The sequence below is a fragment of the Melospiza georgiana genome, chromosome 12 (assembly GCF_028018845.1).
Source record: "Melospiza georgiana isolate bMelGeo1 chromosome 12, bMelGeo1.pri, whole genome shotgun sequence".
NCBI lineage: Eukaryota > Metazoa > Chordata > Aves > Passeriformes > Passerellidae > Melospiza > Melospiza georgiana.
Window position 1 is genome coordinate 3,329,001 of NC_080441.1, and position 72,089 is coordinate 3,401,089.

The window sequence follows — 72,089 nt, forward strand, 5'->3', positions numbered from 1 at the left end:
AATAAACAAAAATTTGTTTATTATACATAATTTTCAAGATACTTAAAGGTGAACAATTCAATCATGTACAATTTAAGGATAACTGAGTTTAAAAGGAGGTCAGGGTTCCTGCACCCCAACCCTTTGGTAGCTGCACAAGGGGACTCCTTGCATCATGTTTATTATTAGAAAGTTTCATATAATATGGCCAAAAACCATGAAAAGTTCTTTCTGTCCTTCACAAATTTTATCCAGTTATTTCTCTTTCAAGACATTTTTGTTAAGTTAAAATCCACATTTAAAAATGTGACTAAACTGCTACTGCAGCCTAATTAGCCTCTGCTATTTCTAAAATAATCCAATGACTCTTGCTATTGCTGCCATGTCTGACTTCCAAAGGCTCACACAGAGCAGGAAGTTTCAGCTCTCAAATAAGTACAAACATCTTGCCTTTAATCACTGGGCTCTATTTATAAAAACCCTTCCTCTGTGCCTGTTCTAAATATTTATTATTTTCATTAGAGTCTCATCAGCTGAGAAGTGCTTTCAGGAATGCAAGCTCCCTGAGAAATGCTGAGTGTTCCACATTCAGTCACAAGATCCTGTGAATTCTGGTGGCTCAGCAGAAGTCCACTTGATATCTCACTAAACACCCACATTTTTTCTGTAGTGGCAATTTGAATATCAAAACAACCCTTCAAAGTGGATTAAGAAACAATTCGACTTCATAGTATTAATAGGCATGAAATTGGATAATTTGGATTTAATTACATTGCTAAGTTTTCTTTCACAGTTTATAATTCAAAAAACACCTGTTTAGATGAAAATTCTGTCCTTTTTTTAGTTCAGACTGTTACTCAGATCTTTTTTTAGATTTTTTTTTTTTTTTTTTAAATTGCAAGGGCAAACCACAGATATAGTTGGTTGGGATGTTTGGGGAGAGTTTAAAGATATAGAAAATGGCTTGGACAAAACCAATTTATTGCAGCTGTGGAAATATAAGATCCGCTTTACCACAAATGCAATCTGTGGGAGGATATTGGCCAGCAGCAGATTGGCATGAAATTCCCAGCTGAAGCAGATAGGGAAAAGTAATTTTATGTATCTCCCTTATATTTATGTGTAATGTTTTGACCATTTTAGACTTAGTCCTACAAATGAGTTATTATAAAATAAAAAAGGAGCTGCGCTGGTATGTGCTCACACAGAAGAATGCAATCTGTGCCATGGAGATGGGGAAATGCAGCAGCTTCTTTTCTCGTGGAAAATATCTGCTAAAATCCAGTGGTTTCACTGCATTTCAGGGTAGGGACCTGCAGGAATGCCCTGAATACACTCCCTGATTTCCTGTCCCACTCCCAGGCACTGGGATTATTCCCATTTTAGCTCCAGCAGTACCTAAGGAGAGCTGAAGGGGAGCCAAGGTCCATTATGACCCCAAGAAAGAGCAGCCGGATTATTCTCGAGCAACTCCTGAATTATTCAAGCAGACGAGTAAAATTTAGAGGGGAAAGCAGCGACAAGATGAATTTTCAATAGAGCTGGGCAGGAATCAAGGAGGCAATTGCAGTTTAATGAAGTCTGAGCAGTGTCAGTGAAATAACCACGCTGGAACCTGGAGGGATGGGCTGGGAATTGAGGAATTGAGGAATGGGAATTTCAGGATCCCTGAGCTGTGCCCTGTTCAGCCTGGCCATGAGCAGGGCTGGGAACTGAGGAACTGAGGAACTGAGGAATTGAGGAATGGGAATTTCAGGACACTGAATTTCCCATTCTGTGCCCTGTTCAGCCTGGCCATGAGCAGGGCTGGGAACTGAGGAATTGAGGAACTGAGGAATTGGAATTTCAGGACACTGAATTTCCCATTCTGTGCCCTGTTCAGCCTGGCCATGAGCAGGGCTGGGAATTGAGGCTGTTGGGGAATTGAGGAATTGAGGAATTGAGAGGTGCAGGGGTGACAGGGAGAGGCTCCATCCCTCAGGAACCATGCTGGCACTGCCAGGCCAATCCTCTCTGGGCTCTGTGGCCTTTTCTCTTATGCAGGATGTTTAATTCACACTTGTTGTTTTTCCCCCCAGAACATATTCCATTCCTTTGCCCTGGCATCCAAAAGTATTACATTTGAGACAAAATTAAATATCTCTCTTTTTTTTGTTATTTTTAGTAAGGTTTTTTAATATTAATTTTACTTTATGTTGGTTTTTTATGAACTTGTATGTTTGGTTAAAATATTTGGAAATTGCAATTCTTGATAGAATTAAATTAAAGAAGGAAACATACAGAGAATAAGTTTGTCCTCCCTTTGGGATGTGATGCCATGTTCTGTGTCTGGGCTGTTTGTTCCTTGTCAGAAGGGATCCACATTATTTCCCTCATAACAAATTTTCCCACAAATTCTGATGCTTGACAGTACAAACCCTAAAAGTGAATATTTCAGTTCAGAGGGGAAAGCTCACTGCAGCTTCTGAGATAGCTACTTACAGCAATGCAGAGATGGCTAGCAAGGCATTTTATTTTTTGTATTTTATTTATTGTATTATATTTATTGTATTTTATTTTATTTTTAGGATATTGATCTGTTTCATTTAGATATATTGTGAAAGAAATGAAAAACCTTCTACCATCTAAATCCATTTGTAGAGCTAAACAATTCTAGATTTTAAAAAAGAACAAGGAAAAAATAGCAGAAAAAGAAGACTATCTAAAGTGCTTTAGACTATCTAAATTGCTCACTTTTATTTTTTCTACTAACATTTCTCCACACCCGCTCCAATAATTAAGTTAGTGAAGGGGGCTAGATGGCTTAGGGAAGTTTTAGAAGAAATCTCTTTTAATATTGACTTTATTCAAAGTAGCTCCATGCAGTTTTCTTTTAATTTCGCCAGGCCACCTATTTGCCATTGTAATATTATTTTAATGCTTCTTAATTTAAAATAACGATGTTAATTTCAATAATTATTAGGCTGCAGTTTCTGGGAGCTCCAGGCTCTCACAATCTCCATGACTGCACTTGTTTCACAGCAGTGCCAGAATATTCCCCTCACCTGAAGGTCCCCACCCAACCACAAACACCTGCTCCAATCCCATAAAAACCCAATGGAGTGTCCCAAACAGCTGCTCCAATCCCATAAACACCTCAATAGAGCGTCCCCAGCCCAACCACAAACACCCCCTCAAATCCCATAAAATCCCAATGGAGCAGGAGTGAGTTGGGAAATATTTCTGCTCTTCCAGCGCAGGCAGGTGAGTTTCCAGTGGTCCTTTTTCAGCTATATCTTTATTCTACAGCCAAATAACGAGCTCTTATTCCTGTTTAAAATTAATGGAAGTATTCCTTGCTGTAGAAATCCTGTTTTATAAGAGAATGGGCATTTCCTCTGCTTTTAGGACTCTGATTTCATCACACCTTATTTTTTACTAAGGATTTCTTAAGTCTGAGTGTTCTGTGCTAGGGCAGACTGACCAGGACCTGGCTGTGTTTATCTGATAATGGCTCAGCTCAGAAAAGACCAAGTTCTACAGGAAAATGGAAAGATAATTTTTGGATTTGTGTTTTTTTGTGTCTTTTAACATCCAGCTGAGTGAACTTGTAAGTTAAGATGTATGTTTTGTTTTGTGTGTTTTTCTGGATTGACAACTTTTAGGGGAAGTTCACTGACTGGGAGCATGAGGAATAAAGAAGTAGGTGAAGAAAGGTAAATCAGGAGGGAAATGGAATTGCATTCAAAATGGATTCAAATTCTTTATAGTCGTTGCTTTAGGAAAGCTGTTAAAAAATCTTATTTTGAAACTATGAGAGTTTTATATGTAGGATGCATACAGTAAATTTCAATTTTAGCTTTGTTAGTAGATTGAGTAAATATGTTGCTTAGCTGTGTGTTCTTAAAAACATACTGCATGAGTAGTCTGTGGCACTGATTTAGCTGTTTATATTTTACTATAGACTATGAAATTTTTGGTTTGTTAAGCACGTATATTTATATATATCAGCCCCTCTGGAGAGTCCCACTGCTCCTGTGAGACCCAGCAACCCTTCCCAGTCCCAACAGATTCATGAAGATTCCTCTTACTAAGTGAAATGTTTTGAAAACATTTAATTTTTAAATGAGGTTTAACATACAACGTGACTGTGTTCACTTGTACCAATTAACAAGCACTGCTTATTGTTTATGAAAGAGGATTAACAAATGAATTTGATTAATAAGAAAAGATTCCTTAAAAATGCTGTAATTTCTTTAAAAATGCATTTATATTAAATGTAAAGTGCAAGTCATCATGCATTATGCATGGAGATGGGAAAAAAATCAAGCCCACTTCTGCAACTGTCCTATAAAGCAAAATGTTTGATTTTTCAGGATTTCTCATTGCTGTAATGGGACAAAATAGTTCAAACCAAACTACAGAAAACAGATATTTGTACAAGGTGCTTCCTCTCCTGTTTAGCATGAGTTCAGATACTATTTATTAGCCAATTTCACATGCCATGTGGTTGTTTGAGAACCAGGAAACAAGTAGTAAATGCTGATTTAGCTGGAAAAAAGACAAAATTTCTGAGAGGATCTGAGAGGCTCTGGAGTGATAGGAGTTGATTTCAGTAGAGGAGGAATAAAAGGATCTGATCAGATTGAATTTTTGGCTTGTGGGATCAATGCTTTTGATCAAATTGCAGGGACAGTGGGAGGCAGAAACATTGAGGGTGTTTATGGACTTGGGTGGTTGGAAGGGTAAAAAAACCAATGTACAACGAAGAGCTGTGATTGACACAGGACATGGGGAAATTGAATTAATGCTGGGGAGAACAGAGGGTGTTGTAGGGAAAGAGAGAAGGAGAAAGGCAAAGCTTTATATCTGCCAGGATTGCTTGTGCATGGTTGGAGTTCCACTCTTGTGTGGAGTTCCTTAATGCCTGAAAATCATCACAGAGCAAATTTTTGGTGAATGAAGAATAGGAGAGGATAAATCTTGTTTCTTGCGGTTTTTTGTTATCTTATCTCTGATTTGATAGTCCACATTCCTATTGTAAATCTCAATGTATAATATGAAAGATTTTACAAGAGAGCGTGGAATTCATAGTTTCAGTTTGTCTGAGCAACATCTAAAAAATATGGTTTTAAAGAATGCAAGGATCCATTATCTAATCCTATATACCTCTGTTGGTCTTGGTATTCTGCTATTTCATTTGTAGCTAAGAAAAGTTTGCAAAGATTCTCCATTAAAAAAAAAATCTATACAGTTCTAGTCACTCATTTCGCTTCTTGAATAGTTCTATGAAAATTTGCCTCTTTATATTTCCACAATGTACTTGTTCTTCTGTCAGTCACATTTCTAGCAGCAGCTTGGGAAATTTATTCTTTTTATGTGTTGAATAGATCTTCAAAACAGGTAGTACTGTTTTCTTTGAAAATGCAAACATCTTTCAAATAGCAGGATATAAATGTGGGGAAAACTCTGAATATGAGCTATAAATATTTCAGGCTGTAGCTACAGAGAGCTTGAACTGAACCCAGTCTCAGGTATCTAAGTGTGTATTAAACCTGAGTTAGCTGCTTCTAGTGAATTGAAGTGAGTCTTTTGCATTTGAAAAAAGCCTGAGAGATTCTGTTTCTGCAAGAAACACAGAGTTGTGCATGCAAACCTTCTGCAGCAGCGCTGGGGAAATGTGTTAGTCAGGCTGTATAATCAGAAATGTTTGTGAGGAGATAATGAACGAAGCCTTGCTGTACACAAAAGATAAACCATCATTATGCACATATTTCCACTGTGGCTGTTGATATTCCATTATTCTTTGCCCGTGAAACAGAATTTTCTGTGACTCTTGGGGTGTTGTTCTGTGATTGGGAGCTGTGTGTGACCTGCTGGGGGGTTGCTTTATTTCTACAGGCAGGTGATAACACTTTATTGTAAATGTGAATTTACAACATATCATAAGTGTGAACCGCCTGGTGGGGTGTGTGATAATCACCCTGGGGCAGCAGAGAGGAGCTCCAGGTGAGAGAGGTGAAAACTGGAATTAGTGACTGGTCCAGCCCTGAGCCCTTCAGGGCAGTGAGCTCAAGAATTGTCCCTCCCAGAAATGTCAAAGCTCAGTTAAACATGAGAGACAAGCCCTGCCCTTGGGACCCACCAGGGACTCTCCCTCCTGCTCTCCACCAGCCAAATGGAGTCTGTGAAAAGCAAACCAGCCCTGGTGGTTTCTCATTCATCACGCCAGGCTGGGTGTGCTCACCTTTTCCTGCCTCCCAGCCTAGGAAGGTGTGGTATTTACATTTTTTGAAAAATTCCTTTGCTCAGGATTTTTCTCCTGGGAAGCTGCGAAGCTTCAGAGCAAAAGGAAAACAATAATTATTTGATTAGTTTCTCCTGTGTTTTGCTCTTTTAGAATGTGTTTAGAACTCGTTTACCAGCAGGCGGTTGTTTCATTGGGTTTCTGTGAGTTGTTTTGACTCAATAGCTAATCAGGGTTAAACTCTGGAAAGAGTCACAAATTTGCATTATATCTTTTTAACCTTCTATAAATATCCTTTCTGTGTTCTTTAGTGTAGTTTAGATTATTATTCTTTAATATAATATAGTGTCATAAAATAATAAATTACTCTTCTGAAAGCATGGAATCAAATTCATCATTTGAGACCCAGCAAATGCAATAGGAAGGGGCAGCCAGGAGAGCTCCTGCCTTCCTCTCTCAGCTTTTGGGCCGTGGAAAAGCAGCAGCTCTGTCCTGTCCTGAGGTGAAGCACGTTCTTCAAAATGCACTTTCAGTGGTGTTGACAGCAACCTTGGCATTGTCACCTTCCCCAGATGCCCCTCCCAGCCCTCAGAAGAAAATTGAATTTCTCAGCAGCTTTCCCAGAGATGATTTACAGTAATGAAAGCTGAGTGGTGCCTGGCAGACAGCTCAGCATTCACTGCAGTCATACAAATGCCATTTATTTAGCATTTGAAGTACCAAGCAACTTTGTTTTTACATCATTGTAATGTCATCCACCTTCAGGAAGATGCACCAGGTTTCACTTTAACACAATAAATCTGTAAGGAGTGAAAAGCAAATTAAAAACTAAAAATAATAAGCCTGCTTCATTTACATACAAAAAAAAACCCCAAAATCCAACAGATTACAACTGCAAAAATTGGTAAAGTGGTGAAATTATCACTTCCCTGTGGTAAAGAATATAGAGTGTAGGATTTTGTTAAGCCTTTCCTGGACTAAATTCATCCAATCAACTAAACCTGACAGAAAGCTGAAGGTCAATATTCTGTGGTATTTTTGTTCCATGATTATTTCTTTTTTCTGTCCTCAAAGAAAATTGCTTCCATTTGAGGAGTTGTCTGGACCAGTAGCAGCTCAGCATCCCCCAGTCCTTGTCTGTTAGACGTGGATGCTGACACCTTTGAATCATCTAATTTTAGAGCACTTTTTTTAATAACCATCACTCTTTCCCAAAGAGTACTTGTACGGCATTAGAAATATCTTAATCCTCCTTCAATAACAGGATGGAAGATAAAAATTGCCACAGCTATCATTATTGGAAGAAATAGCATTATATTGAAAGGATAAAATGGACTTATTCTGTCTAACCTGAACAACCACTTACAGGATGTATTTTCTGACAGTCTGTGAGTGTTTGAGGAACTTTCTCCAAGGCAGTGCTTAAATCAAGACCAGTTCCCTTATTGTCTCAGTTGTTTTATTTTTACTTCCTGTTTTTTTCAAATGATTGATGTTCATAAATGACTCTGAAAAGGGAGAGGAAAAACCACTGGAATTATCCAATTAATATTTTAGGAACATTGTGAGATTTATGATGAATGCAGTTTATTTTTAGAATTAAAGTGTGAGAAAAGGTTTTGTTTAAAACTCCTTGACAAATCATATTTGTTTCAGATGTCTAACACTGCTGTTGAATTATCTCACCTCATATAAATCACCTGAACTAGTCTGAGACTCTTGTCTAAGCTCCTTCTTAATATCTCAGGTAGAACTGATAAAAATCTAGAGAAGAACTCATCCCAGAAGGTCCAAAGTGAAAAATCTAATGCAGGGAGAAAACCGGGCTTCTAGAGAGGTTGGTTTTTCAGTAACTAAAAAAAAAAGATCTAAAAATACTTTAAAATGTCTTTCTAATAATTAGTTGATTAGGATTGGGTCAGCTGAATATCCCAAAGGACTCAAAAACCCAAACTGCACATCAAAGTGATAAAAAACTGTGCCCATCCAGATATTGGCTGCCTTTCACTGGAGTCAGGCAATTTTGATTAATTTTAATTAATTCAATTACAGACTGAGTCCTGCAGCTCATCAATAATTTTAGAACCTATAGCAGAGCAGGATTCCTGTTTTCAGTGCTCCCTGTTCCCATGCTATGTATTTAAACCCAAAGAGCATAAACACTTTTCCTTCTGGTGTGGGATTCTAATTCCTTTCAACTCTGCTTCTGGGCTGGCTGGGTTCTCACTTTATCTGAACTCTTTAAGGATAAAAATCTTCGCAGTACTTGTAGGTTGTGTTTTAAATGAGCACATTTTACATCTTCAAGGGTGTGAAGCTGCACTCGTGGAGGAGGAACTTCATGTATTATTCACCTTTTTCTGCATTCTATCAGTTTTAAATCAGATGCTAAATTTTGCATTAGTATTGATCATAACTTTATCATCCATTATAAATACTCTTTCTGTTTGTTCACACTCCTTGGAGAGAGTTATGGAGAGGGGTGAGAAATGGATATTAAATTAGGTTGACCAATTTTGTGTTGTCTGGAAGGGGTAGAGGATGTGCTCAGTTCCCTCAGTCTCTTTAGGTGCTGGAAAATGGAAAATCCTCATTCTCCAGACCTGATCCCAAGATGAAAAGATGATAGCCCATTCCAGAAAGAAGTTAATTTGCATTTGTAACAGGAAAAAACAAGCACTCCATTTAAAATTAGAAGTGTTTAATTATTAATGCTTATTTTTTTAATTTTTTTTTTTTAAGAACTGTGTGTCCTTCTGTCTTTGGTAACCTGTGCATGTTCAATCACATTAAGATCATGACTTTACCTGTGGTAGTTGAAATACTATGGCTGAAATATGACTAACAAAATTGTCCAAGCAGCCACTGCTATTTTGGGGGAAATGCATGGTTCCTGATTGTAAGTGAAAGACACTTATCAAATCTCCTCAGTGATTATAAATGAATGTAAATAGTTTTTCAGGATATATATAGCAAGCCCATCTTGCAGAAAACTGACGTTTTATCCCAGCCGAGTAATTTTTGAAGTAGTGAAGAGGAAAAAGAAGCAGTGAAACAATAAAACTAAGTAAAAAAATATTAAAATATTCTTTGTGTTTTGATGAACTTTGGAGGAAATTATAATCCTGAGTCTCATCCAGGTTTAGCCGTGAAGATATTTTGTATCAGACATTACAGAGTTAGATAACATTCTCTCTATTGAGTTTGAACATCAGATGAAACGAATCTGAGTGTTGTTTTTAAGATATTAAGCAACTCAAACAGCAACAGCTCTAAAGAAAAAGGTTATATTTTCAAGAATAAAGTATTAGGAGAATGTCAAATCAATTCCGAAATAACAAAAATAAAAGAACCAAACAAAAACTACATTAGAATAAGCACACCTGCAACAATATTTTCCTCCACAGGGATTTCAATTTCCTGTGTTCAGTTTGTGACCTTATAAAAATGATAACAAGATTCAGCTTCTGAAAAATATACATGCGTCTTATCTGTTGTTTTCTGAAGGCAAACACCAGAGCTGAGATGTCATAAAGAAGTCACAGAGTGTGGTTTTGTTCTGTTGGTAACTTGAGGCAAAAGGAAAATGTTCTATTCCTGCTGAGTTGTTTATGAGAAGTGATTTTATTTTCTTTGGTCTCTGAAAAGCACAAGAACTCAGTTTGCCCAGTGATTTCTTAGTCACTAGACTGGACTAGCTAACTTTTAATAAATTAATGGCTCCATATAAAATTTTCCGTCAATTTATGAAGGCAAGAGTTAACAGATTACAACAGTTAAGGGAATTCTCCATTTCACTCATTCCATGGGTTTCTAATTCCTTTCTGCAAACCAAATATCCCTGAAACATGTCCAGGACACCATGAATCTGTGCACCTGTGCTTGAATTCTTCCAATATTCCCAAATCCATGTGTGGCATTAGGCTGTGGTATAGCACGGCCTCTTCCTTTTCCGCTTCTCTTTTCAGCCTGACATAAGAACTCTCATCAGCTGAGGTATAAACACCTCTCTCACCTCTCCAGATGCTGTGCACATGGTTTGTGGCAGCAGTGTTTTGTTGTCTGGCTGCAGGAGGGGTTTGCGGCTCAATGGGAAGGTGCAAGAGCAGAAATAGCGAGCGCCTTTCGCGCTTTCCCCTTTGAGATCCTCATGTTCGGCTCCTCCCAGGCTGGGCTGGGGATGGAGATTCCGCTCAAACTCAGCTGGAGGAGAGTTTTTAGCAAAGTCAGACCCAAAATCTGTGGCAGGAATGCAGCCACTGCCCCCTCACTGAGTCGGGGCCAGCTGTGCCAAGGATTTGGTGCAAGCTGAGGAGCCAGGTGTGCTCCAGACTCAGATATTTTAGGTGTTTGCAGGGGCAAAACTCTAATGTCCTAGGAAAATAACTTCTGAACTTCAGATTTTGAGAGATCTGCTGAGCAAGGCTTTAAGGATTGCAATTAAAATACCTAAAAGCAGACTAAGTCACACTTTACATGCTCTAAGCTCTTTTATGGCATTTTCCCCTCATGAGGAGTTGGGATGAACAAGGATTTCAGCTTGTTGTTTTTTTTTTTTTTTTTGCAAACATTATCTACCTAGTCAAGCCCTTAAAACAGAGTAAGCTTAGTTTTGGTGGTTGGTTTTGGTTTTCTTCTTGAAGGGACAAACTGTTCTAAAATTCTCGCTATTTCTGTGAATATTGTACAACAGCAAGAAACCCTTTTAAAAATCTATGGGTCTGCTTCATTTCTGTGAAATCCCTGGCACATGCAGATAAAGGTTTCAATCGTGGTTCTGTTGCCTTTGTTGCTTGCTGTGGATTTTTCTGTACTACAGCTGTAATGTGTATTATTCAGGGATAGCAGAGTGCATTGTCCATGCTAAAGTGGGTGGGATTTAGGAGTTTGCTGGCACAAAGAATCGTTCCAGCTGCTTCACCTTCCATTCTCTTCCTTAACTCAAGAAAAAATTACAAAATTCACCCTTACATATCTTGCATCAGATGGAAAGAATCCTTTGGCCATTCACTTTTTTGCGTTTTTTCAGCACCTTACATTTAGTTTTTCCCCTTAATCTTTAGTTGCATTCAGCCATATCCAGCAGATCCTGAGTTCTGAATAATTTGGGAATCTTACTCAGGACGTCACTACCCAACAGAAATTGCCTCGTTTCAAACAACATTTTTTGTATGTGTTTTCCCTGGAATTTTTTGGCCAACGTGGAAAAGAAATCGAGGTACAATTATACTCCTAATTACCTGTACCTGACTCCAAATAAAGTAGGAAACTATTAAAAACTTTCCTGGGGATTAGTTGGTATTAAACAGAAGATAATTAGTGCAAAGGTGGGAAGAGTTGATTCCATTTCCCCATTTGTCAAACTTGGTGTAGAATGGTGCTGAGTGTGAGAGGTGTGACCCTCAAATACAATAAAATGCTGTACTGAACTTCAGCAACAACTAATTAACAAGTCATTTACAATTCTTATTACATTTTTATTAATGATGAAATACCAGCTGTCATACGGAGAGGTACCAAATATAACTGCACAGGAATATTCAGGCATAGAAATGCTGCTTTGATATGAGTGGCTTTTCTGACAAGACTGAGCAAGATAGAGCTTCTAAAATAATAGAAAAATAGGAGAAAAAACAGCAAGAGAAGAAAGCAACTGTCAGGGTAAGCAGATGCTTCTTTAGATTAAGTTTTGCTCTACTGAACCTTATCTGTCCACAGGCTTGTTCTGATTTTTGTTGTAGTTCTGGGGTTTAGTTTGGATTTGTTCTAACAGAAAATCTGGTGTGCTATAACTTGATTTTCAAGATGCTTTTAAAAATAATTTTGAAGTGATTGAGGGCACACCTGTGGGTTTGTATTTTAGGTGAATCCAGTTCCCAAAGAGAGAAGTCTGAGATAATGATGAGGTGTTGTGTACAAGAATTCAATCTGGTTTTAAAATCACGGCGTTAGCCTTTGAGAACTCTAAACCAGCACATCAATAATAATTGCAAAAAACAGTTTTTACCTCTGATTTTTGTACATTTTAGGCAGGCTAACTGCACTAATTAATATTTGGTCATGTTTTACATTGACTGACCAAAGCTATTTGAGGCCCTCCGTGGTGCTGATGGCAGCTCCAGGTTCTGATGCAGAACATTAAGCAGCTGATCAGCTGCAATGAGAGCCTGGGACCTTCTGTCAGGGAACGAAGGACAAAATTAATTGGGGACATTCTCATCCTTCCAGCTCACACAGAACTCAGCAGGAAAAAAATATTGGTTGTTTTTGTCAGTGTGGCTGAGTGAATTCCTACCTTCCCTATCCCTGTGCAGGAGGGACACAGCTCCAGCTTCTCCTGAGCATCCTGGAGTTCTGAATACTGCTGGAATTTTAAACACCAAATTTATGCTTCCTTTTAGACACAAATTCATACAAGAAATTTAACTTAAATGAAACACTACAGTCCCAGGTGTTGCTTTCATCTATTTAATCTAATTTTACCTGCATATTTGCATGTACTGCAATGTGCATATCCAACATACATAGTTTTTTATTAACTCATAGTGAGATTTAGGTGGTTTTCATTAAAAGAACAGTGTGGATTTGCTGACATTCCTTGTGCTCAGTCACTGCTTTCCTCAGTCACTCACTCTGTCAGAAACTCCCCAACACAATGAAAGAGAAGCTGTCAATAGGTCAGCCTTAAATTTATGCTGTTTTGCAAATATCTGTGTAGGCAATTTTTTGCTTTTGAAAAAGAAATTAAAAATCCATACAGCAATATAGATGAAGTTGATAACCTCTGACTTAAAACAAAGGTGCTGGCTGAGGGTGAGGGTAGATCAAAGAAGCTCAAGCCAATAATCTGCACATGGACTTCAATATAGAAGCACAATTTATTCTCCCAAAATATCCTCATAACCCAGTTTGAGTTTTTAAAGACATAAATAATATAGAGTTTTGTATAATATATTTCTGTAACAAATTACTGTATTTTTCTGTTATCTGCTTTAAAATTCTGATTCCCATTTCTGTTCTTCTAAATATCATTTATTCAACAAAAGAAGCTCACATAATCATCTTGGTTTCATCTTTGAAGCTGACATATCTTCTTACCATCTAATGAAACATAACATTTTCTTTATCACCTATTCTCTTTCTCCCAGCGTGGCTCTCTGTGGTTTTATCAGAAATCAGCCAGCAGTAGGATTGCAATGCCCTCAGGAGAGCTTCCAGTGATGGTAACAAAAAGCAGGAGATCAATGGGCAGCCCCAGAGATTCCCCTCCAAGGGGCAGTGGGTGTGCAAAGCCAGCCTGGAAAAGCTGAGCCCTCTCAAACTCGGGGTTTGAATGAAACAAAAGCAATCCCTGGGCTCAGCCCTGGTGGGCAGAGGGTCTGTGCTGGGCAGGCGCTGCCTCACCATGAGCTCCTCCGCTGGCAATGACAAACTGACCTGGCTGGCGCTTCCCAAGAGGTGTTCAAGGCAATCTCTTGGAATAAGAGCAGAAAAAGTCCCCAGGAAACAGAGTTCAGAGAGAGATTGTGATCAGAAATGGTTCTGATTAGGAATGAATGAAGCATCTGGGTTTAGGTTTTCCCCGGGACATCAACAGAGACGCCACATTTAACGTCTAAGTCAACTCTTTTGTGCTCTTTTAAAAGAGCATTGTGACAGGTTTTCAGGAATCTTTGCTAATTATAGATCACTAATCGTCTTTGGATGAGGCAAAAAATGAGCTTTGAGTACAGAACTCAAAGTGGGGATGGATGTGTCCTAGCAGTTGGTACAATATAGTTGCTTATCCTACAAATTCATGCAGAAGAGAGAATAATTTAGTGGGTAGTGAAAGCAGAAGAAAATGCTGAACTTTCTGAGAGTCTCATTGTCTATTTGATAGAACTCTTTTTATCTCAAGAGAGTAAGCTTTTCATTTTTGTTATCTAAGTGTCATCAAATTTTTATAATTTCATTAAATTGTAGTCTGTCTCACCACCATTATATGAACTCACTTTGATAGAGATGCACAAATAATGTTACAGCCTTCTTCAATCCAATGAATCTGTTGCTGTGTTTTAGGAGCTTCAAGGGAGGATGGGTAGGGGAGAAAAAGGAGGATTTGTGCACAGAAAATAATGTTCTGGTTTGGGGCAAAGGTGCCTCATTTCCCCCAGTGCTGTGGTTGGTGTCTCTGTGCCTCAGTGACCATCATTTGTGTAGTGATGAACAACTGGAAGAGAGCAGATGGTGCCTCTGTTCATTTGGGTTTTCTTCCAACCAAGATTTTGTACTCTTGTAGCAGATTGTTGTTCATTTTTCCATCTTGAATCACATTCAACAACTCTAAAACTTGCATTACGTTTAATTCAGGGAAACATCATCAGTATGAAAGTACAAAAATACCCAACAAAAATATTTCTGCAATCTGTTGCAATTTTCTTAGAGATTTACATTAGTATCTTAATATTTTATTCATCTACAGACTTCTCACTTACATCTCTAGGTGAATAGCATGCAACTTGCAGCATCATTCATTTCTTTACTTAGTTTTGCCTGCTGTTCCAGAACTTTATGTTCAACTGGATTGTAAATGTAGCTGAAATAGAAATGCTGAAAACATTTTAGTTCAAAAGAACAGCTCTGCAGTCTGATTATTTAAAAATCTCCCCGGTCTCCTAAGTTTCAAGAGCATATGGCAATTCACCCATGATTATTTTTTGCTAAAAATGATTTTAATTTAATGAGTCAATGAAATTAAAGATTCCTCTTTCTGGCAGCTGGCTCTCTCAAAATTCAAGGTCAATGCACAGTGTTGACATAATTGCACAGCCAGTCTGTCCATGTTCTACAGGTGTCAGTCACATTGAAAATAAACACTAATTACTTATTTTAATGTGCAACAGAAGTCATATTCAAAAGCAAAATCAGTGGAAACAATGAGGAGTTTATTCAAAGTCACTTTTGGGATATCAAGTCCTCGTACCTTGAGGAAAGCGCATTTTCCTTATCATTACTGTGTGCATCTACTGAAATGCTGTGCTCTATCTTTTTGTTCATTAATTGCTTGACATCATTAAGACTTAAGTGATTCCTAATGATTCATAACTGAGCTTTCAGCTGGAAAGCATCAACAACAAGATTCAGAACTCAAATCCCAAACCCTCCAAATAGCATTTAATTTGATAAATCCAGGGGTTATAGTGTGAAAGGAAAACTCTAATAGCTCTAATACAATCAAAAGAAGGGAAAGAAGCTAATACAGAGAAATGAGAAAACCAAGAGACTCAAACTTTACTTAGTTTAGAGTCTAAAGGTCAGGAAATGGTGTGATTTCTGGAGCTGATGTGCTGCCTAGTGCCTGAGAGAGGGGAAAAAATTCCCTGAGCAACCCAAACCCTGAGATTAAAGGAAAAAAAAAATTATTTAAAAATCCAGCGGTCCTGAAGGATGGAACAGTGCTGCCCTGAGGTAGCTCTGCCACACTCAGAAGAATTTATGGCATAAAAATCTCCTTGTAGTGCAGGCCAGCTCTGTGCTGTGCCACATCCCTGTAATCACATCAACAGCACCGAATTCTCCTGCAGCAGAAACCCAGGGCAGGATCAGGGTGTGAAATCACAGCCAGGGGCAAAACTCTGGCAAGAATCTAAAAGTGAAAAAGGATTTTTCTAGAATATTTATTTTAAAGAAAAAAATAGTTGTCTAGAGAGAAAAAAAAAAAAGTAGCTTATTTTTTCCCCTCAGATGGTGAGATAGTTCTGTTTGTAAATAAGTTCTCATTCTCAACTAGGAAAACATAAATTCTGAATTTAATTGTAACAGCTGTCATTTTCATCTGATATTCGTCTTGTGAGCCCTTCTGCTCTCTGCTATAGTTGTCTATGTTTAGCTAACATGTTTCTCTTTCGTGCATTCAAAATGCATTACGCCAGAAAGGATTGAAGAATATATTTTTCACATCTGTTACTGGGAAAAAAAATATTTTTTTTTTTATTTTGGGGGTTGGAGAATCTCAGCTCTTTGAGTGCAGGGGGAGAGTTTATTCTTTATTCTCATATTTGAAGTCCAAATTATTGACTATGATGTTTTTCATCTTATGGCCCCAGAGTGGCTGGACTGAGATTAGAATTTGGTTCCACAATATTCTGTGCTGAAAAATGAGTATATTAAATACTGGAACATTAATTAATTGCCCTTTGCTGCTCTTTCCATAGTTAAAATTTTGAGCCTTTGTAATAAAAGAGATAATGCACAATAAGGACCTGGTATTGAATTTGGCTCCAGTTTCCAAACTACTCCAATGTGTTTTTTGGGGGTTTTTAAATTACATAATCTAATATTAATATATTTTACTAATATAGGCTTTGTTTGAAAACTTGGCTTTTCAAAGGAATGGTATGCTCTGTTGAGCTTCAGAGGTACTTAGAGGTCTCAGATAAATTGTGAATTATCTCTGTAGTAACACATTGAGCTTTTCCTTGCAGACACTCTTTGATCCCAGCCACTTTTTTCCTTTTTTTCTTTTTTTTTTTTTTTTTTGTAACACCACATAACCATTTGAACTTCCTGAGTCCCACAATCTAATAAGTACTAAATTCTCTGGTTAAAATTTTGTTGGGAAAGAGATTCCATTACAGATCACAGCCCTTTCTTATTTGCATTATTCCTTTAGCTATTGTACAATGGTTTATATTTTGATGAGGGAGTCTGGAATAACATTTGTATTGGCGACATTTCCTGCTTTGCAATGTCTGTCAAAACTGGAGATGTTTCACAATGAAAGACATTTCAGGTTCAGGCAGAAGGTGTTGTCTTCTCCCAGACCACTGCAATGACAGGTTATATTTTAAGTGCAGCCGTAACTGGAACTATCCCCAAAGCCTGGCACCGCTGTTGTTGCTGGTGGGGCTTTGTGTGGTGTTTGCTGTTTTTTAGGGTTTTTTCTGTTAATTGGTGTGAGTCACCTTTCTGAGTTCAAGAAACTTTGATGTGTGTGGTGCTCCTAAAATATCCATTGGACTCCTATAGAATGTATTTCCCAAGGTTTGTCAGAGGATGGAAGTTGAGAGCACTGAGCCCAGCAGAGCTCCAGAAGTGTTTGGGGAGTGCTCGCAGGATGGAGACTCCTGGGGCTGTCCTTGAGGGTCAGGGATGGCCTTGCATCCCAATGGGCTCCTTCCAGCTTGGGAATTCTGAGAGAATACCCTGTGGTTCTGGCTGCTGTGGCAGGAATGGCCTCTCCTGGGTTTTGATGTGCTGTAAGGAGTGAGGGTTTGTTAATCCAGGTGATGCAGGAACCACGCTCTGCCCGTGGTTGTTGACAGCAGATCCTGCAATACTTGCTGGTTTGTGCCTGGTGTCTCCAGGGCAGTTTGAGTTCAGGCTACTACATCTGCAGAGTGATTGATCAGAGGATTAGGATCAGTAGCAAAGTGAATCAGCTTGGTGAAATACGCACAGGTGGCCCCACAGGTCTGAGGTTCACCTTAATCCACCTGGAGCACCCACTGCCATCACTGGGATTGACAGACCAGCTCATTCTTATCCAGGCAGGGTCAAGCAGGCTTTATTCCCTCATTAAAAAAACCCCTCCTAGTAAAACACGGTAAGGTAATTAAATATCTAGAGCAGATTTCATAAATCTCTTTTCTTTAGGAAGTGCAAAGTTTATTTACGAGGAGCGCGGCTCTCGGTTCCGTATGTGCGCCCAGCAGGAGCCTGCACCACATCAGGGCTTGCAGTGTAATTTTGTACTGCAAAGTAATTTAAGCAGGGACACAGAATTTGGTAGTTTCACACTTACAAAGGCAGCTAACAGCCTTGCAAAAGAATCTCATTGGCAAAACAATTGATTTCTAACTTCTGGAGCAGAGAACCTTCACTGCCTAGATCATGTACAATAAAACTGACATCTGAGGGTAGAGCAAAAATATGCTCAGCTTTCCTAATCCCTTGGAGGCTTGTGAAATTACTGTCTGAAAACTATAATGAGAATGAGATAATTTGTGACATTTCCCTCTGCTGTTAGAAGGTATTGATTTTATGACATTTTCATTTCTTATTATGTATTACGAGCATAAGACATCCGAATGTTAATATCAGATGCACAGAATAAACAAGGATGGTGCCAGGTAGCACTTTATTTATTTCAATTATTTTTCAGTTTTATGCTGTAGCTATTTTCCCAAATCCCTGCAGGCTCTTAGCAGATAAACAATCATTCCTAAGCTCTGAGAATTCAGAATTAGAGGAGGCAGCCCATACATAAACTTATTTCTTCCATGAAGTCTACCAGCCAAGTAAGATATCATCACCATGCTGAGTTTTGACCTACCCTGTTTTATGTAAGATATTCCATTTTTCCAGCCATGTTGTCTGTCTAATTTAGACTGTTAATGGCTTGGGGTTTTTGTCATCTTCCTCCTCACACAGGAGAGACCTGCTGGAAATACTAATGCACTCACAGTGTCACTTGTGTTCAGCCCTGCTGCATCTTATTGTCAGGGCTTTGTGAAGGGTAAATCCCCTCTCCTAGTGTAAAACCAGCAGGATGAGTTTATGGAGAAGCCATCTCATCAAGGCTCTACTGGAATTCTTCAAGCTTTGTTTGAACTCTTAGGTGTAGAATAATGCAATACTATAAGTAGCTTTGCTCACAGCTGTCTGGGATCACTGAAAATATCAATTTTGGGTTTCTGGAGAGATCCTTCTATCCCCCCCTCTGGTTTTAGTGCATTCATCCCCCTCTGTCCATCACATCATGATGACGAGTTGTATCCAAGGAGTGACTGAGCAAGGTGTGCAGATCCAGGAGTTCTGACAAAACCTTGAGAGTCTGAACTGACTCTTGCCAAAAAGAGAGATGGGCAACAAATGAAATTCCCCAGAGAATTTACCAAATTTAATCCCCAGCCTCAGCCAGTGCAGTTCTGCTCCAACCAAGGCATGGCAGCAGGACACTCACCCCACCCAGGGCTGTAAAATCCTGATTTTGTACCAGCAATCTCCTCTGAGAGAAGCATTTCTGATATTTCTGTTTGAGCCCAGCTTGGATGGAGCTCTGAGCACCCTGCTCTGGTGGAAGCTGTCCCTGCCCACAGCACCTTTGGGCACTGTTGTGCCAAAGAAAGGAACCAGCCCAGGGTCCCCCTTGGCACCTCTGTCTCAGCACCCTGGGCACGTGAGCAGTGTGAGGAGAAATTTATTTTCTCCTTGGCCATCTGCATTTAAATTGATGCATTATATGAAAGAGCACAAGCCAACCCACAAAACAAAAAAATTATCCTGTAGTTGATGTGGATAGAATGGATTTTAAGGGCTTATTTGTTGTTACAGTTTGGTTGGGTTGGGTTTTTTTTTAAGTTTGCTGTAGGGAATTCATAGCAAATGGATATTATTGTGCAAAAAAACCCCAAAAACTGAGGAGTAAAGAAAAAGAAATTACTTTTTTTTTTATGCCTTGTGAAGTTGACTAAGTTATAGATATTTTATGTGAACTATATTTATATCAAATTTATAGAGAGCTTTCTCAGAGAACAGGGTAGTGAAGAGAAGGGAAAAACAATATCATAATAAGGTCAGAGCATGAGAGAATAACTGAATTGTCCAGAAAATAAATCCACACAGGGATCTCAAAACCTGGGATATCAAAACTATTCAAAATACCATTCACAAAGCGCCAGTCCCTTGTGGGGACTTTAAATGATCCAAGCTCACTTTGTCTGAAATACAGCTTTTATAAAGAAAATACTGGAAACAGGGAAAAACTTTCCTTGGATCCTTTAACAATAAGGTCTGAAAATACAATGCCATTGAAATTCTTTTTATGTGTACTTCAGAAACAAAATCATTTTAGGTTTCTTAAAAAAAAAAGATTGTGTAGATGTTATCTCACACAGTGTAATCATATTTATATAATAATTTTCTGGTCTGTAACGATATCTTTGTAAATATTCAGTTCTCTTTCAATATAAATACTTCTATTTCTGAGGGTCACAATTGGATCTGAGGGTAAATTACTTTGAGCGGCAGGGGGCCAAGCCATAGACGTGCATCCAGATTTGGATCCAGCTACTAAAGTGGGATATTTAAATGTTCAGAGAGAGTTTTCATGTTGTCATGGAGCTGGAGATCCAAAACCATCAAACACACACAAATTCCACATTCCACTTTCAGAAGGAGACACCAAGAGAGAAAAAGAAGGCAAGAGAAAGAAAGAAAAAGAAGAAATAATGGTTATGTGTATTTCGTAGCTGGAATTTCTCATAATACCCCAGGGCTCGGTTAGAGCTTGTCTTGCACACTCTCAGCAAGGAATGTTTGATTTTTATAATTTTACTCTAATGCAGTTGTTTTCTTCCTAAATGGGGAATGCAAATATCCCCTCTTTGTGCTGGGCGCCTGTGTGCTCAAGGGTTTGCCTGCACATCCCTCTGGGTTCTCTGCAGGTCTTTGCAGAAATCTCAGAATTGCTGAGAGTCACATTTGGAAAAGCTACCAGGGCTGGAGGAGAGGAGGGAAGAACAGATGAGTTAATTTTCATTCCAGTGGGAAAAAACCTAATGGGAATTCCTGGTCCTTGGCCAGTGGGGAACCCACAGAGGAAACTTGCAGCTGCCTGGTGATGGGAAAAGCATTGATTAATTAATTTGCATTAATTGATATTGCAGCAATCCAGGCATCAATCATTTATATCTCCCTTCTATGAAATCTTTCTATATCAGATATATGATCTCTCTCTTCTGATATCTATCAGAAGCACAGGAACTTCTGCCATTACTCTACTGGAAAATCCCTCTATGCCCCCAAAATTCAGAGTAATTTCCACTCTTTAAAGATATTTAGTTCTGTGTGTCTGGTTCTTGGTAGGAATTACCAGGAGAATTTACCTGAAGAATCTCTCTTTAATTGTGGGCTGATTTACCAACTCTTTTTTCACTTACTGTGAGACTCTAATGTGGAATTTAAAATTTTCAAATGCGGAGATATAATGCAAGACTCAAACAATTGGAAAGCAGTGCTTAATATAGAATAAACCCCAAATTCAGAGATATTATCAAATTAACTATTCCTGCTAAAGCATTATTGCTATCCCTCTCATCAGGCAGGAGTGGAAGTAGATCCTGTAGAAGGAGCAGACAAGGATCTCTGGTGATGGGTTTCTAATGCCACAGTGGAAATCAGAGGTGGCAAAGAAGAAGCAAAAGGTTTTTATGAAAACAACACCTACTTAGGAGCATTAATATGTTAAAGTAGAAAAAGAGAATGGTTTCCTCCAATGGTAAAAGGAAAACAGCTTTGCCTAAAAAAGTGTGAGAGAAAAGCACCATGAGGTAGAGGAGAGTGGATTTGGAAGTTATTTACCACTTAAGGTGATTTGAGCAAACCAGCCTTTCAGCTTGATCTGTCATGAGTGTTTGAAGCTAAATGTTTTGTGCAGGAAATGAGAACAGGTTGATTAAGCATATTCTCATCCTCCCACCGTGCATCCTGCACGTCCCTGTGACACCCTGGGAGGGAAAGCTGCTGCAATGCCCAGTAATAGATGGGAAATTGCTCCAGGATTGGTGCTGCTGGTGTCTGATGGTGATCCAGGTTAGCAATCACAGGAGCTGCTGCTGAGAGTCCTCTGCAGGTCCCCATTCCCTGAGCTGCTCGCTGAATTTGGGGATTTGTGTGCTCCAGCAAGGCATGGGTTGTACAGGAGCTGTTTATAATGAACTGATGCACAACGAGGTTATTTCTCTGACTCCTTCATGTGGATTATGGCTTGTGGGACAGGAGGAGTGCTACTGGAGTGCTCTGTAGGTCACTGTCTGCCCCTGATGTGTGGCACAAATTCCTGTTGTAGAAACCAGCAGAGCAGCCCAGTGCTGCCAAACGCTGCCGGTTGTGTGCTCACATCACAGGCAGGGCACAGTTACTCACTTTGCACCTACTGTGACTTTATTTTGACAATTTGGAAGCTGAACAAGAGAAGGTTGTGGAGGATGTGTGGCTTTGAGCTGCAGAGCTGAGAATTGAGGAGGGTGTGCTGCTTTCTCCACACCTCTCCCAGCTGGTTTACACTGAAGCTGTCAGTGGGGAGGTTGAGAATCAGCCTCTAAGTTGCTCGGTAACTTTCATTTCATTGAGAAGACAAAAAGGAAATAATTATATTAAATACTGCATTTAGCAGAGCTCCAGAGTTGAGGGTTGAGGAGGGTGTCCCTCTTTCTTCACACCTCTCCTGAGCTGGTTTAAACTGAGCTGGCACTGAGCTCACAGCTTTGCTGGAGGTTTCCATCACAGATGTGCTCAAGTGTCTGCTGTAAATTGAAGCAGCTTAAATGTATTAGGAATTAAGTAGCTATTTCCTCGGGAATGTCTATCTTCTTTCTGCAAAGGTCCATTTCAATAATTTAGAAAATAAAGTGTTATGGGTTTTGTGCAATATTTATGGTAGTGTGCCATGTGAATGAAGAAAGGGAGCAGGGAATCCAAACCCTGAGAACGTTATGGAAATTATTCTTTGCAGATATTGTGGTCTTTCCATACCAAAATCTATTTGTGTGACCTAATATTATTATAATAATAAAATTATTATCAATGCGTGTTAATTATTATTAAATGTTACATGGTTCAGCCTCTTGCTGAGGTTGGTAACTGAGAGCTTTCATTGAACATATTTCACATATAAAAATCCCAAATCTCAGCTCCTAATCAGCCATCTTTCTTATCATGTGATTTTTCCCATTGTGTCTATGTAGCAATTAATATCTTTATTTCCTATTTGTCTTCTCACTGAAATGAAAGTTGCCTGGCAACTCAGAGGCTCAACCTCCCTTCTGACAGATGCAGTGACTAAATAAAGGGACTTGGTCTCTTTCTGTGCTGAAGGAAATCCTTATCAAACAAACCAGTCCAGCAAAATGAAATGCGCCTTGAACCCTGTCTAAACCAAAGACTGCAGCTTTAGAACTTCAATTTTTTTTCATCTTTTAAGCTTTGGTATCACAGGGAATGGAAATATGGCACTGCTATGATCAGGGCAATCATCCTGGGCTCCAGAACTAGATTCTGCTGTGAAATATTGAGATTGAATTCTAGGCCAGGCAGGAATAGAATTGAACACTTTCATGAGATCTGAGTTGTACTTGGGCTATGTGATATTTTTCTGCAAAAATATTGAAATTCTCTGAATTTTGACTCCATCTAGAGACAAAATTCCATCACTTTCATTCAGAATAAATTTGCAGAATAAACAAAAACGAAACAAAACAAACCAGACATTTAAATATATTTCCCTTTTCTTTAAACAGCTGCTAGAAAAAGAGCAGAGAAAGCCAGGCTTTCTGCTGGAAGATAACAATGTGCAGTGCAAGTACTGTCAAATTTAGAGGTCAAGTGTTTAAAATGCTGTGCCCTGTGGGAAAATATGCTTGGTGGTGCTGGTAGGTGGAAGTAATTTGTTTGAGCTGGAATGTGGCCACAGTGGTATAAATCAAAGATAACCTGGTAGACCATAAACACCCTTTTGTAACTGTGGAGTGTATTTTTAATTTGACACTGGTGTGCTGTGAACAGGCAGCTTAATTGCCCTTTTGGGTGTTCCCAAAGGTAAGGGAGGGATTAAGTGGCTTTTTTCTCTGTTTAGGAAAATAAACTTGTTTATCTGCAACAAAGCTGCGCTGGAAATGTGGAAATATAGGAAGCACAATAGTTCTAGGTTTTCAACTTGTCACTATTCTAAAGTGTAGCTGCACTATCTCAGAACAGTTTGTACTGTTTATCATTTATTCATTTAACACCCCAAATGAATTGGGGGCTAGATGAGAGCAGCCTCTCTGCTTTGGATCTAGTGGAGAAAAAATTTGAGCAAGCAATTAATCACAGCTCTGTTTATTTTTGTTTTTTTTATTTTTTTCTGCCTGGTTTTTGCTGCAAGAGGAGCAGTCGTTGTCCACACAGAGATTAGAGATTCCCTTTTACTGAAGGCTGATCTTGGTGTGAGCTCAGCTTGCAGCTGGATTTAACAAATTATAGTTAATAAATCAATTCAAACAAGATTCACAGTCATAAAACAAGTCAACTGAGCAGTTGTTTTCTGATGTCCACAGTCTTTCTTGGTTCTCTACCTAAATGCTTAAACACCTTTTTAAAAGAACTTCTGTTCACAAGATTTATGTTTAAAAATGTCCTTTGCATTAATAGGTTTTAAAATAAACCTGTTTATGTGATTTGGGTGTGAAGTGGCTTTTGAATAAGATATGTTTTATTGATTTCATAAAATGTGTGTTTGGTTTTGTGAGGCAAAATATTTTAGTCATCAATAGAAGAATGAAACTTGGCTGATAAAGAAGGACTTCTCATTACATTTATATGTTTAACAATAGCCATAAATTAAATTTAACTCACTGGAAAGGGCAATAAAGAGTTAATTATTCACAGATCTGAACATTTCAGGAGGTCTAGGTTTCTGATACTGCCACAAATCTGAAAAGAAGGTAAAGTGGAAGGACTGTAATTCTTTGACCAGTCTGAAATATCCTTTGACTAATTTATAGTGGTTTATTTGGCAAGATTCTTCCCAATATTTTAAGAAAGTTGAAATTCCTGTTAGATTTCTGGAATGCAGAGTGATTCAAAAAGAAAAAACATCACCATTAGTGTGTGATGCAGGTAGAGGTGCTTGTTCTCAAAGCAATATGGAAAGTCCTGGGTTGTGCTTGGCCTCCTGAAATTCCAGGCTCAATAATCCCATCTTCTTTAAAATGCTGTGACATGGCTGAAATACCTGAAATATCAGATATTTTAACTGCTCGAAATTACAGCATCTTAGATCAAAGACTGTTGGATGGCTTTAACAACCTGATTTCTTTTTAATGTATTTTTTCCCCCCCTTTCCTCTAATCCTCAGGACTTGTCCTCAGAGGTGCTGCCAGCAGCCTGGTGGGAGCCAGCTCTCCTTCCAGGAGCCTTGGGGCAGAATTTCTGTGTCCAAACCCGAGGGTGCTGCGTCCCCATCCTGGCCCAGGTAAGGCAGAGCTGTCTGGGCTCTTTTATCTGTTGCTTTATTCCGGCACACAAAGGGCTTGAATTGCTTTGCAAAGTGAGCTGCTTTAAAGGTGATGCCACACGAGGTGTAAATGAAATACTGTTGGAAATGAGACTTGGTTTTTGGTTGATGGTTTATTTTTTTTTTTTTTTCTGAAAGCAATGTTTTCCTGGAATTTTAGGTATGCTGCTTTATTAAAATATTAAATATACAAAGTGTTTTAGAGATGTTGTGGAAAATGCAGGTTTTAGTGTGGCGCTGTTGTCAGAGGAATGGGTTTGCCCAGCGGGTTCAGCCCAAGGTGGATGGAGAGTTTGGATTTTGGTTGTGTGGGCAGAAATTCTCTGTCCTGGTGGTGTAAAGACAGACTTTGATTTTTCCCAGCTATTTGGGGTAGCAGAGTTGTCTTGAGGCAATGATGAGTTTAATGAAGTCTGATGTTATATGATGGTGTGTTGAGTTAGAAATGTGAAGCACAAAGCGCTGTGTGAAAAGAAAATAATCAGTGAATAATAGAACTGGCTGAATTGAAAAGACCAATTATTCTTAATTTCTATTATATTACAGTTAACATTATTTAGAATGCATTAGGATAGGGTTCCTAAGTATGATAAATTTGGAAAAGAAATTTACTTGGGTATGGTGTGAGGCTTTTGGTCATTTGACAGAATTCTTTCTTTTGGACCTTGAAAATTGTGTTTCCAATTCTTCTTTGAGAAACAAGAAATTATGGCTATATAGGAAATACTGTGGATGTGAGAGAATAGAAATAATACTGACATAGAAATAGAGAACTTTAGATTTGATTAAGAAATAAGCAGTGGGGGGGAAATCACTTTACTGAATTAAAGAGAAAAATGGATTCAATAATGAAGCCTATTCTAACTTCAAATACATCCATATTTTGAGCTATCTATTTTTTGATGACATAATTTTCCTTCAAACACTGGTGATTTCTGAATCTAGATTGTGACTGGAACCAACTTGTTAAGGGAAATAATATTGTTCAGCAATGATATAACAATAATGCATTAATAAATTAGATATTATATAGTCTGTACTGCTAGTGTAGGTCAAATAAAGAAGAATATTTGATCATGTTATTTAGGTGAAAAAAGGAAAGAAAAAGAACTTAAATCAGAATTTGGTTGCTCCTTCTGTCGGTGACTTGCCAATACCTCTGGAACAGTGTACTGTTAAATATATATGTTATATATATATATGTTTATATATATAAAGTTATAAGCTGGTTTATTCTAACTTCTATAAGTGGAGTCATCCTTTAAGTAGAAGAACAATAGACCCAGAGAGAAAAGTAACTAGGAGAAAATAATTTCCTACATAAAAGAAAATATCCTCTACTTCTGTTGTGCCAAAATCAAATGCTTTCAAGAAATGAGCACAAAATGAAATATTCTAGTAGCAAGATGTTGATCTTCACTGATAATTAGTTTTTAATTTGAAATGATATCTCAAATTTTCATCATAAGGGTTTGCCTAGTGCAAGCTTATGAAGGTGGTGGAAAGTATCAGAGTGAGAAAGGTGTCTAAACATCCTCATTTCTTCAATCAAAACTCATTTTAGTTGAGTTACTTGCAGTCTTTAACTTCAGAGAGACTGGTGAATGATGTTTTTCTTTGAAAAAGAGACCACTTTTAAGTCCTTAAAATTTTCTTCTGAAATCAGATCTATGTAGGAGGAGTCATATCAACACCAAATTTCATTATGCAACTAGAGCAGAAAATCACATGAAAGGATCATTATCATTAAGTAAGAATGGCTTGGCAAAAAATTTCACTCAGATAATCACAGAATTGGGTCAATTGTGTCTTGTAGATTTGTTGATTTCCTTTACTCCTTCTGGTCCCAAAGAGAAAAAAGGGAAAAAATGCAGTTTGCTGTTTAATACAATCCATACTGACTGTCTGTAGAGGAAGTCTGTGCCATGTGAAATCAAATAGCTCTTAATCAAAAACCAAAGCAAACTATATTCTCTTTGGAGAGGTCTACATAATGCTCTCCTGATTGCATGAAATGTTGAGATTTTGACTTCTGTGTTTGCAAGTAATTAAGGTATTTGCCTCTTTTTTGAAATGTGGAAAGCCAGATAGTGTTATAGGAATATTTACTATTGATTAAAACCCAGTGTGAGATCCAAGGTTTTTAGCAGGGTTGTGTCCCTTCAGATGAGATCATATTATCTATTTTTGTCTCTTCATATTTAACTATTTGCATATATAGCATGTACAGGTTTGTGTCCATAAATACACACTACATAAACAGCACATTCTTTGAATTTCTTTCTTGCTTGCTGATGTATTTATCACTTCTCACCTTCCCTATAGTGCTGAGAAATCTGCAAATTCTTACTAATAGTGGAACAGAGAACAATTAATTGAGGACTCAGTTCCATACTCTCCAGAATTAATTAAATCCTCCTGCAAGCACCATTTCCTGCACCCCTGAAGGACTTTCTGCCTTCTCGTGTGCACCATGCAAGCCCATATTTTGTTTTCTTGGTAATTCTCCTTGTTGTGGTTCAGTTTTGAGACAGAATAACTAAAAGCTCTCTCTTTATCTTCCTGCACATAACCTGAGCACTTCACTGGAATTCTTGCACTTGAAAATGTGTTGTGTGTGCTGGTGAGGGAAAGCTTCCTCTGCAAAAGGGAGAGAAGAGAATTCACTCAGCAGAGCTACCAAGAAGGAAATCTTTTGGTTGCTGGGCCTTTTTTAACAGCACTAATCTGTCACTTAGGCTTGTTCCAGAATTCTTGAGATGTTTAAAGCTCTGGCTCCGGGGATGCCTTCAGCCCCAGGCAGGCAGAAGCACCAGAACTGGCTTTGTGGTTCTATTTGATATTTTCTTTATGGCTGTGCTCTGCTCACGTGTATCCCCTGAGCTCCTCATCTTGCTGACTGCTTCTCTGGTGATGGATGCTTGCAACCTGTCATCAGTGTGCTGTGAGAAGCTGTTTTAGTGTTATATATCATTAGGGACCCTTCTCTCAAGACAGGTTACTATTATATATCATTAAAATGATGGCCAGTAGGAACAGGCGTCCCAGAGAGGGAATCTTAGGATTTTATGTGGGGGGAAAAAATCCTACTTTACAGGTGAGTTGGGACCAAAAAATACAATAGGTGGGAGTTGTAATATAAATAACATTAAAAGTAACTGCTATTTTTTATATAAATTGTGTCTAAAAGGAGTCTAGATCATAAAACCAAGCTCCTGCACAGCAGAAAATGTCTATAACTGAGGGTTTTATGCATAAGACCTACTGTGCTGTAACTCACTGAATTGTGGCAGGGATGGCCAGAATGAGCAGAGCCAGGTCTGAGAATCCTCTGGAAATGAAAGGGCACTGTAGAACATTTCACAATCTAAAGAACTCCAGGGCTCCCCTTATGAATCTGCCTGTGATGTTGTGTTCCAGCTGCAGAACTTCCCCAGTGTGTCAGGAATAAACAATTTAAGTGATGGCAATCTTGCTGAGTGCTGAGAGGGAGCTGATTTTTTATTTCTGTTGATGATCTTACTGATAATTTGTTATCAGGTTGGCTATTACATATGAAGGTGTGATATATTATATATATATATATATTATATCGTACCAACTCCATATTTTAAAAATTACAGCTTTTAGAAAAACTCTGTTTATTCTTTACACCTGTTCTGTGTCTATAATACACAAATAAGGTTCCTATTTCTTGCTAGTTTTTGGACCATTCATAAATTTGTCATTTCCAGCTTAGTGACACATTTCTGCTTTTTGTGGCTCAGGCTACCTGGAGCTTGTGGAGCCATCTTCACATTAACATTGAGCTGAATTATTCTTGAAAGGATATTTTCATTGTGAAGAAGATTATAGTATTTACTAAAATATAATATCGCCTGTGCCATTTTCACTTTGTCCAAAGATTGTTTTGCCTGGGGAAATTAAAAAATTACTTTTACCAATCAAAGCCTTTTCCCTGGGGACATGAAAGTTCTGAACAAAAGGCAAGGTGAAGAGTTAAACAATAAAATAATGTCAATGGCAGATAAGATATTAATTACATGGGATGTATTTAAACCAGGCTGACATGAAAGCTTCCATGTCAAAGCTTCATGAGAGTCTATAAAATAAAACTGGTCCTTATAATATATATATAAGAAATGTGTTAGGAAGGCATGGTGCTTTCTAATTTCACAATCACTGAAGATAAAGATGTTTCAAAATGTGGAAAGATGATCAATGAGTACCCTCAAAAGAAAGGAGTATTTTTACAAGTTTGTCAGGTGTATAACTTTATGAGTACTTAAAATACTCTGGAGGGTTGGACAGTATGTCAGTAAAGGAGATTTTCTGGTAGTTTGGATGAGCCTTGACAATTATTAATGTAAATAATTATGGGATAAGCGAGTCCTTTCATTACTGTTGACTAATTTATTTAACATACACTGAACTGCATCTTTTTTTGCTAGGTCTAATACTATGGTGTTTTGCTGGTAGTGGCAAAGAGAAATATTTTTTGAACAGTAGTTTGCAGTTTGGACAATGTATATCTTTAATTTACTGCTGTTTGTGGTGAATATTCCTGTGTTCCACTTGAGCATCTCATGTGTAAGTTTGTCTCATTCTCCACCTCAAACTTGGGCATTTCCCAGGAGGCTTTCACAAACACTTCATTTTGCTTATTTCAGGATTGACAGGGATTCTTGCTAATAGCTTCCCTTGTTAGAGCTGCTCTGCTCCTCATAAATGATTAAACACTTTTTTAGCCCTGACTTAGGAACAGAAAACTGTTTAGGAGGCTGAGCCTTGTGCATTGGCAATGTGGCTCTGATTCACAGCCCATGTGGAATTTGCAATAGAAAAATGTAATGAATGAAGTCAGCAATGATATTTGTCACTGTTGTTGGACTTTTAGTGCATGTGTTCAACGCATTTGTGGCTGTATTTCCTTTTAAATGATGGCACATTAAATTAAACATCCTCATGGAAGTTTGCAGCACCTGCCTGGCAATGAAAGGCCTCGTGGTCCATGCTCTGCCCCGGCAGGAGAGCTCCAAAGGAGCCCAAACTGCACAGCTGGGGCTCCTCTGAGGGTGCCCGTGCCCTGAGCATCAGTTTGGCTTTATCCTTATCATCCTCTGTGCTGTTTGCCATCTGGATTAAAACTGATATTAAATACTTGGTTGTGGTCTCAAATCCTCTTACGTTTTCTGAACACCGTATTACAGGAGCTATCAATGCCACCCCTGAATACAATCACACGTGGATTCAGGCACTCTCATTGGCTTCATTTGCCTGTTGCAAGTGCAGCCAGGGTTTGGGCTTTTGGCTGCTGACTTTATAAACCTGTGTCAATTTAGAACTTAGACTCCAGTCAGGATTGAATAAAAAGGGGCAAGTTTCTGAATTTATGCTTTTTTTCTTGCTACTCAGACACGGCATCCTAAAAAAGTAAAATATTTTGTAAATGATAATGTGCGGCTACAGTGGCTTGTCCTCTCTGCCTGGCACTGTTTATATCTAGTAAGTTTGTCAGGAAAACAGTAATTTCTGTGGGGTTTAGAGTTAAATGCAGCAGGATTCCTGCCTTTCTTGTCCCTTAGCTTGTCTCTCTCTCAACATCATGGCCATAAAGCAGAGCTGGAGAGCAGTAGAAGTACAGAAACCAAAGGGAAGAAAGCTGTGGATTATTATTTGCACAGCAGTGTTGTGTGTGCTTGTAGCTGAAAAAGCTTCAGGTGTGGTTGGTGTGACCCAGGAGCACAGGAACAGTGACGAAATTGTTCTCAGGAGGGGGAAAGAGGGAGAAAAAGGAACAAACAGCACCCTGGGGTGGGGTTGGATCAGTTTGGTCTAGTGGAAATGGAAGATCTCCTTCCAAGAAACAAGATCATCTTTAAGATCCTTTCTAACCCAAACCATTCTGTGAAACTTCCCTTTAACATGTGAACTATCAGGTAGTTATAAACATAAGCAGCATAATTTCCTTAAAACTGTTCTACCAGTTATGTATATTGATTTTTTTTTTTTCCCCATGCCAAAGCAATTCAGTGTGAGTTTGAAGTAAGTAAAAATTAGGATGTGAGTGCTGTAATCTTGCTGGAACCTGTGATATTGAAGTCAGGTCACTTTTGAACTCAGTTCAGTGTCAGACAGAGTGGGGTATGCTGGCACTGTCAATACCCTCCAGTTTGATCCTGGTTTGAAGTACTTTCAGAGATGCACCAGGGTTTATTAATAAAGATTCTCTTGTTCTTTTATTGATCAGTGGTACAGATCACACCAGCACCATGAATTTACTTGTTAAGCACTAAGCCACCTACATCTAAGCACTGCTTAATGAAAGGACTCTCCTGAGTCACAGATCTGGAGGGACAAAAAAAGATTAAAAGAGTGAGGGACTGATGATACAGATAGAACTGGTTGTACTTCCTACAACTAGGAGTACTTGGATGCTGAAATCCTGAGATTTAGTGCATGAAGGGAGGGAGAATCAAGGGGGGGGACCATGGTTTAGGGGGAAAAGCTCTGTCTGACCTCTGTGCTGTGCCTTGGACATCATGTTAGGGCAGTGATGTAAAAATGGAATGCATAAATTGCAATGCAGGTGTCTCTGAACTCCTTCCTTGACCCCTTGCACATCTCTGATCCTTATCTCTGTGAGCTTGGTGCTTGTGCAGGAAATAAATAATATGATAGAATTTGTGGTGGGGGAGTGATATAAATTGCTTTACCCTCAGAGGGAAGCCAAGCTCCTCAGCCTGTGCCCCTCAGGGTGTGGAAGGCTCCCAATGAAGGGGAAGCAGCAAGGCAGGAGCTTTTTTTCCTGACCCGTACAGCTGCAGCTCTTTGCTGTGGTTCTCCTCCCTCGCAGAGTAAATGATGTTTTATTTTCCTCTTGGAGGAGATGGGGGTCAGAATGAGCTATTTGAGCCCTGAGTGCTGTTTGTTGTGGGCTCCAGGCCCCAGCTTGCCCATGGCCACGGCTGCTGCTGGAGCCTCAGCACAGCTCTGCTGGTTTGGAGCTCATTCAGCACTCCTGAGCAATTGTAGTTAAAACAGGAAAATGTCCTGAGCTTGAACACAAAAGATAAACCAGGAGGTGTTGCCTCATTCAGAGATCTTTGCAGATAAACTTTTACTTGCTGGTCAATATTGAGGAGACTGCGCTGCTAAACGTCTCTGACATTTAACACACCAAGTGCCTTTGTCACTGAAAATACAACCAGTGTAAGCAAGGGAGCAAGAACCACAGCTTGTGTTTGCTCACCTCAGTTTAGAAAAAAACACCAAACTTTCCCAATAATTTTACATCTCACATCACATCCCACTGACCAGGGCACTGGAGGGGGCAAGCTGCAGTTAGTGATTTTCCTTTCTCTTTTTAATTTAAGTGTTGTATCCTGATTTTTTTCCTGGTGTTGCAAAAATATGTAGGTTTTGGACCAGAACTGAAATTTAGATTTTAAGTTGTGAATTTGCAAATATTATTGAGTATTTTGTCATTAATATTGAGCCACCTTGGCTGAAAGGGCAGGAATTGGTGTATCTTGAAGGGCAGGCAGCATTTCCACCTGTTGATTTTGTCTGATTTAAGCCACATCTGTTGATGGAAAATCTTAATAATTTGGGGTTTCTAGAAGTGTTGCCCATTTTTAGATATTGTTTTTGTGGAGCACTGGGAACGTCTCTCACAATGCATTCTGCTAAAACTCCAATCTGACCATTACAGGCCAGGAGTGGTGAGAGCATGAACTCTTGAATTTGCACAGACCCGCTGAAGCAGGCTGAGGAGTTCTTGTGGCTGTTGTTTTACAGACACCACATTTACCACCTGTGCAATTTTAGTTACAGCATCAGCGATTTCCATAGCCAGTGATCCATGACAATGTCCAGAGAAAATCTAATCAAGGTGCAAACAGGGATCCAGCACTGCTTGTGGGAGCTGGCAAAGCCTCCATCCAGAGGGTTTTGGATCCTGTAAGTGCACTGAGGCATCATAAAGAAATCAATTTTTTCTTCCTTTTGGAGTTTAGCCTCTGATCAAAGAACCCCCATGATGGAGCAGATCCAGTAATTTCTCATCCCCTGTGTCAATGCTTTGATCTCCAATGAGTAAATGCAAAAGAGACTCTGATGGCACATCAAAAGTGCATCTGCTTGGTGTCTTGGGCAGCAGGGCTGTGTGGCAGGGATCTGCCAGCCCCTGCTCTGAGCCTCTCTGGCACTTGAGAACAGAATCACTGGGTTGGAAAAGATTTTATCATTGAGCGCAGCCCAAGCCTAACACCTCAACTAAACCATGGCCCCAGTGCCACATCCAGGCTTTGTTAAACACGCCCAGGGGTGGGGACTCCACTGATGTCTCAGGTTTTGGCTTTTGTATTTTTTAGATTCTGTGCTGCTTTAGTGTGTGGGTCTGGCCTTTATAATATGGGATGGTGAGCTCTCTGCACAGAGGAGGGAGACAAAACAATTGGCTGTCCCCTTCTCTAGCTGGGGACCAAGGACAAATGATCCAAATCTCAGGGCCAGGAGCACAAAAACCGTGGGCTGGAGAGAGAAAAACAAGCAGGCATGACCTAAAACTATAATTGGACAATTAACTCCAATGTGCAAATGGAACAGAACTGACCAAAATAAGACACCCCCTGAGGGGTCATGCATTTTTGGGACCATTTTGGTTCATCTTGGGTTCATTTTGGGACCATTTTGGTTCATCTTGGGTTCATTTTGGGACCATTTTGGTTCATCTTGGGTTCATTTTGGGACCATTTTGGTTCATCTTGGGTGCAGCCCTGGCTGGGCTCTTGTGCTGCCCAAGGTGGATCCATTGAGGAGATCCTTTTAATAAATCCCTGCTTTATTCTTTATCTCCATCTAGCCTCTGTTCTAGATCAGCCTTCACAAGGCATCACCACCACCTCCTGAGGCAGATAATTCCAGTATTTTATCGCTCTTTTAGTAAAAAACTTCCCTTGCAACAACCCCCACCACCAACACCCCTACAACAAAACTCCAACAGCTGCACACCCCCAGTGCCTCACCTTCCATCCCCCCTGAAGCAGTTCTTTGCACTTATTTGCACTTATTTGTGTTTATTTGCAGTGATTCTGGCTAATTCTGCATGGCTGCCCTGCTTCCCCTCATACAAACCCTGTGCATGTGGGATTTATGGCTGGTTATTTCCTCACTGTGCCCTCCCAGCTCGAGGGCACGTGGGTGTTGTGCTCTGTAAGTAAATATTTGACAAGTGGAGCAGCCAAAGGAGGTCAGATTTAAATGCACATGTGCTTTCACTGAGCTTTCAATCAGAGTCTGTGGTGAAAATAAAGGCAGAATTTCCCCAGGATCTCGTTCTCCTAACAAACTGAAAGCAGACATCTTCACATCTTTATGAACCAAAGTAGCACTTAAATGGTTGGATATTCAGACCGTGGTCTCCGGATAAATCACTGATGTGTAATTCATTTAGATTTCCTCTCCAGTCAGTATAGAGAGAGAAGGACAATTTAGCAATCCTACATTATTCATATAATCTAACTTAGACATTTAAACTCCCTGAAAAGTTAAAAAATGCGATAGAATTTCTAAGAAATGTTAATATGCAGGAGCCAAGAGTTCTGCAGTGCTGTGGTTGGAAAGGAGCTGTAGTTTCTCTGTTGTAATTGATGCTTTCTAGGGGAGAAACTTCCATTGAGAGTGGCTTTTAGTTAGCTGGGGAGTAAAAATAACCTAGAAGGCCCCATGCCTTCTTTTATCTGTTTTTTTTTATTTTCCCTCCAAGGAAATTTTGCCTAAGACCACTCTTTCTTCAGTATTTACATTTAAAACAGTAAAAAAAGTAATACAGATTAAATCTGAGTAAATTTTCCCTTTATTTTACCTTTATTATAGTCTGGTTTTGGGTGTAAAAATATCAGTTCACAGAATGATAGCTGTGGTTGGACAGGGTTGGGACTTTAATTTCACTGGGGATTTGGCTTCCAGTGCCTCTCACCACCTCACGTTTCCAGAGGTCACCACTTCTACTTTGCTTTGGACTTAAATATCTGAATTCCCTGCCCCAAAAATTAATTTCCTCATTACCTATTTACAGGTAAATTTTCCAATGTTTTTGAGTCTATTTTCCCTTCAGTTCTGAAGGCAGAACGACTACTGCAGGAATGGATGGGGGGTGCCAAAATCCTCTTGAAGACAAGGAAAATTCTGGGTTTATTTTATTTACCTTAATGGTATTTCTGTATTCACCTTGCATATTGGGAAATACTTAACCCACAGACGTGACAGGCTGCAAATTCCTACAAAGTACAGAGAAATAATGATGTTCAAGAAAGCACTCTTTGATAATTGTATTTTAAAATTCAAGCCACAGACTGTGATTCTGATATTTTTGATCATTAGTGGAGCAGATTAAAAACAAAACAAAAACATGCATCTGGGAAAGGTAATGAAATATTCTGTTTGATCTGACAATTTCCTGTTTAACACCTCCACTTTGTGGTATTGATTTCTGTACATCACTGCCTGGATAATAATGTTGTTAAATAAAACAATCCTAACAAAAGTATCAAACCAGTATTTGATGTTTCTATGGATGTTAAAAGGACAACACCTCTCAAAAAACATAAATCATGTCATTGATAAGAAAGGTTAAAATCTGTTTTGATGTGTGCTCTGGGCTTTCCAGCACATTCTGGATTTCATATTGAAAATTGGTAGGAATTTTCAGGAAAAAAATGTAATTTTTATAGAGCTTTACATTTCACCAAAAATTCTGACCCAAAAACTCTTTCTAAACTCCCAACCAACCCCAAATGCTACTTTTCCAGCACATTGTCCTGCTCCCATAGAAACTCCCCAGTTAAAACCAAGCCCAGGACTTCAATCTTGCTTCTGTCTTTGGGACCTTTCAGTGTTTCTCTGGGGTGTTCTGGTAGCTGAAAATGAAATTGCTGGAATGTATGCCCTTCTTATTTTGTGTTAATCACAGGGGAAAAATACCTGTTTTCAATAGGACAGTCTTATAATATTTTCAGAGAGTAAAAGATTTTGTGTGAATGAGACACTCCTAATGTTCCTCATCCAGTCTCTATTCCAGAGCTGAATTCTCTGCTTGGGTCACATTTCTCCTCTCAGCCATGTGCTGTTTTTGGGTTTTCCTGTAGTAAGAAGTGTTTTTTTCATCATAAAGGACTATTTTGTCTTCTGTGTCCCTTTCCTAAGGTGTGTTTTCTCTTGGAATTTCTTGATATTCAGGTGGAGCTGTGGAAGTTCCACAGAAATGTGTTCCCTGCACTGCCCTGTCTCTTTCTCTTTTTCCTTTCCTCCCTTTTTTTTTTCCCCTCCTTTTTTTTTTCCCCTCCCTTTTTATTTTCCTCCTCCTTTTTTTTTTTTTCCTCCTCCTTTTTTTTTTTTTCCTCCTCCTTTTTTTTTTTTCCTCCTCCTTTTTTTTTTTTCCTCCTCCTTTTTTTTTTTCCTCCTCCTTTTTTTTTTTCCTCCTCCTTTTTTTTCCCCCCTTTTCTTGCCTGAGGTCACTCAGAGATCACAATAAACTCTCCTCTCCCAGCTGTGGATGTTTTCTCCATTGATCAGTGGCATAAAGAGAAAAATTCACCTTTGTGGCATCTCAGTACCAAGTGGAGCTAAGAATGAACTCTTTCTAACCAAACAGCAAGAAGGGTCATCATTTCTCTTCCTGCAAGTAACAGAATTATTTACCAAATCCCAAGGTGCTGAATCCATTAAAAATGAATTAAAAAGATGCAGTAGGAATCTGGAAGGGGTTTTGTTACAGATCCTGGCCTGCTCTTGGACCACAATTTTCCCAATACTTGAGGTCTGGTGTGTCACAGGTTGTGTGCATGGAAACCTTCCCTGCCCCAGGGACGAGGCTCCAAAATTCAACTTCAGACTTCCACAGATGCATAAGATACATTTAGTAAGAATTAATATGTTACTGAAGTGAGTAATTATTAAATAATAATTTCAAATGTGGATTTTAAACCAAAAATTCTTCTTAACAGCATCATACATTCTGGCATTGTGGCATTTCAATTGCTTCAGTAAAAGGGACACAAGGATGTGATGATTTTACTATCCAGGATTCTTTCTTGAAAAGAATTTTCTTCTTCTCTTGCCAGAGCTGCTGTGGGTGGGAGCTCTGGTTTGCCCAAAAGAACAATCACCTTTTGGGAAAACTCATCTTTTGGTTAGTCTTGCTCTGCTGTAAATTCAGCTGTAGCTAAATTTAAGGATTGGGAGATTTGAGGATTCAAGGACTGGGAGATACTAAAATATCCTGTTGATAATCAGAAGGGGATTCTTTTGTAGTTTAAGTCTTAGAAGAAAACAAACATGTAAAGATGTTACTTGTGCTAGAGGATAGAATTTGCAAATTATGGGACTGGTCTAATCTGTCAAGAACAACAAAAAAATGCAGCATTTCATGCAACTTTTCTTGAATGCCTAGAACACAGACTGTTAGAATTATTAGAATTAAATTAATGGACTGTCTATTCCTCTTCTTCCAGCTGCTCAGTATTATGGGCATTTCTGAATATGGAAATTTTAGCAAATTCAGGCATGGAAACAAGTCTGTAAAATCTTTAGCCAAGAGATCGGCAGAGATACTGATTGCTCCAGAAAATATCTAAAAATTTATTGCTTAAGGTATCTTCCACAGGTTTTTATTGCTGATTGTTAAGAAGGGATGGGACAAAGTGAAATAGGGAAATGAGGTGAATGAGAGGTAAATTTGGTTATGCATGGCAGATTCCCAGATATTCCTCATCTCCCAGAGGTGAAGGTACAAAGAATAATCAAAGTTGATTTTCATACTGTGTTTTTTCTGTAGTAAATGAGAATTTAAGGGGAATAGGATCAGGAGTCTGCATTTTGAAATATTGTAGCAGATACTGGATGACTGTATTTTGAATCCTTATGTTAAATGAAACAGTTTGTAATAGTGCTACAAAATTTACAATAGAATTAGAATAGAATCTAGCTAATTAAGATGTTTGTCTTGATATAATTTCTTATTCTTCACTGTGTCTTTTTCCCATTACACTGCAATAGAACAGCTCTGCAGCATTTCATCAATAGGATGTAATTCTTTGTAATAGCTTAAGTGTTTCTAGATTTATCACTGAAATAAAAAAATACCACACTTCCAAAGTGAGGACATTACAAAAGGAAATGAATGGAGATCCTTTCTCCTGCATCTTTCCTTTCACAAATCCACATTGTTATTAATGTTGTGCATTAATTCCACATGACTACATCTTTTCTTCAATGAGCATGAGATGTTCACAGCTATTGTGGGGTGGCTCTATAACCAGCGTTTCCAATTTCCTCTGGTCTCTGTCCTCACTGAATAAATCTCATTTCAAAGAAAGGATGCAGTGGTGCTTTAGTCTGTCTGTGCTATCAATGTCAGGTTAGACACAGCAATTCTAAAATCCAAGTGTTCTAACACAGATATTGCATAGAAAAAAATCTTTGAGCATTGAACTGGGTCACATCTCTGGAGAGTTTCACGTGCCCATGCCCACCATTAGAAACCAGTATAATGTGGAGGGAAAAGTTGCAATTCAGCCTTGTCCTCCGCCTGTTGGGCCAATATTCCCATTTTGTGGGGTTTTTGAAGGCAGAGAAGGTGCTCAGCTCTTGAGCAGACTGCCCTGTGGTGTCTGGGCAGCAGGAGGCACACAATTTGTGCTACTGATATGCCCATATGAGGCAATCCATCCTGACCTTTTGTGCCTTCTGCAGGGAATGAAAATCAGCCTAAATCTTCACAAAGCATTGCTCACTGCTACAGGAGCAGCACCAACTCTGCTGTCTTTGTGGTTTTTTTTAAATTCTTCTCAGTAGGTGTAGAAAGCTTTAAATACCTTAATGGAATAGACACCGCCTTGAAGGAATAAATTACAGGAATAGTGCAGTCTGTGAGTGCGGTGGTTACTTTATAAACACAATCCCCACTCCCCTCCAAACATTGCAGTGTACCTGCCCAGGAATCTTTTCCTTGGCTCTTCAGCTGTCAAACAGCTCAAACACAAATAATTTTGAAGATTATATCTCAGATAGTAAGGAAAAGTGTCATTTGCCACTTCTTTTCCAGTTTTGCTGGACTGCAGGCAAAAAGCACAGGTTTCACAAATTCCTCCGTGCGTGTTTTGTTGGGCTTTGCTTTTTCTTGAAATGTTAATTATGTTTCTTTGTTTTGTTGGGTAAATTTTAAGCTTTGTTTGGAGTTTCAGTCAGAGCCCAAATGCACTGATTCTGCTTTAAAGGTTGCAGTGGGGTGAAATTCTGCCGGGAGAGCCAGCTCTCATTACCAAAGGCACATAATTCCTCTGCTTTTGCAATCTCTTATCAGCATAAATGGAAAAAAGAGGCTTATGATATGATCAAATATCAGAGTTAATGCTAAAATAATAGTGGAATAAGGCATGATTCTAAAAAGAAAAAGGCAAATATGGCAGCCTTACATAGTGAATACGAAGGGGGAAAAGGGTGGGTTTGCCTCAGAGTTACATTGAGCCAGACTCATTGAAAATGGATTTTTTTTTTTACTTTTCTATTGATCCATTTGAACTAAAGAAGAATGAGTTATGCTTGGCCCATGATTTCACTGCATTTTACCTCCAGCAATGGGGTAAATTGTGCATTTGCTCTACAAAGTGGCTTAAACTGGCTTGGGTTTTTTAACCCCAGTCTGTCTTGTGGTTTTTAACCCCAGTCTGTCTTAGGCTTACCCTAAGCAATGCAATTTTTAATTAATACCACAGTGCAATCAATGCCCTCTCCACAATCAACTTAATGTTTAAATTAGAAAAAGGTTGATTTCTTCCTTTATTTCACGCATATCTGAAGTTAAAGACCAGGGAAATGAGGAATTCAATATTTGTCAACTGAGATAACCAGAAAACAAGAACTTCCAGCTTTAATTATTCCAGTTCCCCAGACAGAATCCCTCACCATGGGTTGGGTGCATGAGCTGAATAGTTTGGTCTCTAATTTACAGATTGTGTGGGACTTTTATCCCATCCCTTTTCTGGGTTTATTTGTAGTCTGGATATGCTTTCTTCCCATAGCCTTAAGTCTGGAAAGTTCCTGGAACACACAATTCTGTAATCAAAGAATTAGCACTGATGTCTTGCTGGAAATTGTTTCTGTGCTCATAAATAAAGTTATTTAGGTGGTCCAGCTTACACTTTAGTGGCAGTAGTAAATATTATAAAATACCTACCAACAATTTTATTTCGTGGGTATTTTATAGTATTTACTTTCTAATTTTATAATATTTACTTATTTAATTTTATAATATTTACTTATTGAACTTTAGCGAAGTCTGCAGACACAGAGGACAGAATGAACAACCTGGAATCATTCAAATTAAAACAATTTTTATATATTTCAGTATTTTGGAAGCAAAATGCGAAATAATGGGGAAGTTTTCTTGAAAGTAGGTTTTTTTAAACATTGCCTTTGAGATAGAAGTACTTTTTCAGGCTTGATTCCCAGTGATGTTGTGTCCTGGGCGTGAAGATGGAAAAGCAGCTGATTAAAGGCAGGGCTGGCCCTGGCTGTGAGTGCAGAAATCTCCCAGAGCAGTGCCTGGGGCTGGGGATGCCTCCCCTGCCTCTCTAACAAAGCAAAAATGGCAAAAAAGGCCTTTTTCTCCACACTTGTATGTGAAAGAACACGACATTGTCCTTGTGCAGCCTGGAAATTGCTGCTATGAAAGCCCCAGCAATTTGCTGCAACAAACATTTACCTCTATCACTGCAACTTGTACATTTTGCTCCCTTTTGTTCCCGTTTCCTACTGAAATTATACCTTGTGGAGGTTAATTTTGGTTGTTTTGGGTGTTTGCTCTATCCCCAGCTCCAGGCATTGCTGGGCAGTGTTCAGAGTCAGTGTTTTTATGACAAGATTGCAATCAAAAGCAAAGCAAATAGATAATTCTTATCTCTATTAGCATTCCAAGTTATTTTAGCCTGGCCTGTTTGCAGCTCCTGGGACTTGTTGCTCTCCTGGAATGGGGAGTTCATAGCAACTCTTTGCTTCTTGGTGTTATCCTAAATTGAAACTTGGTTTTCTGAATCTGGGGTTAATTCATTTGGGGCAGAGTGCTCTGTTTTCATTTCCCTTTCTTGGCACCTATGCTCATTTTACTGGATTTTATTTTTGGGTTATGAGTAGCAAATGTGTTTGATAGCTCCCAGTGGAGTGAAGTACTAAAAAGTCCTAATTAATGCAGATTTGGTGCTGCTGAGTGACTCATGTTCCCTTTGAATCCAGTCAGTATTCAACTTTTAGCTGCTCTTCTTCCCAGAGGAAGATTTTTTTTTTAAGGCATTGCTAAGACATTTATTGCAAAAATAAACATTTCATAAATATATTTGGTCCTTTGGTCTGGCATAGTGTGATTTTTCTGGAGAGACAAGGATGTAGGTAACTGGATTTGTTATTTTTGCCTTTCTGGCTTTATGGGAACAAACTGTTTTCCCTCACTTTTGGTCACATATCAGATCCACGTGGAATATAAATAACAGAGAGGAAATCAGTTTTTTTACAAGATGTTGGACAAAACCTTACAGATGTTTTATATTTCACATTGTAGCACTTTGGGTTTCATTGCTTCTAGTTTCAATTCTCTGTTACCTCAGGAGAAATTGTTTTAAATACACATTTTCTGCTCAGAAGTTTCTCCATCTTCTACTGATGATCAAAAAATACAATTTTGGGGCATTTTATTTGTTTTTACAAATAAACACTGACATGTATTGCAATAGTGTGTGCTGTGGCTTTCTGAAATGAAGTGTGGAACCCCAGTGAATATTCTGAGACCAAGTATTTTTGTCTCCATGCCTAAAAAAAAGTATTCTTTTGAACTAAAAGTTACTGATCCTAATTTATACAATATGCTGACTAGAATAAGCTATTTCTGGGCTAATACAGATGTACAGCCACTGAGGAATTGCCTGGATAAATGTAGGTTTATATCTTTTATCTGTGAAATCAAAGATCAAAATGCAAGATTTAAAGCTCAAGGACATTCTGTGGATTTGTGACATTTCCTAAAGGAGCTGTAGATAATAAACCTGTGACTGGATTAGTACAATGAGGCCCATTGTAAATGCAGAATTTTCGTGTGTGACACAGAGAAAACCTTGCCCTCAGTATTTTCAATGATACTTGAAAGAAACACCTTTGTTCAGTCTCCTTGTTTGACAGCTCAGAAGGAGTAAAACCCACTCCCAGCCATAATTCTTTGTAAAGGGTATTTGAAAGAGCTTGTCATGATATTGTTTGAAAAATATCACAAATATCTGCATGCGCATATAAATATATGTAGTGCTGTGCATAAAATTCCCTTCTGTCTCAAGGTGTTTTATGTAGTAACTTTTATTTATTGCTTACCATAAAAACTACCTGTAAACACTTGTTGCAGTTATTAACTTGAAAGTTTGTAAGAATCTACCAAAAAAAAAGCCATTTTTGGGAGAATAAGCCTATAAAACACACAGAAGAATGTCTGTTAAATAGGTAAAAACCCATTAAAAATACAGGTGGATATTGCAGTGACTTAATGACTTGGAAGAAAAGAAAAAAAATCTATTTGCATATTCTGCAAGTGAATTAGGAGTAAACTTTGAAAATGTCACAAAGCAGACTGTTATCAATATATATCAACATCCTCGAGCTACTGGCTGGCAATAAATGTCAGGAGGAATTTTTATGGCTTTTTACAGCTTATCTGCAATTTGTAATAAGCTTTGTGCACGGCCCATTGTTTTATGAGGGGAACAACTGGCACTGGGGGATGTCAGGAATTCCAGCAGCTCCTGCCTCTGGACGGGGCCCTGGAACTCGCTGCTCTCGTTACTGATCCTTTACCTTTTTTAATTAATTATTTAACTTGCATTTTTGATGGCCTCATTATCACCCCGCCATTTCATTAACTAATCATGACAGGATTGCATTTTATGGCTCTGCGGGCAAGGGAAGGGGAGGAACCAGAGGAACCAAGCAGAGCCTGCAGCACTCTGAATTTTATGCCATTAGAAATCTTTTCATCTTTCTCCCTCTCTTTTTATTTTATTTTTTTTTATTTTAAACAGAAGAGAAAAAAAAATTAATTCTTTCTCAGAATGATTCATACCCTGTGGATTTTTCCTATTAGGCAATGAAGCTGTGATATTAAGATTGAGTATATAAATAATTCTCATAATTCACACAGAAGAAAGAGAAATAATTACCTCTGAACATTTCATTATGAATGGAATTCTGTCAAAAACTTTAAGAAGGGAGCATTAATACAAATTAAGGTTTTAGGGACTCATATTTTAAATACTTAATTCTGGATTTTATTTAACTTTTACCAGACCAATAAGAATTTTTTTTAATCAGCAAAATGAATTGCTGAGCTAGAAAAACATTAACCATAGAATGTAAAATTCCTGTGATGAACAAATATTTTATATTTTATGATTTCTGTCATTGCAGAATGGCTGAACTTTGGATGAAAAGAGTTTATTTGCTTTCTTTGCATTCTCATCTCTTTATTTTGCTCAAAAAAGCAAAGCTGGAAAAAAAGCCCAGACTGAAAAGGATGGCAGACTGCCAGCATGGCACACAGGGGAAAAACAAACTTAAAGTCATTGGGAAGCTTTAGGACTAATTCCACCACAGAACAGACTTTTGAAGATATTCCAGATAAAATCTTGGAACAGATCATGATATTTTCATTTTTTTAATGTGCGTAATAAAATAAAAATAGAGACATCCATTTCCACGCTACAAAGATTTACTCCAGCTCTAAATTAACAATAACTGAATAAGGCTGGGGAGCATTATTCCCTTTCCCCAAGAAACAAGAGCATCATTTTGAAGTTATTAAAATGGATGTCAGTGCTTGACAATGAAACCCCCACATCTGCAGTGCTGCAGATTGGTCTGAAGTGAATAAAGTGGAAAATGTTTGATCGGAAAACTTGGATTTGATCCGGGTCACAGAAGGGTTTGTTCTACAAACATCTCTTATTTAATACTGCCCCAGTCCAGGGGGTGGCCTGGAATATCTGAAAGTCAGCCCAAAGGCATCTACATGTCAGAAATCTGCCTGGTATCTTGTGAAAATATCTCATTTATTGATAGCAGCTGCCAGGTTTTGCAAAAGTGGGAGAAAAGTTGAACAAACCAGCTCCAAGCAATGCTTGTTATTTAAAATAAGGGGGGTTATATAGAAATAATGTTATTTTGAAACCGAAATTTATTTTCAAACCACACTGGATCATCTCATGTTAATTTAGGTGGGAAAATGCAGACAAATGTATAAATATATATATATATATATACACAGTCTTAAACCACAAATGTTTCACAAACTTTCAGCATTTAAGTGCCATGGGAACTTTAAGGGAAAAGAGCATTGGGGACTTTTGGGTCTTTTAAAAATTATCTCACAAGTGTGAACTTTGTTGTGCATTACAATAAGCTCTTTGATGAATGTTAACTTCATTTCAGTTTGCTAGAAACTTTACCTGATTTCCTGGTAGTCTGAATCTTTCCATTTATGATGGCACCTCAATTTTTGGGCTGCTGTAACTTCTATAATCAAAGTATCTGAATCCAAATTTGAAACACAGAGGAAAGCCAAATTGATAGAATGGTGACCATCATTTAATCTATTGAGCATTTTGGTTTAATAAAATGGCATAACTCCCTTCATCTAAAATTTATCTCGGGGGTTATATTTGTCACGTGAAAGGTGTTGAACAAGCAAGCCAGTAATTTCTGATAAAATGCTCACTGTGTGCTGTGGCTACTTTATAAAGTTGAAATCTCATTAATCTTGGGATTTGAAGCCTCACAGCTGGGTAAATTCAGAGCAGAACTTTTTTTTTTGCACTGTGTCTCTACAGAGACATTGAGGAAAACAGAAAAACCTGCCCAGCTCCTGTGGGCTCTCCTGCCCTGCCCTTCTGCTCTCTCCTGCCTGGAGCAGCTGCCACACCACAAGAATTGAATTCCTCACCTCTGGGAGCTTCTCAAGAGCAGCTCAGAGAAATCCCAGCCCCATTTTCACTCTGCTGAGAGACCCCTCAAGCTGCACTTTCTGTCCAAGTGAGGGAAATTCGGAGCGTGCTGAGGTTGGGAGCACGGGCAGCAGATGTGAGCTGTGCTTTCAAACTCCAGCCTGCTCATAAAGTTGTTTCCTCGAAGTGTTGGTAATGTGTCATGGTTAGGGAAAAGTCAGAAATATCTGTTTTGTTCTACAACATGCTGGACCTTGTTTAAAGCATCGCAGGGCCTTGGAATAAGCTTGATTTCTCAGCTGTAGTCAGAGGAAAAAGCTGCAGCTGGCATCTCATGTGCAGGGGTGTGAATTAGTAATAGAGGTTTTCTCAGCCAGTCTTTGAGAGGATCATCCTGGAATATTTCCTTGCTGCTGGAACTCTTAAAGAGAAGTCACTTGTGTGTGCTGTATTCGTAATCCATGAGAAATAGTTTAATAAATTAAAGGCTTCGTAAGTCTTCCTTAGTCTTTAATAATTAAAAGAATTTTTAATTTTCTTGGGAAGTAATGGGAATAGACAAAGCAGGCAATGGATGGAATAAATCAACATGATGAATTAATTAATGGTTCACAAGGGATCTTAAATTAGGTCACCTCTTAAAATATGTCAGCTGGTTATTTGCTTAAAGCTCATATTGGACATACCTGGGAGAACTTTTCAAGCCTCAAAATCTCTCCAGCAAAGGCCACCCAGAAACAGCTCAGGGGCATCATCTGGAAATAAGATTAAAACAAAGGCAAAGCTTGCTTAGTTTTTCTTCAGAGAATTCACAATAAAGCTGAAGCTACATCCAGCATTTGACTCTTGGTTCATCTCACTTGAAGAAAAAAGTTCTCTCTAATCTTACCCCTTGACTTTCCAAGTGCACATCCATCATGGTTTTCCTGCTCTTCTGAGCTGTTTCAGATCAAAAATGTGACTGGAAGTGTTACAACTGGTATCTGTGAAGCTTTTAGCTGTTGTCAGCCTGTGAGTCCCTCTGGAGTTACTACAGGAAACCAGTTCTTATTAGCGCAATGGAGGCATGAAAGTATGAAAGGATCCTTAATTATTGATTTAATAGGATTCTCTTCCACAGGAAAACTTGACTTAGCCTATTTTTCAGTACTCTGGATCTGTCCATAAATGAATTCCAAGAGGATTGCATTGTTATCTTATAATTAGACTTCTCAAGGGTTTTTTATGTTTTTCTGTTCAGTTTCCAAATGTATTTTGAATGCCTGTTGTCTCAGGCAAGTGGAATGAATCAGCATGGTCCTAGGAATGCAATGGAGAAGCACAAAATTCCATTTTGGTGCTTGGTTATTAGGGTCAGGAGGTGCTTGGTGCTACCTGCAATTGCTCTCACTGAAATGGAAAGGGTTTTTTGTGTCCTTGTCCTGTTGTATTCCAGTCTCCTTCCAGGTGTTCCAGGAAGGGATTTTATGTAGGTGTGTGGTTTTTTAGGTTGGCTATTATAAAGTGCCAACTTAATTTTTAAAGTAAACTTTATATTTGCCTCTGAAAGGTGGAACAACTTCGTTCTAGAAACATTTTCTTGAAAACCTTTTGTATTTTAGAACCATAGCTTGCTTCCTTTTCTGAAACTTGATCTATTTCTTGCTGCGTATTCAAAAGCACACAGTATTTTTGGTCCCTCAACAGATGTTAGTTTTCTTCTGATCTCTTGCAGACATCTGGAAATAATGTCATTATGAAATGTAACTAATTCTCTGTACCCAAAGTCTGGTCTGAAATCCTGCAGAGATGCATCTGCCACATCTGCACTGTATTGGGAGTGATTCATTGGGGGTGTTCTAAACCTGGGCTGGTTCTCAGTGGTGTGGATTGCCTCAGCTGCCCTGCAAGGGAAGTGGGATCTGCTCTGTGCTGGCAGATCTGCCCCAGCACAAGGCTGAGGGGACGTGGGGCAGCTCCAGTGCTGCAATGTAGTACAGAGAAGTCCTGTGGGTGAAAATGCTGGTGATGCCTCCTTTGTTCCAGCCAGCAGAATCGGGAAGATCTTCACCTGAAGCCATTGATTCCTCATTCTTTCCTTTTTGCACTTTTACAATACTTTTTCTTCCTTTTTTTTTTCCCTTCCTTTTTTTTTCCCTTCCTTTTTTTTTTTCCCTTCCTTTTTTATTTTCCTTCCTTTTTTTTCCTTCCTTTTTTTTCCTTCCTTTTTTTTCCTTCCTTTTTTTTCCTTCCTTTTTTTTTCCTTCCTTTTTTTTCCTTCCTTTTTTTTCTCCTTCTTTTTTTTTTCCCTTCCTTTTTTTTTTCCTTCCTTTTGTTTCCCTGCTTTTTTTTTCCCTCCCTTTTTTTCAAGAAAGTCATGGGTCAAGGCTGACTCAGTTCTTCCCCTCCCTGTTTAGAACAGAACCCTCTCAGAACTTTCTTGTAGACATCAAAGCCCCTTCCCCAACGGAGATTCAAGTAAAAGGAGAAGAGTTTTGGGGTCAGAACAAAGTTCCAATCCAGCCTATCTCTGGCTGAGCTCTCTGCTGCTCACTGCAGGGAGATGAGTGCTGGCATCACTTCTCCATTGTCAGCCCAAACAATTCCTCTTTTTCCTGCCAGATTTGGGGTGGTTCTTTGGGAACTGCTCTGTGCAAGGGCAGTGTGATGCTGGGCTGGAGTGTGGGGTTAACAGGGACTGTGCTGCTGCCCTTTTTGGAGTTACCACCAGGTCCTGGAGCAGCAGGAGCCAAAGGGATCGAATCTTCAACTGATAAATTTCAATGCCTCTGAATTCCAGTGAATTTGGGGACCTTTGCCTCTACTCATTTTTTCATTCCTAAGACCTTTTCTGAAGACGTAATTCTGAACATGGTATTTTCAGTTAATTATGTGAAATTTGGAAAGCTTTTTATTTGTTCTTTTTGTAAATCAATTGAAGTAGAAACTGGTTCATTAATTTGATTTTAAAAAATCACTTAAATACACTTAAAAATTAATGTAACCTAACTTCTTCCGTTAATCTTAAGCAGCATTAATGGGAGAGTGCACAAAATAATGTGGTTTTGTGGGGATTTTTTGCATTTTTTTCCTAGATTCTCATAAATCTTAGGTAAACACAGAAATAAAGCTGTAACAATTTATATCCTGGAAGCTGGAATGAAAGAAATCTGAAAGCAGTGGACACAGGACTTTGCAGGGCACAGGTGAGCTGTGTATATCCCATTTTTTATGGGAACTTCCATCAGCAGGTCTGTGCATGTGCCTCACTGGATGATTGCAGGGCTGAAAATTGTGTTTCACAGATACAGGGTGGATTTTTTTGTAGGAATAATCTGTCCCCTTGGGCATCTTGAGCATCAGGTAGGGCTGCTGGGGTTTTTAATGGCATGTCTTGGTCATACTTCGGAGAGGATGGGATTAGTTGGAATATCACAAGAGTGTTGGTATAATTCATGGAAAAGTGCACTTTTTCTAAAGTGTACTTTCACTTTCTGGAAAATATGTCAGACTGCTATTCTGAAAGGCATTTTTTGTCAGCAGTACTGATGGCAAATGTAGGAGTCTGCCTCGCTGAATACTCCATTTAAAGGATATTTAAATGCAGAAGTAGGGAGGAATTGATATGCAAAAGGATCTCATTCAATAACTTATAATCAGAACAAAACCGCCGCTGATTACCGAGCTCCCCGCAAAGTCCTTCAAGGGCGGAAAGAGCAGAAATTTCTGCTGTTTGCAGATTTATTTAGCACTCCATCATTGGGGATCCGTTTGTAAACAGATTGTTTAAAAAAGCATTTGGTGGATTAGCTCTCCTTGTTTGATGCAAACCCACAAATGTCACCCTGGCGCTGGCGGCCCCGCGAGGCGGAGGGAGAGGCGTCGAGGGCGCTGTTTGATATCCGACATCAAGCACAGCTCTGACAAGGAGCTGGCAGGAAATTGGGTTTGACAGCTCGTCACCAGCGCAGCCCAAGACAGAATGAGGCCTTGCCAGGGATGGGGTGCAAGGCGCTCGCCGTCGCGCTCCTGAAGGTGACATCGCTCACGGTGACGCCCAGACGCGGTTCAGGGGATGAATTATTGATGGCTGTCAGCTCCTCAGGAAAACAGGAACCTGGGGCCTACCTGTTGTCTGTGTCGCCTCTGGCTGGAGCAGGGATCTGGAATTAAACACAGATTTTGCTCTCTTGTGTTTCTGTCACTCCTCCTGGAGACAGCGCCGGTGTAGAGGTTTGCAGGGCCGTCGCTTGGTTGTGCAGGGATTGCTCTGGCACAGATGCCTTTGTCACAGAAAATATTTCTGGGGGCTTGTTGCTTTGTCTTGATTTGGTTGTTTTGGTTTGTTTTTTTTTTTTTTTTTTTTCTGGATTTTTTTGGGGTTTTTTTTGTTTTTTTTACTAATTAGCATAGAAGCTCTTCCAAAAATGTGCTTTGCTTTGTAGTGCAGTATAGCTCCTCAGACTGCAGTCTGCCCGTCTGCAAATCAGCTGCGAAAAAAGAGCTGAGGAAGCAAAAATGATGACTTTAAACTGAAGGAATGAGAGTGCAGAGACTACAAGGGAGGGAAGATTCTCTGGCAATTTCAGATTTAATAATTCATGTTTTAGAAGTCATGGATGACCAAGCATACACGATTTGTGTGATATGTACTGTTCAAAAGGCCATCAGTGACAAACTCAGGATAACTCTGGATCATGTAGGACATCACAGAGTTCCAGTTCAGGGCTGGAGTTCTGTTTCTTGTCTCTTTTCTTCCTCCCATGCCCTGAGATAAATGACTAATGTACAGAGAAAGGTTGCTTCATTTTATGTTACCAAATTTTATAAGACAAGTGATCTCTCTTCTTTAAATGTGGTTTTTATTCCATTCATTAATGAAAAGTAATGAGCAGTTTTATGGAAATGAGCAGGAAATACATACATAATAATAACTAGATGTGGAGTTCTGTGGATATTTCTGAACAAGAAAGGGTTTAGAAAATAGAAATGGAGAAATTTTGCAAAATTGCTTTTTTTGTGTGCAAGCCTGGCTCTGGAAGGGATGCTCTGCTCACAGGTTTTCTTCTGTTCATTTATTCAAAGCATCTGGTTTGTGGCCATTGCCCAGATTGCTGGCACCAGCTTTGCCTGGCAGCACCATAAGGGCAGGAACTGAAGGGATTAAATGACCAATTAAGGATTTCCTGAGTGCATCAGGAACTGGTAGAGAACTCTTCACCTTTATTGAGAGATCTCTCTTATCATGCTACCTTCAGCAGATATTTTACCTTGAACTTGGCTCAGGATCTCTGTGTCACAGTGTCTTAAGGCCACCTAATGCTGTATCATAATTTTTTCTCTTTTTTCTGGTGTACATTGAAAATGAAGCAGAATTATTTTGAATTTATTTGACTTCACGTGGTTGAGACCTCACACCTCTCTGTAAATGGAAATCTTGGGAGAAAAATAAAGAATTAGATTTCTTTGTCAAGTGATTGGATGGATCTTAATCAGAAAGCTGATGGGTCAGGCAGTATGAATTTTGTAAATGGTAATTACTTCTTGATTAGGAAGCAGGAGAGAGAGGAAGTGGATCTGTCCAAATTAAAAGTAGCCCATTGGTGTAGGTTTGATCTGAGGGCTCATATTCTATGTAAAAAGAACTGTAGAAGCTTGTGCTTTAAATGCTCAGCAGTGAACCATTTTATTATATATGGGGTGTACATATTTACATAAAAATAAAATTACAGAGATCCTGTTAAATTTATCTGAGAGCATAAAAAGCGGTCTTCCCGCAATAAAATGTTTTGAGAATGAGTAATAGCACTGTTTAGATGAGATTCTAAAAGCCTTTAGGATTATCCAACTTCCATTTAAATTATGTAGTAACTGATGAGGCTGCTATCAGAATCAGATTTTTCTCTGCTTACTGATGCTAAGACAGTTCTCCTCAGCATGGTGTCTTCAAGCTCTCACTTATTTAATGATTCATTGTTCTAGTCAGGAAGGAAAAAAACCCAAAGCACAAAATAATTACCTGACAGCTTTTTGAAATTAACTCACTTGGGATCTGAAGATTGCAGCAATAAATTACATATTGTGGATTCATTCCTCTCCATTTCTACCCCTGCCTTTTTCTGTTGTGATGTTGGTGTCATGAGTGAAATAACCCAAAGGACTGAAGGTTGCCAGTAAAATTCCTTTGGATGGAGTCTTGATGAGATCCAACCCTGCCCTTCATCTCCTGTCAGGAGCCTGAACTGCTTTTGAGCAGGGTGGGAGTTCTCAGCCAGCAAGAACTGAGCTTTGTCTTGTGAGGGAAATCGTGCTGGATCCTGATCTAGCCAGGAGGAAATTCCTTTTTGCCCCAAAATAAAACTCATTTGAATGACCACATCAAAAATAGGGGATGCTAGGCTAGACCTGAGAGAATCACGGAATCAGAATAACGAAATAGAAATTCTGAGTTAGAAGGGATCCAAAAGGATCCTTAGGTCCAGTTTTTTACTGAATGGGCCTTACAAGGAGTGACTCTGCAACTTTGGAATTTAGCACCAGAATTTAGTACCAAACTGATCTCAGAGAGGCTGGATGGGGTTGATTGAAACTCTGCCCTAAATACTGACTAATCATGGAATTAGAGGAGCTTTGCCAGGGTCCTGAGTGCATCAACTGAGGGCACAGCTCTGCCAGCCTTCCTGACTCCCTCTAAATTGGCTCAGAGTGAAGGAAAAGATGGTCTGTAAGGGGAAAAAAAAATAAAAATATTGTTAGCAAAATAAAACAAACTGTGGAGGCTTGCTCAAGATGCTCTAACTTGGAACTCAGAGGTCACTCTTCTTAAGAACCCATCTTGGGAGAGTGTCAGACAAAGGCAGTGCACAGCAAAGGTTTCCTTGTGGAGCTCTCCCACTCAGAGGAGAGCAGATGCTCCCAGAACAGCGTCAGCCACCGCTGAGTATCAATAATGCATTGCAGCAGGTGCTGCAGGCTATGAGAGCTCCAATAGATCTGAACAGGCAGCTCCTGCCTTTTCTGAAGGAAACTCTGAATTATGGATGGGAACAAATGATGCTTTCTGATGGCAACATTTCAATGAAAGAACAAATAGAGTTCTGCAGGAGCACAGAGGCCCTTGTGCAAGGTTTTCTGAGGAAATATTGGAAGACGCAAATTTGGATAATGAAGTGATCGTTTATAATGAACTGAGAGCGCTCCCCCAGATCTCCTATTGTGGCAGAAATGCATGTCAATATTAATCTGCAGTTGGGAACACTTTTGCTCCCAACTTGATCTGCAGAATTGAGGCTGCCCACTTTATAAAACGGTCAGCAGCAGTGAATCAATGCTGAGAAGCAATTCATAGCAGTCAGGATGGATTTGTGTTACTCTCCGGCTGGGGGATGAGCTCCTTTAGAGGAAAAAGCTGCTCTTACTCTCTCCAGTGAGCCTCAGCCTTTACTAAAATAAACCTTTTCTCAAAGGAGAGGACAGAGGAGATTCCTTAGAGAATCTCTAATTCTGATCCACCTCGAGTCACTTCCATTTTCTTCCTGGAGCACAGAGTGAATCGTGCTACGTGTGAGTCCCGTGACTGCAGCATTCCAGGGCAAGGTGCCTGGGGATTGGGAGGAGTGTCTGCCTTTTATTCTGCACTTGTACTTCTGAGGCTCTATCACATTTTAGAAAAAGAAATTTTTCACAGCTGAGCAATTGCAAGAACCAAAGACGAAAAGCAGCACTTCAGAGGGTTATTAGGGACAGCATCAATAAATAGCTTTTTTTTCTTCCCAAACACTTCTAAATCACATCTTATGATATTTCAAATTAATGAGAAAAAAAAAAAAAAGATTGAATTAAGGGAATTTCTTTTAAGGGCTTTAGATCAGGTCTGAGTATGAAGCGTTTCTACAATCAGGCATAAATAGGAATCGGGGTGGGTGGGGGAAAGATTGGAAAAGGGCAGCTAAAAACTCCACTGGGCTGTAGCTCTTGAAATATGGAAGATATCACAAAGATTAAAACAGCTACTTAATTTCTGTCAGCAACTGTTGCCTTCAGCATGTTGAAAGGAGCCCTATTTTTGGTAATAGCCAGCAATGCATTTGATGTATGCTAATTATCAGGCTGTCTTGGAGGCATTTGGAGAAAACAGTGCTACATGTAAAAAGATTAAACAGGAAATATTCCAATTTTCATTACTGCTGGTGATTTTGAATGCTGGACAAAGTGGCTGGTTGGTATATAGCAGAGAAAAATACCAAACCCTGAACTGCAGAATCATTGCTTGGGGACCTGGAAAATTTATCACATAAAATTCTAAGTATCTCCCCAGTCCAAAGGCTTTTGACCTATGAAATTGCTAATCCCATATCAAATTCGAGTACTAACAACTGGGAGATGGAAATATATAATGGAAATTCATACATGAGGAAAAGCATAAAATTGATGGGTTTACAAAGTTAACGTGTCCAGTTGAAGTTGAATTTCTTGGATAAGAAAAGTGCATTTTTAAGCAAATACAGAGATATTATTTGCCTGATTTTCTGAAATACATCTCAAGGTTATGGGTGGAAAGTGATTTGTTAAACTGAAGAAGGAAAAGTTTAAAACTAGGATTGATTATATGGTAGACAAAAATGGCTTGCATTAAAATGCAGAGTCTTGGACTGAAAGAAAGGTCCTTTTTAAAGATCTATGTGTAATGTCTTCTTTATTCCCTTGGGTTGCCTTAAATGAAAATGTACAAAATCAGGTTTTAAAAACCATGATGCTTTGAGGCATAAGTACCAAGAGAGTCCAGAATCAATGTTGGTAGCATTGAGATAAAATTTAAAACCATTAATTAATTAATTGTGACTTGTCCTGTTCCATAACTATGCCATAAGATCACAGCTGAAACTTTTGGTACGCAACGAATTTTAAACCACAAGCTTTCTTTTTTATTTATTTCTTTAACTCCAAAATAATCTGCAGATGAATTGAATCAAAATGATCTCACACAGCTTGAATATTGAAATTTTTACTGTCGTCCTGGTTCCTCATTGTACCTTTACAGAGGTCTCCTGGTTATCATTTTCATTAGCAGCAGCTGCTGAGAGGAGTGAGGGTGACAAATGGCTGAGATCTTTGTGCCAGGAGTGCCAGAGCTGCCCCTGAGCAGGCAGGTGCTGCTCTGTGGGTGCAGCAAAGTCCTTCAAGCCCTCCTGATAGAAAGGCAAGGGTTTATAACCATCAATTGTCACTAAAATACCTGCTGGGTTCCAGCTTCTGCTGCCTGGGTATTTTTAAAAATTACTGATGGTTTAGTTTTTGATAGAGAATAGATGGTGTGGGCTGGAGTTTCCTTTGCAGAGGTGTTGTTTGCAGTCAGAATCACTCCCTTGTATGCACTTTGCATTTAGCATATTAGTCTTAAATTTAAAAAAATTACAAATTGAACGATGGCAGAATTGGTAGAAACTCACTGGGTTTGCTTTCAGGGAATGGTGCTTCAGTCTTTGAAGGTGTGGATTTGATTTTTTTCCTGTTGGTTTATACAAGTGAGCAGTTTTGGCAAGAATGTCTGACAGTTTTTGATTCACAAGATTGCACTTGTTCGTGAGCCTTAAAGTACAGGAAATTCCTGGTGCCTACAAGTGGAGTGAACAGCCATGACACACAGCTGGAGGCCAATCAGATGGCTCAAAAAGCTGCTCCCAATCAGTGTGTTCACTAAATCAAAAATATTTACCCTGGGAACCTCCTACGCTTGGCCATTGCCTGATAATGGACACAGAAGGAGCCCAAAGGACATGGAGAAATGGATCAGATTGGCTAAAGAGAGTGTTTTCTATATAGCTGAGACTGTGAGCTACATAGACAGAGGTGTTTTTATTTTTTTAGTTGCCAATCAGAGTCTAACAATTAAATGGAAGTGTTAGATTCCTGAAGGGTTTTTCTGTCTAGGTGGTTTATGAGATGTTTTACCTTATTCTTTCCCCACCATCAGACAAAACCAGGAATGGGAGGGGATAACCTTTTAGATGTCTTGGAAGAATTGGGCTCATCACAGCCTAATCCTAAAAGGATGTAACAAAAAGTGAAGATATTTGATAAATACAGCCAGAATTCAACATCTGATAGTATACTTTAGAAAACCCCCAAACCACTATTTTCACATGCCTGTCATTTGTTTGAGCAGTGCTGAAATGCTTTATTTTGACCTATTTTCTGATGTGCTTTGTATCTCAGAGTGCTGATAGTGAGTATTTGCATTCATGCTTTGGCTGTATGACTAATTGAAGAAATTTGTAATCTTCTCATCTCATGTTGGCATTACATTACATTGTTTCATATTAAATATGCGGCCTCCTTTAATCTGTGGGTTACAGATGCTTATTTCCCTCCACATTCATGGTAGTATTATCCTATTAAGGGTGTTTGTGATTTACGATTGCCTTGGTAAAGGCCATCTCACAGCAACATGCACTGCCACGTTTGGCTGCAAACGGGAATTTGTTTTACTAATATGAAGCATGTTTATGGACTGCTGTGCTAACTTATCAAAGTGCCTGGTGGAGCAGCAGCTATTTGGGGTTTTTCTGCCTGGTGGAGATTTAATGGTGTCAGGTTTAGGGAGGTGAATCCTGATCCCTGCTCTGGGGTGTGTGTCCAGCCCTGGATCCTCGGGACAGTAGGGACAGGAGATCTGGAGAGGGGCCAGAGGAGGCTGAGAAAAGATTGGGGACCAGAGGGGTTGGATTTAAACACCAAACCAAACATCAGCATAATAACACCCTGAAATTGAGTCAAACTCTCAGCAGTGACCCCAGTTCTTCACTTACCTCTTTCTATCTATTTGGTTGTCTCAAAACCCAACTAAAAAAAAAAAAAACCCAAACAAATAAAAAAACCCTACCAAAAACCAGAAGCCAATTAAAAAAATAACAAGAGTTTTTATAACGGTTGTCCACCGAGGACACGTGCAATTGTTTGTAAGTTTAGTAAGATCAGAATTGTTTCCTTTACTACTAAGTTAGTTAATGATTGATCACAATACTCAGGAATCTAATCAATATAGTCAGAAATGGAAAAAATAATTTAGAAGTTAATAATTTTTTAAAGGAATTTTTTTAAAGTTAGTAATTTTAAAAAGCTTGTTTATTCTTGTGAATAAGGTGAATTTTGGCCTCTTACTAAGGTGTTAGTAATAAATAAAGGAATACTTTTTTAATTTTAAAACCCTTTTCTTTTTTCTTTAAAACACCTTCAGAGTGTTTTATCAGGAAAAGATAATAGATATATAGCCAAGAGACTGAAACAATCTTAAATCCAGTCAAGCAACAAGCCACGAGGGCCTGGCCATTCTGGCTCTTTCTGAGCAGAGAAAAGCAAGCAGTGTAAGTCAGGATAAATAATTTACAGCACAGAGTGTCCCCTAAGATGCAGTCAGATTTCAGGAGGTGTCAGATAGCAGATAGCTGCACTGATTTAGAATAGAGCACAGTAGGATCCAGGCAGGCGTTTGCTGCTGAATAATAATCACACCAGGAGGCTACACAGCCCCAGGAGGTTCCTGTGTTATCTTCAACAAAGCACGTTCAGAGCCATGTGAGAGACAGGGCTGGTGCCATCCTCTGAGCTGAGCCTGGCAGGGTCCCTGGCATTCTCCTCCTCTCTGTGCAGGGGGAGAATTGTTGTGCCATTATGAGTATAGGGTGCACTCAGGGCCACTGCATCCTGGCCCTGGGGCTGCACCAGGTGTGTCCCCTGCTCTGTCCCCTGCTCTGTCCCCTCTGTGCCATGGGGTGCCCAAAGAGGCTGCCTGGAGCAGAGGCTGGGCACAGGTAAAGGAATTAAGTGGGGATTTATTAAAAGGAGTTCACAGGATGCACCTTGGGCACTGCAGGGCTACACCCTGGGTCAGGGGTTTTCACACTTTTATCACTTTTGGTCCATTTCCATATTGGGGTTCATTGTCCAGTTCCAGCCCCAGGTTCTGCATTCCCACCCTCTAAGTTTGCTCTCCTCCATCCCCTGCTGTTTGCACTTTTTGGGCTGAAGATGCCATGGTGTCCTTGGTTCTGGGCTGGAAAAAGATTGAGCTGTGAGGTGAGCTGCTGACACTCTATATGAGTTTCAGAGTCACACACCAATGCAGTACAGAATCTGGAAAATATAAAAGCTGGAACTTAAGGCATCACATGAGCCCCTGAACCTTTGCTAGGCCTGCAGGTAAAAACTCCTCTGTTCATTTCCTGCCCAAAATCACAATATTGGCTTCTTCAGACTTGTGTCTGGGAGTTGGCAGTGTGGATCTGAAACAGTGAAATAAGGATGCAATTTATTAATTCATAATTTCCTGTTCATATATAAATAGTAGCCAAAAATTCCCACTCTTTTAGCACAGAGAAGTAAAACTGTAGTAAAAGATAATTCAGCATTTGGTATCTTTAGCTTTAAGGATAACCTAGCAGAATTATTTTCACTTCTGTCTTCTGTATTTCTCTGGATGTTAGGCAGGATTTTGAACACTATAAATTGGATTTTTCAACAGAAGAACAACAGGCATTGAAATATTTAGTGTTTGAAGAGTCAGTGCCTAACAGATGCTTTGCAAAATTAAGTGTTTGGGCATATTTCAGAATTGATCAAAATACTGTTAGTTTTTCACTAAATCTGAAGTTTCAACAGACTGTGATGCCAAGCATTTGTCAGTGAAATTAGTTCAGTGCAACCATTGGCTCTGTGGTTTTTCTGTCAGGAGACAGTGAAGACCAACAAATTTTAATTAGCATTCATACTTAAATTTAGTCTGAATTAATGATCAGTGAGAGAAACAAATGTGCTTGTAGTCTATTTTGGTATATTACAGACAAGACTTTTATTCCTAATTTGTCATCTAAAATATACTTTATCTGTTGCTTGGACTACTTGAGGACTTGGCAACATCATGATTAATCTTGTTCATGAAGAGATTAGAGAGTCTGAAATTACATTTTGGAAATAATTGTGACACAAGTCTGCTATTAAATGAATAAAGCTTGGCATGTCAAGTGAATTGTAGTTTGTTGGTTTTAGGTCAATAAACATATAGAAAATGTTCTAGTCAGGTATTTAGTAGTTCTATGGCCCATTCATTCCTCCTAAAGGCAATTTTAATTCCTTCTCACACAGAAGTTAAGTATTGTAATGAATAGTTTTCATAAGCTCTTGAGCAGCAATAACGTGGATATTGAACACTAGAAAGAGTCTCAAACCATTCAGGAAAGACTCTGAAGCCATCACTCTTGGCAAAGCTGGTGGGTGGGTTCAGAAAATGCAGTTTGAAGCCCTGGTGCAGGTACAGAGCAGCTCAACAGGGTTTGTCAGGAGCTGAGGTTTTGCTGTCACGGACATCCTGCAGCACAAAAGCAAAGAGAGGAAGGATAATGTGAGATAATCAGCTGAGGGCTGGTTATCAGAGCACGACCTGGTTTCACATCACGGAAAGAGAAACTCAGGGATGGGCAGCTCCACTGGTGGGGCTGTGCTCAGGAAGGAATCCTCATCCTGCAAACCTGGGCTGGGAGGTTTTGGTGATGCCCAGCTGTCTTACACTGCTAAGGATTCGTGGAAAAGTTGTTTGACCTTCATTTGCCAAGAGTTTGGGTAAATCAAAACAAATGAGAAAGGTATTAAAGGTCACGGGGGTTTGCCTCTGCAGCAGGATTCACACTGCAGGAGTCTTGGCTCCTAATTATCTGCAATTTCAGCTGCAGTTCACTTCATGGACAGCTTTGTGACTTCATTCCTCTTGTTTGTGTTGTTTTGTTCATCATATGCTGAAATAATTCTCTCCTGGCACTTAATATGCTGTGACATTTGAGGAGAAAACAGCCTTATTTAGACTGAGGAACAACTGGGAATATCCTGCTCTGAATAACTTGCTTTGCAGCCCAGCCTTTTGCTTATTCTTTAATTAGGAGGCTAATTGTCATTGTCTCCTGATTTTTATCTCTTGTTTTTCTTTTGGAGATGCTGGAGGGTGGAAGAGGGATAGGGCACACACACCACCTGTATCTCTCCTATTTAGATAACTTTTAGACCTTTAAATAAGACAATTATAGTCTTTACATGTCCAGGTCTTCATTTAAATAATGAACTTGTATCAGCTCTGTCCTCATGAAATGTCAGCCTGTCCTGGTGTCCTAAATCCTGAACAGAAATGTATTTAGGGCTCTGAGATCTCATATTTTTCAGCTAGAGCCGTGTTAGACAGACAGCTCCCTGTTGACTAAACATCTAGGAGGCTCATGTTTAATTGTTCTCTCCAGCTGTGATGAACAGCTCTGAGCAGGATTTCTGTTCCATCAAACTCCACTTAAAGGAAAATCAGAGCACTTGGGGCCGGGGGCTCTCAGTTGCTGCTCCTCTGCTGTGAATCTCCCCCTTTTTCCATCCCAGGCTGATGCATTTCCTCCTTTCCCAGTGCACAGCACCAGGTATTTTTCATTGCACAGAACCTTCCTCTGCTGCAGCTGCCAAATGGCCAAGAGGAGTAAATGGAAGGAATTAATATAATATGTATATTAAGAATATATATAATATGTTATAGTGAGAGACACAGGCTGGCCTGGCTTCAGCTGGGAGAGAGTTCATTCTCTTCCTAGCACCTCCTGCCATGTTGTATTTTGGATTTAGAACAGGAATAATGTGGTAGGACATGGATATTTTAGTTGTTGATGAGTTGTTTGAGCTTTGTAGCTGCATCTTTTCAGTTTGCCATGTAAGGTGCACGAAGAGCCCAGAGGGAGCCTGGCCAGGACAATGATCCAGAGGGGTATTCCAGGCCATGGAATGAAATTTCCAGTGCAGAAATTGGGGGAGTTGACCAGGAAGGGCCAATTGCTGCCCAGGGACTGGCTGGGCATCAATAAACAGGTGGTGAGCCCATAAGGAATATAACTTTGTGCCAAGGAGATTTTAATTTTGTGTACGTGTTTTCTAGGCAATACCAGGATGGATGTGTCGGAAGTGATCAAATTATTCTTAATTCCCTGTTTGTTCTAATACACGGGAGACAGATTCTCCAAATTCTGGGAGAGAATTTATATTCCACCAAAAATCAGAACACTGCCAAAGTATGTGCAACTGTAGATATGAAACATAAATTGCAAAATGTGTCCATTATAACCAAAGCTCATTGTTTTATCTGTTATTATCTGTTGGTACTCTATGTTGATGTAAAGTGTACTGCATATCTTAAGCAGTTTATTTTTTTTTCATGTAATTTTGAAGTAGCTTGCTTTAGGTAGATAAGAAGTCGTGTTGTCACCCTACAAACTTCATCCTAATTCAGGCTGATTTGTCTTGCTTCCTTCCCACTTGGGTGGGAATATTTTAAATAGAGTATTTATACAACCTGTCTATCTAGGTAGGATAAGCCTGAATATCTGTCAGTATCTCCTCTTGCACTCGTGATCAGAGGTGCACTTAATAGTTGTGAAATCAGGCCTAAGGAATTCATTAGAATGCCAGTTCCCTTGAAGTATTTTCTAGGAAAGAGAGTTTAGAGAAGGGCTTGAAAATGTGACATTTAAAACCAGTCTCCCACTGAGCCATATTAGCATTAGCTTTGAACACAATTGTGGTTTATTACACGTGTGCCTGACAGCTCCCTGAAAGACAGGAGCCTGCCTGTGAGGCTGCACTTTGGCATGCACTAGGCACTCCTCTGCATTTTTATATCCTCTCCCTGCTCTGCCCGTGCAGCCACCCCAAATACAAACCCAGCACTCATCACTGGCAATAACAATAATGCCTTGGATCCCAACCAGGATCATCTCTCCCTGTGCATGGGGGAGCTGAGATGGAAAGAGAGATTTGGTGAGAAGCCTGGGGAACAGTCAGCACCAAAACAGCGCTTGCAATGTGCAAGTCTGTGCCAAAATAAAAAGCATATTCAGGCAGGAAATCAATGGCTCCCCTTCATTGTGTTGGTACCTCAGTGGTGCTGACCCTCAGCACGTTCTCCCTTGTTGGAGAACATTCCCATCCAGCAGCCTGGAGTGCACCCTGGGATGCGTGTAGGAGGGCTGGATCCAGGAGCGAGGGTGTGAAGGAAATACCAGCTGAGCTTTCCTGCGTTCCCTGACAAATCCAGTCTGTCTCATGGACTGAGCAGCTGCACCTCAATCAGCTCTCAGAGGGATTGAGAGGGTCCTTTGAGGGACCCTCCTGATCCTCCCCACTTACCTGGGCTGTTCCTCGAGCTGCAGAGGGCTCTGATTCAGCAGCTCTGGGGTTTGGATGCTGCTAAACCAAGGGGAGTGATGCAGGAGTGGATTTAGTGCCTGAGAGTCCCTGTCCAGTGACCTGTGTTTATAACATCCCTGTGTTATAAAGGCTGTTCCGACACAAACCCAGGGCACAGCCCCACTGCAGCTACTGGGAAGGAAGTTTTTACCCCAAACCAGCACAGGTAGTAATGGAAACCAGAAATAATTTATGTCTGGTATAACAGGAAGGTGTTGTGGGCAAATGAGAGAGTTTCTGGAAAATGCTAATCAGCTGCATTGTGTTAAAACAATCACAAATCTGCATTGTGATTGACAAAGCAGTTGTAATTAAGGGGAAAAAAATGGGACATTTTTTACTGAAAAAAATCTGTGTATTCAATTTTCATTTCCCACACACTGAATTATTGTTAAACTCCCTGTATGCCGAAATAGACTCATCAGATAGATAAATTGCATGGAGGGGTTAATTGGAATCCCAGGTCATTTGCTCTATTTGGTTAGTTAGCAGTGATATCATGGCTATAATTTTGTTCTGCAGTTATTTTTCCCTCTCCTTTTGGCCAAGATTAATAAGAAATTACATCTGGTTATATTTCCCTCAGTTATATTTTCTTTTCTGAATATAATTATACATTTCTCTTTTCTCTCATGGCCTTAACCTGTGTTTCCAACTAAGATCAGAAACAGAATTTAAAACAGTGGAAAGAAAGAAACAACTGAATATAAAGCACTTAAGGAGAGTGAAGTCTTCCATGTCACTAAAGGGAGAGGTAAAGCTTAGAGCAGACATTAAAGACCCTTTGCATTGTCAGAAGTGTCCATTCCTTTGTCTACAACCAGAGACGAAGAGTTGCAGAATGTTATAATGACTCAATTGAAGAACATAGATTACCTGCTGGTGAGAAAAAACTGGATTTTGTTTTGATGAATCATTTTATTCTCTATATACAAATTTTGTTTTAGTTGAATGCAGTAAAAAAAAAAAAAAAGCTATTTTATCAGTAGGAGATTGAACCTTTGGTATTATTTAAAGATATGAATTAATCTCAGAACCCTGACATTTAACCCTGTCATGTAGGGAGCACATTGAAATTGAAAATGCAGAAGTAGGAGATGTTTTTTAAAGGATTTCTCCTGTTAAGGCATTGACAATGTTGTGACATTTCTTGTATTTAGTGCTTTTGAATAAAATTAAGTGGCCCCCAAAACACAAGAAGTTGTTACTGAAAGCTGGTAGAACTCTGGAATTGTGATTTAGTATGTTTTATTTGTATTTTCTTAAATATAAATGCTTAAAAATTGGATTCCAACTTGGGATTAATGATTGCATGGCAAATATTTTATTTCTAGCCACAGAACCTGGTGTGGGAGCCTGCAGTGAATAGTTGTTGGAAGGGATCTCATTTTGCATGCTGACTTTAGGGTTTTTCCTCTCTTCCCTTGCATTGAACAAGGAGCATTTCCCCATGCTGGTTCTTAATATGCAAAGAACGAAGCAACCTCTTAGAGAACCTGATGCTTTATGACCTGTCTCTAAGCTTTTAAACTTGGGGAGGGCTGGCTAGAACAGGAAATAAGTGTGAGGTGGGATTAGCAACCACAGAGAAGAAAAAGGAATCTGGTGGATGAATTCCAAAGGTTGAATAGCTGCAGGGTCAGTTACTGTCAAACAGAATGAGAATTATGCCAAGGAACGAGTTTCTTAAGATCTGGGGGAATTAGTGAAAAGCAGGAGACCTTCAGGTACCTTTCTGCTCCCATCAGTTTTAGAGCCCAGTTAATTTGGGATTCTGTTCTGATGCTGACAGCTCCGCCACGGGCGCGCTCCATAGGCGTTCACAAAGCATTGTCAGGAAGGCTGTGGGAACACAGAATTAAATGGATGGGACTGGTAACCAGCCTCCAAACCCCTCAGAGATGAGATTCTGTCCCAGCAGAGCTGCCCTGTGGCCAGGGTGTCCCCGGGCCAGGTGCAGTGCCACGAGAAACGTTGCGTTTGATTTATCGCGGTTTCCCAAAAAAATCCGCGTCCGGTGCTCTCGGCACCAGCTGCTGTTTGTCTGTCCCTGCCAGGGTGGGGAACAGCCTCGCCCAGGGTGCTGTGACACCTGGGGACCCCAGAGCTGCTGCTGCTCTGCTCCTCTTATGCTCCTGACAGGAAAATGTGAATTTGTCAGGGAATCGCCTGGACAGCCAAGGCAGCCTCGGTCTGAGGCACCTCTGCGCTCTCCCCATGTGCACTGTGCGGATCTATTTACTTCCCTTACTTAACTCTGTGAAAAAAAATAATTTTTGGGAGGCTTAGAGGTTTTTTTGGCTAAATAAGAGTCTATCTTTTCTGGCAGCATATGGGAAAAGAACACCTAGGGGTTTTTCTGTCAGCATGATTCCAGGATTGTGTCAAAATTCCATCCTTGAAAGGAGAATGTTTGCTGTTTGCCTTCCCTTAGTTTAAAAGATCTTTTTAAAAAATGTTTGTGACAAAGACAAAGAAATGAATTCTTGTTGATTAACGATAGTAAAGGTAAGAACTTGGAGAATTAATAAAATTCACTAATAATGTGAATTTAGACACAATTCTTCTGGGCTTCATTGCTGGCTGGCTATTTGCTCCTTTACTTGAATTTCCTGTGCAATGAATAGTGTGAATACGCATGCTCTTATCAGACAAAAAAAAAAAATCTATATTCTCAAAATCCCTTTGACTTAGCTAGATGGACCACTCTTGTCTTGAAAATGTTATTATTGTATTCTAAAAAATATCCAAGTTCTTGTTCGTGCACTCATCTGGTTCAAACCTAAAACAAATAAGGTTTATTTGCTGTGATAAACTCATGGTATCTCTGATTTTCTCTGTAAACCACTGATAGAAACAATTATTTTACTGACAATCAGCACTCCTCAGAAGAATGATAATTTCCCCAGTTTAAAAAACACCTGTTATCCTATATTCCCTTTATTTTTATATCCTTCTGTAGACTTTATTTTCAGGTTATCTATAAACCCATTTGTAAATATTAGTAGGCAAGCATCAATTTCTGTAGTATTCATGAAATGGAATTTGGATCTATTGAAATCAGCATTACTGTTCCATTCCAATGAGAGAAATATCCAGCACCTTGAGAGTTTTCTGGAAAATTTCCTTCCATGGAAAATTTCTCAGTAGATGATGGTAGAGAGCTGTTGTTGCTGCCTGGGGTTAATCAGTCATGATGCTCTCCATAGCTGTGGCTTGGGGCCCAGATGAAAATATTCCCCACTGCCAAAAAATCCAAATATTTACAGTGTTGATCATTGTCACCAGCAGCAGAATCCACACTAATCAGTAATTTCAAATGCGCCCCACCTGGGGATTTCCACAGGTCTTTGGTGCTATGTACCAATCAAACTACTGCTAGTAAATTAAAATTAATGGCTTGTGGCCAGAGCTCTAAACTCAATGGCTGCAATGACGTTTCCTATTGCCGAGGCCTCATGACGAGGTAACAAGTATTGCTTTTAAAAATGTGTTTTTTGCTCCATGTGGAATTCTCCTGCTGCCGGCAGCCCCTCACCTCTGGGGTTTGTGTTCTGAGTGGCGCTGCCCGCCCTGGCTCCTTCAGGGATCTCCCCGAAGCTGGTTCTGTGCAGCTGCAAATGTCACAAATGGCAGCCAGGCTCGGGGAAGCTGGCACATCATTTTCTCCTCGGATGCTAACTATCTCAGGGATCTTTGCCACGGTGACTTCAATTTCCTCTGCTTGACAGAGCTTATCAACGGCTTAAAACGTGTTTACAAACACAATACAATCAGAGTTCTGTGCTTTAGATGCCAAATTATGCTGTAAGCCATTGATCTTTATTACAGATTTGCAGGGTGTTTCTAAATACATTAGTAATTATACATCTGGGCTGTCAGAGCCTCTACTCCTGGGCAATCTCCTTTTATGTTGGCTTTGACTGATAGTTAGTTATAGACTCAATTCAAAATGAATTTAAAAATAACAGTGCTGGAATACAAACCAGCTCAGGTTACTTTAACTTTTCAGCCTAAACTTAAGGTGGGAGGATTGCTGATCTAACAAGGATTATTTAATCATGTGCAAAATGCAGCACTAGCATTCATTTATCTGTCCAAGGCATGGAAAAACATCTGGATTTCCAGTAGATGGCCATTTCTCTGCTTCCAGGAGCACAGTGTCAAGGAACAGCTGTCTAACTGTCAGGAAGTAATAATCATTTTGTTGTTTGTCTTTCTATTCTTGGAAAAAGAGGAGGAACTTCTACATGCTCCTTCAAAATATTAATAAGCAATAGTTTATTTCTATGAAAAACATTAGTAGTGTCAAATAACAAGGTCAGCTATCAAAATCAACTCATTTTCAGTTTAAAAAAAAATTATCCCTTTACATGTGAATGTATTTTTTGCCTTCTTGATGATGGCGAGGAAGAGAAGATTTTAATGTGCACAAGGCATGGAGCTCTGGGTTTTGTGTATATTAGGAGGGAGCAAGGCCAGTTGAGACAGGAGTTATTGCTTGCACGGGAGGCAAAGATCTGAGCCCCTTTAGACAGCCCAGACTGCAAATATCCCAGCTGTGACCAGCAAGGTCCTGAATTGTGAGCTGGAGTGTCCAACCCCTGCCCAGGGTGCTCCTGTTTGCAGGAGGATTCTCAATCAATTAACAGAAATTAGCGAGGCTCACCCCTCCCAGGCTGCAGGTGAATTCTGTTTCTAACGTTTTGCACCAAGTCCCTGGATGAACAGATTTGTTTGCTCAAAGGCCCTTTTGACATCAAATTGTGTAAGACAAAAATAACTGGGATGGAAACTTTCCTTTTTGTGCTCCATATTAGTATAAATTTTGTACAACTAAGTAAAGCTTATATTGAAATGGAATTGTACACTGCATTTTTCTGCACATCCACCTGCCCTTTATAAAAATCCCACATTAATTCCTGTACTCCTGCTTATGTTTAGATATAACTCATGTCCTTCTTTCATGAAGCTGCTGAAAGAAATTGTTTCTCAATTGAATTTGAAACCTGAGTTTAAATGCTTTTATATTTTCCTTTCATCCACGTAGTAGATTTATTATCAGAAAACCCTAAACACAGCACCTTTTGTTTCTCTGAAGACAGGAGGCCATTAAAATTTTAACAGTTTAGAAGCTAAATTCACCTGTAGAGAAGCACTGAATTGCTTTATAGAAAGGTACAAACCCTGTTAAAAGAGAGAATTCAAAAAGGTCATATAACTAAAAATTTAAAACTTTAATGCATAGGTTTACTTCTTTTATTAAAGTAGCAAAATTGTCTATTTCAGGCCTGGAAAATAAATTTATGTATTTTCAGTGTAAGAAGTTTGCCAAAATTTTCCAACACACAGGTGCTTTAAAAGTTAGGGCTTTATAGCAGCAGAATATTAAAGTTTATTTTATGGGAATCTAATGTTTATTTAGCAGTGGGAGTCCACTAAGGAATTCTTTTGGGTTTGCATCAACAAGGTAATTTTTGCTGGTAAACTAATTAAATTGTTGATAATTAGGGTCAGGCTTAGTTGTTTATTTGATTTCTTTATGCTTATTTTATGACTATTTTAGCAATATGGGTGATGAAATAAAGAAATTGGAATGGAAATGGCAAAAAATAAACATATTTAAATTCTTTGAGGTAATTTCCAATAAGTAAAATAAATCACTGCTCAGTCATGTTATAGAAGAATGGGTGATTTCACCTAATTTCAGGTGAATTAAACAGATCACAAAGGACTGGAAGAACTCCCTCAATTTGAGAAGGGCAACAAAGATGGGGAAGGGTCTGGAGAGTCAGGCCCAGGAGGAGAAAATATGATTCTGTGTCCAATAAAGTGAACAAATGGATTTTTTGACTATTTTCCTTGGTTCATAACAGAAAAATCTCTGCAGAATCTGAAGCTCAGGCTTGTCTCACAGAAGTCAGTTTTATCAGCAGTAGTGTTTTACTGCCTTGGAAGCAGGATTGGTGTGAATTCTCTTGATTTTAATGTTATCCAAATTTAAAAGTCATAATGCTGTCAATATTTATAACTACTGGGGGAAGCAGGAATTTTGGGATATCACAGCTCACAAAGTAGTGGGTTTTCCTCATGAAATGTGTAAATATTGATAACCAAAACTGTCACTAAAAGATATCATTGATAAACCCCTTCTTCCATTTTGTCTCCTCTTTAGTCTGTGTTTTCTTGGTGATAAAAAATGTTTCTGGCACTTTTCAGTTTCAAACTGTTCCTTAAGCACATGTTCCTATGCTGGAATTATTTCTGTTTTATTTAATAGATTGGGGATTTTATGAAAATTTCCAGAGGTTTTATGAGTTTGAATTTACACTTCATCCTGCCATTCTGGAGCATCAGTGTAGAAAACCATGGAATGGAACTCAGGAGCATGAGTGTCTTCCAAAGAGCAGCTTCTGCCTCAGCTGCACAGAAATCCAAAGGAAGATGTTGCTCTGAGGCTTTAGATCCAGGGAAAAATTTCAAAGTCAGACAGATTGGAATTTTTCACGTTTTTCTCATCTCCATTCCAAAGTGGAGAAAATCCCTACGTGGTTCTTCCCTGTGGGTTTGTCTCTTGCTTCCTTTGTACATTATTGATACTCATTTTTCAGGATCTGACATTTATGTTCACATCAAGGCTTACGTGTATGCTTAAACCGCGAGAATCTCTTCTGTGCTTTGAGACCTTCAAGAGTTTGAAATCTTAGGGTTTAACTGTGTTTATTCATTCTGGCAAACTGAGTTTCAAAGAGAACACATTATTGGCATGGAGATTTCCCATCTTGGTGGAGTTTTGAGCCCCATTCTTCAGCTGAGTCATCCAATAAGAACAAAAAAGTGCAAGTGAGTTTATTCCTGTCTGTTAAACAATCATATATACATTCCAAAATGCAAATGCAGGAGTGGAACCGTGTTCCCTGGAGAAAGCTCTGTGTAAGCAATGGAAAACTCTTAGCTTTGTTTTGCCTAGAAAAGACGATGGCTTTAAACCTTCCTTTCCTCTCTTGAAAGCACAAACAGTTCACAGGCACGTTCTGCAGGAATCTTAGCAGGCCTAGGGCAATGTAGTGAAGTCTTTGACAGCCAGCAGTATAATGAAGGAGCAAATAATACAGATGAATAAGTTTTTCTTTGGTGAGTTGTTGTTGTTGTTTGCGGATTACAGAAAAACGAGACGAGCGCGATGACCTTCCTGCTTAAAAAGTCTCAGTTTTGTAATTTTGTTCAGTTCTGGAGTTGTGCTTTTCCTCTTTTGTACACACACAAATCAAAGCTCACCAGAGGCAATCTTGCATAAAGTGACAGCTGTTTATTTAAATTATCTGAGCCTCATTCTATTTCCATCTTTCTCTGACAGACATATGTTCAATGGGTGCATTGGAAATAGATGCACATATTGCTTGCCATCCTGTAGGAACTGGGGACTGGACAATACCAGTTGCTCAGACAGTTGTATAATATTTGAGATCTATTTAACAAGTGTTGTTCTTAGTTTTCATTTTAATCAATTCAGTGGCACATATGCTTGAGTAAACATTTTGACTTTTGACTGTTTGTATTGGGAGATATTATGATCAATTAATCATAACACCACAAAAATGTCAAGAGAATGCACAGCCTCAAGTTAGGTTTAAAACTGCCCTCAGTGCAGCTTTCAGGGTATGTGAAGGTGCAGTAATTTGCCTCCATTTGGAATGTAATTTGGATTTTATGGGAAAACAGTTAATGCAAGTCTGCCATCTTTTTTACTCTGTCAGAAAAACACCTTCAGAGCCACGCCATATTAAAGGGTTAATTTCTCACAGCAGGTTTAAAATGGTGCATCTGTATTTTTCCTGAGGGATTGTAAAGTGAATATACTTGAAGGACAAAAAGGGGATATACAATTATTTTTACCCATGGATAAGAAATGTAGGCAGCTCTTCCATGACCAGTCCAGAGCAGGCCCAGGGCAGAAGGACTGACCCTGACAGGAGAAAGTTCTCATTTTCAGTGCTGTTTAATTAATCTGTGTTACTCAGTCACTGCTCTATTTGACCCTCCTGCCAGTATATCTGTTTGATTTCTTCTATTTTTGTAATTCTGTTGCATGTGGCACCAGAAATGTCCTGAAATTGCCCCTTCTAGAAGTGCTGTCTGATTGTGAGTTCCCCAAGGGTGGCACCATGGTTTGGGCATCCTTAAAATCTGTAAAAGATACTTATTTTCCCAATTCTAGATACATAGAAATCCAGATTTCAAAGTGAGTATTGAATGTTTTAATGTAGTTTCAATGTCCAATTGTAAATGTACTATTTTAAATGAATATTTTCCTTTTTATTTAATGGTGTTATAGCATTCTGGTAATCAGTTAAATGCAGTTTTGACTGGGGGCAAAGGGCAAACCAAGCTGACCTTAAGTCTATCACTCTGAATTTAAAAAAATTTATACTTGTATTTTTATGAAATTATATTTGGTTAAAAATAACTTTGTAAACCTCAAATATCATAGTTTCAAAGTCAGTTTTGGAAAAAAATCACTTCTAATATGGAAATAAAATTTTTAAAGTTCCTGAAGAGAAAACTCAATCCTTGTTGGGTAGCACGAGATATCTTAGGAGCACGGAAAACTCCTCTGGTGAACTCCAGTGGCACAAAGTGTGGGAAATAAAAGCACAGAGAGCTCCCAAGGCCTCAGAATAGAGATGGATACAGGGTTTGACCTAAGACCTGAATGCTTGAAGCTTTAGAATAGAATAGTGAAACAGACACAAAATAAGAATTAAGATTTGTAGTTTAAGCAGAAATATGTTTTAAGCATATAGAAATAGGCCTAAAGTAAGTGAAACAATATGCTGAGCAAGATAGTAGAAAACAATGAAAGTTTAGTAATAGAACTGGTTCTGATAAAACTAAAAATTGAACTTTTATATGATAAAAATTGGAAGATACAGCAATGAGTTTCTGTAGAGTTCTGTGGTTGGATAGAAGAAGAGAGATTGTGAGAAATTGTGTAAAACCTAGCAATTAGCAATTGGTTGTGGAGATATTAGTGATCTTTGTGGAAGGAGCTGATTGGATAAGACATTTGTAAAAGACATTGAACTAGAATTATAATGGCTTCTAAAGGGATGGTTTTGGATGTACCGACCTTAGAGTCCCACCTTCCATGAGTCTGATTTTGCAATAAACCATCCCTTAAACACCTCTTCAGCCAACCCCACTGGGTTTCTGCATCCCAACCAAGAGAAGCTCTGAGATCAGGGTTATTGGAGTCAAACCAGCTGTTCCAAACTTTGTGTGGGTAACCTGACCCACAGCACTACCACACTGCCCACACCTGAGGTTCAGTGCTCCAGAAGGGCTCCAAGTGCTCGGTGCTGATTGCTCATCAGCAGCACTCCAGAGCAGGCATTAATTGCTCACTACTCTGAAGAACATTGTTCCCCAGCAATTAGACTTAATTTTTGTTTGTTCTTCCCTGCTTAGGGCCTGAAATCTTTCTCGTGGCTGTGTAGGGGTGGTGCAGGAGCCTGTGTGGAGGAAAGGCCTGGGGGAATGCAGTCAGGAGTTTTGGCAAGTTTGCCCACCAACATCAGAGCTCAGCAGTTTCTCATTTATCTTCGTGGCTTCCAATAAGAAAAGAAGTTTTCCGAACAGTGAAATGAATTCTGTGTACACCTGTCATTTTCCCTGGTTTCTTTATGCTCTGTTGTCTTGAATATTTATGGATTCCAGTTTGAGACCCTTTCATGCCTACTATCTATAATATATATTTTAATATATATTACTTTTAATATATATTACCAGTTTGAGACCCTTTCATGCCTACTATCTATACCCTCCACAATCCGATTTCCAAAAATCAATATACTCTAACTAAAGATGTTTCTGCTTAGGAAACAAAAGCCCAGCAAGGTTACAGGCTAAAATGAGAAAAACAGAAAAAAAAATCCTCAAGTGCACATTAATGTGAATATTTTCTTACAATATCTTTAAAGGTTAAGGGAGTGAATTGTTTCTGAAATAAATACAAAACTGTAAAGCTGTTAGAATTGCCTTTTTGGTCATGCAGTTTATCTTTCAAAGTTAAAATATTATAAAGTAGAGGTAAAACTACTGATTTTTTCCCAAAGATTAATTTGTAAGGAAAAAATTGAAATACCAGCACTTAAATGCTTCAGAAATGAACCATTTTGCTATTTCACTTGGTATTTTTAGCACTACATGCTTGATTGTTATAAAATGAACCAAAATCATTCATTTGGAATGACTTTCTCTGAATTTCCACATTTACTCCCATGTAGAGCCTGAGGGGAGTTCCTCTGGTTTCTGTTCTTTCCCACTTTTAACCTTGAATGATGGAAGGAAAAAGTAAACTTCCCAAACCTGAGGATGGCAACGACCTGCAAGGGCCTGCAAATAATTTGGAGGACAAGGTTACAATTTAAATTAACCTTCCTAAATTGGAAAAATGATTTGGATGGCACGGATAATGTTCAGTAAATACAAGTATGAGGTGCCACGTTGGGCAAGGAGGAGTGAAAATCACAAATACAATGTGGGTGGGTGGGCACTGCTGGGGTGGGGATGG